The following is a 72,089-nucleotide window of genomic DNA, read 5'->3' as shown; positions in this document are numbered from 1 at the left end:
TTGTGATAGGCTAAGTTGGGACACCCCTGCAGGGTTTTGAACTTTCGAAAGCCGTGCCCGCGGTTATGGGCAGATGGGAATTTGTTAATATCCGGTTGTAGAGAACTTGACACCTAACTTAATTAATATGAATCAACCGCGCATGTTGCCGTGATGGTCTCTCTTCGGCAGAGTCCAGGAAGAGAACACGGTCTCGTGTTATGTTTGAACGTAAGTAGCTTCAGGATCACTTCTTGATCACTATTAGCTTCTCGACCGTGCTTTGCTTCTCTTCTCGCTCTCTTTTGCGTAAGTTAGCCACCATATATGCTAGTGCCTGCTACAGCTCCACATCACTACCTTTTCCTACCCTTAAGCTTAAATAGTCTTGATCGCGAGGGTGTGAGATTACTGAGTCCCTGTGACTCACAGTTACTTCCAAACAGATGCAGGTGCCGATGATGCCAGTGCTGAGGACGCTACCGAACTCAAGTGGGAGCTCGACAAGGATTCGGGCCGATACTATGTCTCTTTTCTGGATGATCAGTAGTGGAGCCCAGTTGGGACGATCAGGGATCGAGCATTTGGGGTTGTCTTCTTTTATTTTGGTTCCGTAGTCGGACCTTGATTGTATTCTGGTTGATGTATGGATTATTTATGTATTGTGTGAAGTGGCGAATGTAAGCCATCTCTTTATCCCTTTCTTATTCAGTACATGGGATGTGTAAAGATTACCCCTCTTGCGACATGCCTACCGTGCAGTTATGCCTCTAAGTCGTGCTCCGACACGTGGTAGATATAGCCGCATCGTGGGTGTTACAAGTTGGTAATTAGAGCCATCCCCAACTTAGGAGCCCCCTGCTTGATCGAATCGCTGACGTCGTTGAGTCTAGAACAAAATGTTTTGAGTATTAGGATTATATATATTGGAGAGTAGGATTCTTTTTACTCCTCAGTCCTTTCGTCGCTCTGGTGAGGCCTCCTGACGTAGAAGTTTTGACTTTTCTCTCCTCAAATTTCACGAATTTGTTTTAGGATCACGCAGGTATCTTGGAATCGTTACGATGGTTTTGGGCCGAGAACATTGTTCTTGGTGCCTCGTGACATTTAGGGGTTGTGGCAGTGTCCCGGGGAGTTGAGCTCCGAGGTGTTGTCGTCACAATTTTATCGTTGCAGTTCTGGAATACCTGAGTTCGCCGACATCGAAAATCTCTTTTATGCAGTTGTTGGTGAGATAACCTCGACACCACCTAGTACTGGGGCGGGAGTTCGGGAGTATTGCCATAACTCGTATAACGGATGCTTTTGGAAGGTTGAGGTAAATGATTTCCGAAGGTTTCTTGGTTATGTGTTGAAGGATGGATACAGCTGGATGTAGGATTTCTTAGTTTTGGGTGAGATATTATGCTTCCCCTGTATCCCCAACACCTGATTGCATAACCAGAAAGTTTCGGGAGTTTATAAGTGGGAATTCAAGTAGCACGTAGGATATCTTTCCAACAGACACATGATACGATATGGGATCTATCATATGTTTGTTTCCAGCTTATTTTGCAAGCCAATCCTTTATTTTGTTTTAGTTTGTGGTATTCGAGTTGCTTCAATGTCTAAGTGTTGATTCCATACCTTACCTTAGTGGTGTTCTCATATTTCTATGGGAATACTAATCCTTCATGATCATCGAGGTTGTCATGTCAATTCTTTCCAACCGGTGTGATTCTCTTCATGATGATCCTATCATTTTCCCATTCGCAAGATCAATTCTAAGTCTTCTCAACGGTGTTTGTTTCATTCGTGCCAAGTTGTCTTTGTTTTTCCCGCCCACCCACCCTTTTTCTTCAAGGATTCAGATTTCTTAATCAAGTATCCTTTTATTGATGGAAAGCCTCTCCATTCTTTTCCGTCAATGTTCTTATCCGGTGATTGTCAGGAAGATACTAACGGAGCTTCAAGTGTATTATTCTTCATTATTTTCTTCTCCAGTGGATTCAAGTCAAGCTTTGTTGATCATATCCTTTTTCCTCGTTTCAAATACTTTTCCATACCGGTGCACTTCATAATTTTTCACTTCTTGTTATTCATTTGTTCCGGAGTTCTTAAGATTATCTCAGAAGATTCAAGTTTCTATTATCAATCCTTTCTAGCTATTTCGAGGTGGTTATCTCTTTCAAGCCATTTAATTCAACCGGAGCAATCTCCTTTTCAAGTAATCGTTCAACGGTGTATCTTTTGAGTGGGCCCTAACCCACAGGTCTTTTCCCAGGATCTTACCTAACTCTTCTAATTCTTTCCAGAGTTATTCTCAAATTCATTGCAAAGTTGACGTAAGAATGAATTATCATCAGTCATATGTATTTCTTTCTCCAAGATCTTTCAAATTATTTTCATCGTTGGTTCAACCTTTATATTCTTCATTCCGGAGTGTCTCAACAATTCATGGTGGTGCTTCTCATCGTCATTCTCAATATTTGAAGACCGAAGAATAGTTCCTCTTAAATCCTTACCCGTTTTTCCAAAGATGTGTAGTTCAAGATTGATGCCATATTCTCTTAATAGTTTTCAATTGTGAGAATTCTTTTCACCCATCCGAAGAAATTCAAGAGTATTTTTCAGTTTGATTCTTCAGAGCCCGTCATCTCAGAATTATTTAATTCCAGCTTTTAGCTGTCGTTCATAAATCCTACCGGTGCATCATCAAAATATTCTCTAATCAAGCATCTTCGTTCATTTGCTAATTCTTCCTGGTGAATTGTGCCTCTGCTACTTTAATTTTCAATTCTTACGATGGTTCATTCAAAATTTCTCTTCCTTCATTATCGTATCAATTCATTCGTTGTTTCAATCCTACCGGTGGTTCGTTGAAGACCTTCTCAAGATTACGCTATATCTCTCCTTAATCCTTTCTACGAGAATAAGTAGTATGCCAAATCCGTTGCTGGTCATCAATTTAAATTGGTGAAGGATAAGCATAATGTAATTCTTATTCTAGTTTCATCCAAGTGATTAATTCCTTATTCTGGAGGTTTATCAAAATTCTTGATTTCAATTGTTCATCTTTCTTTCCCGGAGTTCCAAGATCTCTCAATTATATCATCGCCAAGCTCCATCTAATCATTGCAAGGCTTCAATCTTATTCTTTTCATCCTTCACTTCTTTTTGATCATTCTTTTATTACCGGAGTTTTTCACGGAGGCTCTACATGGTGGTTTGTCAAGGATTCTTTTCATTCTTCAATTGTTCTTCAAGATATCTCTCGAAGTTATGATCCTCCAAGTTATACTCAAAATTAAATAGGGTGCTCAACACATGTTTGGTTTTGAGGAGTTCAAGCATTCTTCTTCTTGCATTCCAAAGTGCAATTCTTTCATATCTCATCTTTTGAGGTGGTGTTATGTGATTCTTGAAAATTTCCTTTCGTGTTTCATGAGTTGCAAGTTGTCAAGAATGATATAGTTAAACCCATCAATTTCTTCGAGCATGAGCTCTTCTCAATCCATCAATCTCTTCATTGGAGTTATCTTGAGTTATATTTCACCTAAAGCCTATCTTAAGGATGGTTGTGATTGTGGTGCTTATCAATGATTCAATCTTCTCCTTCCTATCTCGGTGAAGAGATTTTCATCTCTTCGTTGCACTCAAGCAAGCAATTGATTCCGTTAGTGGCAGAATTTCACCTCAGTTTTGAGATGTTTTCCATAAGCCCACTACAAGCTTATTCGTTTTGTTGTTGATTTTTCCAACAACTCTGTTCAATCCTTCTTTGCAAGGATGCTTTCCAAACTCATTGGTGGTACAAGTTGGCATTTTCTTCTCCATTACGTTATTCCAATGATCTATCTTCTATTCTTTCTTCCGGAGGCTTTGTGATGTTGCTCTCTTCACTCATCATCTCGAATTGTAAGGAACGTGTTCTTTTCGTGCATATCCATTTAACCGGAGTGTTGTGCCCTCTTTTCAAGTTCTTTCCATCCTGTCAACTCGTTCCTCCCTTCTCAACCGGAGTGTTGTCTGAAATCTTTCTTACCCCTTGTGCCATTATTTTAATTGTTCCGGAGGCAGTGTGTTGTTGTTTTCATCAAGTATCCTCTCATCTTGTCAAATCCATGTTCAATTCCTTACATTAACAGTCGGAGTGCTGCCCAAATTATATAAATTGTATTCCTTCTGTATATTGTTTTAACCGGAGTGGTTTCCATATCTATCTGTCACTCAACTTCTTGGTTCTCGTCGTGTCCCATGTTTCTCTTTTCTAACGGAGTGTTTTCAACCTTGTTCATCTTTGTTGTATTCTTTTCTCGAAATTGTTTAACCTCTCAAGGTTCGTGGTGTCACTCGTTTGTCAAAAAAGCAACTTTGTTTTACCTCTTCCTCTTCCATTTTTCCTCCGGTGTCATTCTAGATCTCGGGACGAGATCCTCTTGTAGTGGTGGAGTGTTGTAACGCCCCGAGACCGACGCTTCCGGAAGACTTCCTTATTTTCATGACCTCGATGTGTTTCGTTTGTCCTTGCTCTTTTATTTTTTGCATTGCATCATGTCATCTTTTGCATTGCATCATTTCATCATGCCATCTTTTTCTCAAACTAACTAAAACTCACTTAAATAAAATGCATAGTTCTTTGATCTATTTAAATTGAGGGAACTCACATGGTGATTTCTCTATATAACATATCCTCTCAATATATTAGGGAGCTATAGTAAATATTCTAACACACTTGCAAAATGTCCCAAAGGCTTTGTTATCTTAATTCTAGGTCTCCAACCTTTGCCTTAAATTCTTTCTTCACTTTTCGGAGTTCCACCAAAAACCTCAACATTTTCGGACCCCCTATCACCTACTTCCTATGCAAAACCATTTGAATTAAATTTAAATGAGTTCGATTCAAACTTCACCCACGTGTTTGTTTCCATTTTTCTTGGATCGGGCTCATTTTTGCGAGTCTACGAAAATTTACTTCCTGCCCAAACTCCACTGCTATCCCTCTCGGCATTTCTTCCAAGTTTGGGTTTTCTTTGAAATAGTTAAAAGAAAGAGAGTTTGAGGCAGAGGAGAGTCAAGCCCAGCTGGGCCTCTCATCGGCCCAACCTCCCCTTAGCCCCGCTGGCCTCTTGAGCCTGACTCCCAGGCCGGCCCAACATCTCCTAGCCAGGCCTGCCCGTTTTCCCACCTAACCCTAGGTCCGACCACTCCCTCTCGATCTCTCCCTCTACCGCCGCCACCACGCTTGATCCCCTCGCGCTTCTCTCTTCCCCTCGCTCCCACACGCATCGCTAGGGAGAGGTGTTCCCCAACACGCGCGAGCCCCACGCCCCCGCCTCCTTCTCCCACCAGCGCAGCCGTCCTTCTCCTCCACCGCCAGCCATCCGCTCTATCCCGCCGTTCGCCGGAGCCCTTCCTCCGCCTCTGCTCTGGCCTCCTACGACAGTCGCGCCGGCGCCCCGAGCTCTCCTCTCCGCCAGCAGCCTCCTCCCCTCGTGTCCCCGCTGCTCCGCCGCCCCTCTACTCCTGCTTCCTCTTCAGGGATGCTTCATCAGCAAGCTCGCCAGGACCTCTCCGCCTGCGCGCCAGCAGGAGCCACCGCCTGACCTCCTCCAACGCCGCTGCCGGTGTGACCCTGCGCGCCCGTTCCCGCCGCCTCAAGCTCCGTGCTCCTTCCCCGTTGCTCCTCCTCATGCCTAGTTCTAGCGTCATCCGTGTTGTCCGACGACCACAGGCGCCAGCCTCCACCTTCTCCCTGGTCAACTTGATGCCAGGGCCGACCCCAAGGTCTCCTCTGCCATCGTCATCAGCCGCAGCTACAGGTCCGGCAGAACCGTGTCTGCCATGGCCCTCCTTGCGCCGCCTTGCTGCAGCACAGCAGCTCGGACCCCCACCTTCGAACCGAGGCCTTTGTGCCACTTCTTTTGAGTTCATGCCAAGTCTTGCGAGACCGGGGCCTCTTTGCGCATGACCGCCGTTGTGTTTCGTTTCATCTTTGTCAAGTACCCATGGACGCCAAGTACAACGATGTCGATGCCCCTCAAGTTCGGCTACATGGAAACGGCAAGTAACCCTACGCGCGAAGACGCCAAGACCGTTTCGGTATTCATCAAGTACCGCTACTGATGACTTGAACCCCTAAGAAAACGTGTTCCACTATCATCGCCAAGATTGCGAGAACCTGTACTGACGACCTTGGAGCGCGAACGATGTCCGTCGTCGAAGACCCATGTAACACATTTGTCAAGTACCTCTACAGAAGACCTGAACGCCTAGGGACGTGTACGACTACCGTTGCCCGAAGAACTGTGGTTCACAAGCGTCGTGAATGACTACCGTTGAACGTGGATTAGTCAAGTTCCTCGATGACCATGTACCACTACCGCTTCGCGAACGAAAACGACTACTTCCTCACTGAGATATGTACCACTACTTCCACTACTGTCGCGAGAATGTCTACTTCCACTACTTCCTCTACGCCGACTTGATACGTTCCGAAAATGCACGCTTCAAAGGTATAACCACCGAGACGACGCCCGTGAACGAATGTTGTGTCTTGTATGAAATGCCCGTGTTTGCACCGTGCCCGACGTGTTTCTTGCATGTTCCCCATTGCCTTACCATCGTCTCGTGGGAAACCCGGTTACCAGGATCACCCCACCATCTTTTGACACGCTTCCATCACTTTTCCTTTTGCACTGGTATCTCCATGAGCTACTAGAACCAATATGTTGCCGTGGCATCATTTTCGGATTCATCACCGTGGCTCCCTTTCTTTCCACCACGGTGACAAATGCTTCATAATGCTCTTATCAACATTTTCATTGAAATTGCATAAACTTGCATATGTCATCCGCATCATGATAAGAACTTCAAGAATGTTTAAATTGATGCTTGCTTCAATTGCTAAATGCATATGGTGATTTACCGGAATTGTTGTTTGATGTTTCCAGCCTCATCTAAAATGCCGAGCTGTGTGTTTTACTCATGTTTCACCTCTTGCCATGTTTACCAACATTTAATTTTGTTGACTACCTAATTAGGAGTGAAACTAAAAAATGGAATGTGTTGTTTTGTCAATATGCATCCCGATGCATATTGAGCTCCACTTAACTTGTAGTGTTGTTTGTGCACTTTGACATGCCATGCCTCATTAAACCGGACATGCATCATACTTGTTTGCGCATCGTGCCATGCTTATGTGATGATTGTTTACTATGTTGCTTGCTTCTTTCCGGGTCTCTTCTCGCGTTAGCTTCGGTTTTGTTCTGGAGTTGTGAGGATTCGTTCGACTACGTCCGTTTGTCTTCTTCATGGTCTCGTTCTTCTTCCTTGTGGGATCTCAGGCAAGATGACCATACCCTCGAAATCACTTCTACCTTTGCTTGATAGTTGTTCGCTCTATTGCTATGTCGTGATACCTACCACTTGCTATATCATGCCTGCCATATTGCCATGTCAAGCCTCTAACCCACCTTTCCTAGCAAACCATTGTTTGGCTATGTTACCGCTTTTGCTCAGCCCCTCTTATAGCGTTGCTAGTTGCAGGTGAAGCTGAAGATTGTTCCATGTTGGAACATGGATATGTTGGGATATCACAATATCACTTATTTTAATTAATGCATCTATATACTTGGTAAATGGTGGAAGGCTCGGCCTTATGCCTGGTGTTTTGTTCCACTCTTGCCGCCCTAGTTTCCGTCATACCGGTGTTATGTTCCTTAATTTTGCATTCCTTACGCGGTTGGGTGTTATGGGAACCCCTTGACAGTTCGCTTTGAATAAAACTCCTCTAGCAAGGCCCAACCTTGGTTTTACATTTGCCTCACCTAAGCCTTTTTCCCTTGGGTTTCCGAAGCCAGAGGGTCATCTTTATTTTAACCCCCCGGGCTAGTGCTCCTGTGAGTGTTGGTCCAAACAAGAGCCCCTTGGAGCGCCACCTCGGGGAAGCTTGAGGGTTGGTTTTAGTTGTATCGACTGCTCATCCGGTGTGCCCTGAGAACGGGATATGTGCAGCTCCTATCAGGATTTGTCGGCACATTCGGGCTGCTTTGCTGGCCTTGTTTTACCATTGTCGAAATGTCTTGTAACCGGGATTCCGAGGCTGATCGGGTCTTCCTGGGATATGGAATATCCTTCGTTGACCATGAGAGCTTGTGATGGGCTAAGTTGGGACATGCCTGCAGGTTTTTGAACTTTCGAAAGCCGTGCCCACGGTTATGGGCAGATGGGAATCTGTTAATAGCCGGTTGTAGAGAACTTGACACTTAACTTAATTAAAATGAATCAACCGCGTGTGTAGCCGTGATGGTCTCTTTTCGGCGGAGTCCAGGAAGAGAACACGGTCTCTTGTTATGTTTGAATGTAAGTTGCTTCAGGATCACTTCTTGATCACTATTAGCTTCTCGACCGTGCTTTGCTTCTCTTCTCGCTCTCTTTTGTGTAAGTTAGCTACCATATATGCTAGTGCCTGCTGCAGCTCCACCTCACTACCTTTTACTACCCTTAAGCTCAAATAGTCTTGATCGCGAGGGTGTGAGATTGCTGAGTCCCCGTGACTCACAGTTACTTCCAAACAGATCCAGGTGCCGATGATGCCAGTGCAGGGGACGCTACTGAACTCAAGTGGGAGTTCGACGAGGATTCGGGCCGTTACTATGTCTCTTTTCCGGATGATCAGTAGTGGAGCCCAGTTGGGATGATCGGGGATCTAGCATTTGGGGTTGTCTTCTTTTATTTTGGTTCCGTAGTCGGACCTTGATTATATTCTGGTTGATGTATGGATTATTTATGTATTGTGTGAAGTGGCGAATGTAAGCCGTCTCTTTATCCCTTTCTTATTCAGTACATGGGATGTGTAAATATTACCCCTCTTGCGACATGCCTACCATGAGGTTATGCCTCTAAATTGTGCTCTGACACGTGGGAGATATAGCCGCATCGTGGGTGTCACATATGATCCGCCAAGCTTTACTCTAAAATGAACGTGGTGCTCAACACACGTTTGTTTTGAGGAGATCAAGTATTCCTCTTCTTGCATTATGAAGTGCGATTTTTTCTACCTTATCTTTTGAGGTGGTGCTATATCTTTTCTTAACAATTTCTATTCTTGTTTCGCGATTCACGTGTTGTCAAGAATGAGGTATTTTAAATCCACCATTCTCTTCATTGGAGTTATCTTGGGCTATATGTCACCTAAAGCCTTCCCTAAGGAATGTTGCTATTGTGGTGCTTATCAATAATCCAAGTTCCTCCTATTCTCGCAATGAAAGAAGTTTTCATCTCTTCGTTGCTCTCAAGCAAGCAATTGATTCCGTTAGTGGCAGAATTTCACCTCAATTTTGAGATGTTTTCCATAAGCCCACTACAAGTTTATTCTTTTCATTGTTCATTTCCCAACAACTTCGTCCAATCCTCTATGGAAGGATGCTTTCAAATTCATTCGAGGTAGAAGATGTTGTTTTCTTCTTCGTTACGTTCACCGTTCTATCTTTTGTTCCGGAGGCATTGTGATGTTGCACGCTTTGACCCATCATCCCATTTTTTGTCAATGATCATGTTCTTTCTTTTGCTTATCCATTCAACCGGAGTGTCGTGTCCTCCATTCAAGTTCTTTCATCTTATCAAGTCTTGCATCTCTTTTCAACCGGAGTGCTGCCCAAATTCTTTTATTCTTGTTCCTTGTCCAACTAATTTTAATCGGAGTGGCTTCAAACTTTATCTTGTCTCCTAAGTTCTTCGTTCTCATCATGTTCCTTATTCCTCTTTTCTAACGGAGTTTTTGTAAGCTCGTTCATCCCCATTGTATTCTTTCTTTCAAGTTGTTCAACCCTTCAAGGTTTGTTGGTTTCACTCGTTTGTCAAAGAAGCAACTTAGTTTTACCACTTCCTCTTCCGTTTTCTCTACGGTGTCATCCTAAATCTCAGGACGTGATCCTCTTGTAGTGGTGGAGTGTTGTGAAGCCCCGAGACCGATGCGTCAGGTGTCTTCCAGTTATTCGCTGTTGTTGCCTTGTCATTCGCTTGTGTGTTGCATCTTGCCATGTCATCATGTGCATTGCATCTGCATGTTCTCAAAACTTGCATCCGTCCGCGTCTCCCAGTTCTCTCAGTTGTCCGTTCCGAGCCCCTTTCACACTCGCACGCGCCCGCGGCACCTCCGAATTATTTTATAAGTGGCTAGAAAATGTTCTCGGATTGGGATGAAAGTTGGCGTGCGGTGTTGTTATGTTGTAGGTAGGCCGCCTACCAAGTTTCAATGCATTCGGAGTCCGTTTGATGCCCCAACGGATAACTATAGCGGCAATATAGTCGATCAAATCGTCGGACATTTTCGGTCTCTGAAAATTGTTGCCGGGTTTTCCTTCTCTTTCCTCCCTAGACCATCTACACAATCCGCTTCCAACCGCCAGGCCTCGAAACCCCTCTTTGTGCAGTGCATAGACCCCTCTCGTGCGTCCGAAACTCCCCCGAATCCAACCCGGACATCCCCAAACATCTATAAAGTATCATCATTTTCTCGTTGGAGTCTCCTAACCTAATTATCTCGGATCGTCCGATTACGATCGGAGGGACCTAACCGCCCTAAAATGATCTGTTTTGCTATATATAGACCTCCTTGTCTATTTATAGACCAAACCCTAAATTCTAGGAAGTTTGTCCCTGCTAGCCGCCGCCACCTACAGCCTTCCCCTTGCTATCCGTTCCCAACCAACCACGCCACGCCCCCGATCCAAAATTCCTCTCAGCCTCCACCCCGTAGCTCCGACCACCTCCCGTGATTTGCACCGCCGCCCAACCACTCCCTCCAACCATGCGTCGTCCCCATGCCTGCTCTTGGTCGCCTCAACCCCGTCGTCCTTCGGCCCTGCAACCGCTAGCACCTAAGACCCTGTCCACCCGAGCACCGGCTCGATCCACCGCTACAGCACGCCCGTCGACCACCGCTATGACCAGGCCAGAGCTCCGTCTCCCTTCTCTTCCTCCTTCCCCGGGTTTTCCTCTCTCTCTCTCTCTCTCTCTCTCTCTCTCTCTCTCTCTCTCTCTCGCTCTCACATTGCTCCCTCTATCTTGGTTCATCAACAGGAGGAGCCCCGCTGCCTGCGACCTCCTCTGTGCCCCATCGACCACGCCAGCGCATGCCTCGTCACCGTTTTACCCAGCCGCCGTCAAGTTCGCGTCTGGCCCCGATCTCCTTTGCTTCGTCGTCTTGGCCTCGGATCCGGCCGGTTCCCGTGCGCCCTCGCCCTGCCTCCTCTGCTTCGAACGCCTCCTTGCGCCGTCTTTCGCATCGCTAGTGCCTACTGCTGTTCCTGTTCTTCAGAATCAAGCAGGAGAACGCTCGCCCATGCCCGTTGACTCCGTAGTCCCGCGCGTGGGCCATGATGGCACCGAGGCCCAGCAGCGCTTTTCCCTTTGTCAGCTCCTGCGGCCCAACTCCCGCGCCAAGCCTGCCAGCCTCCACGGGCCGAAGGCCTCAAGGGCCCGATGTGAGCAGCTCCCCCAGCCCTCCAGATTTGGCACATAGACGTTTCTTTTTTTCTGCGAATTTATCTATTTTCCTGTGCATGCATAATTACAGAAAATGCCCTTGTTCCAATTTGTTAATAACTAAAATAAGAATGCATTGGTTTAAAGTGATCTATATATTTAAAATGCTTAGAATTTCATCTAGTTTAATAATATCCAACTTTCAACCATGTTAAAAATGTTTAAAATGATGTTTGCATATAATTTTCCATATTGCCGTGTTAAAATGATTTAATTCATAACTAAATAACTCCATTTTTAATAAACTTCATAGGTAAATGGGTAGAAAAAATGCCTAGTTTAACATGGTGGCTTTACTTTGCATGTTTAACAACACTAAAATATGGTTTAGGGCAGAACAATAACAAATTCATAATATGCATATGAGGATTTTCCGGAATTGTTGTTTGTTATATCCGGCCTCATTTAAACTTGTCTAGATAGGTAGTTTTCTTATGCTTCATCTCTGGCCATGTTTAATAACATTTAATATTGTTGGGTACCTAAACGGGAGAGAACTAAATAATTGATGTGGTGTTTCATCAATACGCAACTCGTTGCATTTGGGACCCACTTAATTTGTAGTATTGTTTGTGCACTTTGCCATGCCATGCCTCATTAAACCGGACATGCATCATACTTGGTTGTGCATCATGCCATGATTATGTGATGGTTGATTACTATGTTGCTTGCTTCTTTCCGGGTTGCTTCTCTCGTTAGCTTCGGTTTCGTTCCACAGTTGTGTGGATCCGTTCGACTACTTTCGTTTGTCTTCTTCATGGACTCGTTCTTCTTCCTTGTGGGATCTCAGGCAAGATGACCATACCCTCGAAATCACTTCTATCTTTTCTTGCTAGTTGTTTGTTCTATCGCTATGTCACACTACCTACCACTTATTTTATCATGCCTCCCATATTGCCATTTCAAGCCTCTAACCCACCTTCCTAGCAAACCATTGTTTTGCTATGTAACCGCTTTTTCTCAGCCCCTCTTATAGCGTTGCTAGTTGCAGGTGAAGTTGATGTTTGTTCCATGTTGGAACATGGATATGTTGGGATATCACAATATCTCTTATTTAATTAATGCATCTATATACTTGGTAAAGGGTGGAAGGCTGGGCCTTATGCCTGGTGTTTTGTTCCACTCTTGCCGCCCTAGTTTCTGTCATACCGGTGTTATGTTCCTTGATTTTGTGTTCCTTACGCGGTTGGGTGTTATCGGAACCCATTGACAGTTTGCTTTGAATAAAACTCCTCCAGCAAGGCCCAACCTTGGTTTTACTTTTCCTAACAACCTATTACCTTTCCCTTGGGAGTAATTAACCCGAGGGTCATCTTTATTTTAACCCCCGTGGGCCAGTGCTTCTCTAAGTGTTGGTCCGAACCGAGCCGCCTGCGGGGCCGCCTCGGGGAAACTCAAGGGCTGGTTTTACTCGTAGCTTGTCTCATCCGGTGTTGCCCTGAGAACGAGATACGTGCGACTCCTATCGAGAATGTCAGCGCATCGGGTGGCTCTGCTGGTCTTGTTTTATCATTGTTGAAATGTCTTGTAACCAGGATTCCGAGCCTGATCGGGTCTTCCCGGGAGAAGGAATATCCTTCGTTGACCGTGAGAGCTTGTGATGGGCTAAGTTGGGACTTCCCTGCAGGGTATAAACTTTCAAAATCCGTGCCCCGGTTATGTGGAAGATGGGAATTTGTTAATATCCGGTTCTAGAGAACTTGACACTTGACTTAATTAAAATGCATCAACCGCTTGTGTAGCCGTGATGGTCTCTTTTCGGCGGAGTCCGGGAAGTGAACACGGTCTTGTGTTATGCTTGATCGTAAGTAGTTTCAGGATCACTTCTAGCTTCTGAACCGTTGCGATGTTTGTATTCTCGCTCTTATTTGCATATGTTAGCCACCATATATGCTTAGTGCTTGCTGCAGCTCCACCTCACTACCTTATCCTACCCATAAGCTTAAATAGTCTTGATCTCGTGGGTGTGAGATTGTTGAGTCCTCGTGGCTTACGAATACTTCCAAACAGTTGCAGGTGCCGACGATACAAGTGCAGGTGACGCAACCCAGCTCAAGTGGGAGCTCGATGAAGATCTTGTTCATTGTTTTGTGTCTTTCCGGTTGATCATTAGTGGAGCCCAGTTGGGACGATCGGGGATCTAGCATTTGGGTTGTCTTCTTTTATTTTGGTTCCGTAGCCGGACCTTGATTGTACTCTGGATGATGTATGTTTAACTTGTTATTTGTGTGAAGTGGTGATTGTAAGCCAACTCTTTATCCCTTTCTTATTCAGTACATGGGATTGTGTGAAGATTACCCCACTTGAGACTAAACCACCATGCGGTTATGACTCTAAGTCGTGCCTCGACACGTGGGAGATATAGCCGCATCGTGGGTGTTACAGCATATGTCACCAAGTCCATCTTCAACACTAAAGACGATGGCCTCGTCACCAATGCTGATGCTAATGAGGATGACTCTGCACCCACCTACTGCTTAATGGCACATGGTGCCAAGGTAAACTCACGTAATGCTCACTATCAAACATCAAGTGAAGAGGACTCTAAATGTGAATCTAAACCTAGCTATAAAACACTTGCTGAAATTGCAACACAACAACAGTCTGCTATGGAACATATTCAAAAACTGTTAGACAAAAGCGATGACTTGTTGGACGCGGAAATGACTCGAACTCTGTCCTTAATTGAAGATATTAAAAATCTCCTTGTTAAGTACGAAGAACTTGAAAGTCATCATGAAACGCTCTCAACTACTCATGAAAAGCTTTCCTACGATTATCTTCAAAGGAAGCAAGAACTTGAGAACTTGAGAGAGGCTCACGAAGATCTTCAAAAAGAGAATGAGTCACTCCGCACTCAACAGACCAGTTCAACTCAGGAAGGATTTGAACCACCATGTCTAAAATGCCTTGAGCGTGATAACGCTACTTCTGTTGCTAGATCTTCTACTGCTATTGTTGCTATATCTTCAACTGCTGATGTGGTAACTAACCCCTCTACTGAGGATCTCACTACTATTGCTGATGAGAATGCCAGTATGAAGACATTGCTTGAGATAGGAATGTACAAAAGTCTCAAAGGGCATCAGACACTATGTGATGTCCTCAAGAAACAGATTCTGAGAGGAAACCCTAGGAAAGAGGGTGTTGGGTTCGAAAGGAAAATGAATGTTGATGGTTCTTACTGGAAGCCTGAGCAGTACCCCAAAAACCACATGGGTTGCTGCAAAGGGACCTTCAGTGGATCCATCTACCTTATCTGGCTTCACTTGTGCTAACCCGATTATCATTGATGAATCCTTTGATGCAAACTATAAACTGCTTAAGAATCAGAATGGTGAAGTGTTTGCCAGGTATATTGGTACTAACTACAGGAATGGACCACCTTTGAAGAAGATCTAGGTGCCCAAGAGTTGTCTTGAAAATCTTCAGGTGAATTTCATCATGACACCACCTGGGAAGAAGACAACCCCAGACCAAAGGCTTCACATGGTCCAAAGGCTTCATACAGACAGAGGACTCACCAGAGTCACCCAAACACTAATGTTTTGTAGGGAAAACATACTTAGGCCTATGAATATGAGCGTGTTTCATCAAACCGCCATGTTCATAGGACCAAGAACTATTCTGCCTACTCTTATGAGTATTATTCACCTCCTGCAACACTATTTGCTAGGGCTCCAAAGCCAAAGTTCTCAGATGTTGCACTTAGACTTATTGCTTCGAAGCCACCCCTCCAGATGTGGGTGGTTAAGAAAACCTAACTTTCTTTCGCAGGGAAGGGTCTCTAGCCGGAAATCAAAGGCGTCAGATGCTATCGCTGGGGGCCTAAAACATCTTGTGGGGTGCAAGATAAAATGCCCAAATGGTATTACTATGTATTTTGTGAAGGAAATATGCCCTAGAGGCAATAATAAAGTTATTATTTATTTCCTTATTTCATGATAAATGTTTATTATTCATGATAGAATTGTATTAACCGGAAACATAATACATGTGTGAATACATAGACAAACATAGTGTCACTAGTATACCTCTACTTGACTAGCTCATTGATCAAAGATGGTTAAGTTTCCTAGCCATGGACATGAGTTGTTATTTGATCAACAGGATCACATCATTAGGAGAATGATGTGATTGACTTGACCCATTTCGTTAGCTTAGCTCTTGATCGCTTAAGTTTAGTGCTATTTCTTTCTTCAAGACTTATATATGTTCCTATGACTATGAGATTATGCAACTCCCGAATATCGGAGGAACACTTTATGTGCTACCAAACGTCACAACATAATAGTGTGATTATAAAGGTTCTCTACAGGTGTCTCCGATGGTGTTCACGGAGTTGGCATAGATCAAGAATAGTATTTGTCACTCTGATTGTCGGAGAGGTATCTCTAGGCCCTCTCAGTAATGCACATCACTATAACCCTTTCAAGTAATGTGACTAATGAGTTAGTTGTGGGATGTTGTATTACGGAACGAGTAAAGAGACTTGCCGGTAACAAGATTGAGCTAGGTATTGGGATACCGACGATCGAATCTCGGGAAAGTAACATACCGATGACAAAGGGAACAACTTATATTGTTATGCGGTTTGACCGATAAAGATCTTCGTAGAATATGTAGGAACCAATATGAGCATCCAGGTTACGCTATTGGTTATTGACTAGAGACATGTCTCGGTCATGTCTACATAGTTCTCGAACCCGTAGGGTCCGCACGCTTAAAGTTCTGTGACGATCGTTATTATGAGTTTACATGTTTTCATGTACCGAAGGTAGTTTGGAGTCCCGGATATGATCACGGGCATGACGAGGAGTCTCGAAATGGCCGAGACATAAAGATCGATATATTTGAAGCCTACATTTGGACATCGGAAGAGTTCCGGGTGAAATCGGGATTTTACCGGAGTGCCGGAGGGCTTATCGGAACCCCCCAGGGGTTAATTGTAACGCCCTCGATGCGGCTATATCTCCCACGTGTTGAAACACGACTTAGAGGCATAACCGCATTGAAAGCAATGTCGCAAGTGAGGTAATCTTCACACAACCCATGTAATACATAAGGGAAAAGATACATAGTTGGCTTACAATCGCCACTTCACACAATTACATGAATAAAGCATTACATCATCCAGGTACACACAAGGTCCGCCTACGGAACCAAAATAAAAGAAGACTACCCCAAAATCTACACAGATCCTAGATCGACCCGACTGGGCTCCACTACTGATCAACTGGAAATGGAACAACATAACGAACATGATCTTCAACTAGCTCCTCCTTGAGCTCGGTTGCGTCACCTGCATGGTATCATCGACACCTGCAACTGGTGTTGGAAGTAATCTATGAGTCACGGGGACTCGACAATCTCACACCCTCGCGATCAAGACTATTTAAGCTTATAGGTAGGGTAAAAGGTATGAGGTGGAGCTGCAGCAAGCGACTAGCATATATGGTGGCTAACATACGCAAATGAGAGCGAGAAGAGAAGGCAAAGCACAGTCGAGAAACTATGATCAAGAAGTGATCCTAGAACAACCTACATCAAGCATTACTCCAACACCGTGTTCGCTTCCCGGACTCCGCCAGAAAGAGACCATCATGGTTACACACGCGGTTGATGTATTTTAATTAAGATGAACTTCAGGTTTTCTACAACCGGACATTAACAAATTCCCATCTGCCCATAACCGTGGGCACAGCTTTCAGAAGTTCAAATCCCTGCAGGGGTGTCCCAACTTAGCCCATCACAAGCTCTCACGGTCAACGAAGGAGATTCCTTCTCCCAAGACAATCCGATCAGAGTCAGAATCCCAGTTATAAGACATTTTGACAATGGTAAAACAAGACCAGCAAGACCACCCGATGCGCCGACATCCCGATAGGAGCTGCACATATCTCGTTCTCAGGGCAACACCGGATGAACACTACGTACAGCTAAAACCAGCCCTCAAGTTTCCCCGAGGTGGTGCCACAAGTGGCTCTGTTTCGGACCAACACTTAGACAAGCACTGGCCCGGGGGGGTTAAAATAAAGATGACCCTCGGGATGCGCGACTCCCAAGGGAAAAAGGCTAGGTGGCGAATGGTAAAACCAAGGTTGGGCCTTGCTGGAGGAGTTTTATTCAAAGCGAACTGTCAAGGGGTTCCCATTATAAACCAATCGTGTAAGGAACGCAAAATCCGGGAACATAACACTGATATGACAGAAACTAGGGCGGCAAGAGTGGAACAAAACACCAGGCATAAGGCCGAGCCTTCCACCCTTTACCAAGTATATAGGTGCATTAATTAAATAAGAGATATTGTGATATCCCAACAAAATATCCATATTCCAACAAGGAACAAACTCCAATCTTCACCTGCAACTAACAATGCTATAAGAGGGGCTGAGCAAAGCGGTAACATAGCCAAACAACGGTTTGCTCGGAGAAGGTGGGTTAGAGGCTTGGCTTAACAATATGGGAGGCATGATAAGAAAGTGGTAGGTATCGCAGCATAGGCATAGCAAAAGAGCGAGCAACTAGCAAGCAAAGATAGAAGTGATTTCGAGGGTATGGTCATCTTGCCTGAAATCCCACAAGGAAGAAGAACGAGTCCATGAAGAAGACAAATGGACGAAGTCGAATGGATCCTCACAAACGCAACGTTACCGGATTACCGAGAAGAAGTACACCGGAAAGGAAGCAAACAACATAGTAAACAACCAACACATGAACATGGCATGATGCACAACCAAGTATGATGCATGTCCGGTTTAAGGAAGCATGGCATGGCAAAGTGCACAAACAACCCTACAAATTAAGTGCAGCTCAATATGCAACTCCGTTGCATATTGACGAAACACCACGTGACTCATTTAGTTCGATCTTGTTATGAACCCAACAATATTAAATGTTCTTAACATGGAAAGAGGTGAAGCATAACAAAACTATACCAATTAAACAATTTAAATGGGGCCGGATATAACAAACTACAAATCCAGTAAATCCCCATATGTCTTAGTAATTTAAAGCAAACAACAATTTTAACCATTTAAATGTTATTATCCTGATGAGAATGACATGTGCTAGTTTATGCAAGTTTTATGAAAATGTTGACAAGAGCATTATATGAAGCATTTGTCATCGTGGCGGAAACGAAAGGGGTGCCACGGCAACGATAACGAAAACGGTGCCACGGCAGCGTTTCGGTTCCGGTAACTCGATTGAGATACCGAAGCAAAGGAGAAGTGTGCGGATGCGTGCAAAAGATGGTGGGGCGCTCTCGGATTCCGGGTGTCCCATGAGTTAGTGGCATGGAAACGAGTGACAATACGGACACGGTGCAGACAAAGGGTGCATCTCTTCGGACATGCATTCATTCGTTCACGGGCGTCGTCTCGGGGTTATACCTTCGAGGTGAGACTTTTCGGAATGGATCAAGTTCGTAGCAGAAGTAGACGGCCTCGCCATGTTCGTAGAGGTAGTAGAGGTACATGACGACGGTTGAGGTACTCGTGATCTTAGGGTTACGACGAGAAACTTGACATCCACGGTGTCTCCGAGGGTCGACGGTAGTGGTACTTGGCAAAATGCATGTCGAGGGTAGTTGTTCTCATATCGACGTGGTACTTGGCGATTTCGGAGACGACGGAAGACGAACTTGGCGGTCCTCGTAGAACTAGTACTTGGCGTTAGTGATACATGTTTCAAAAGCAGTTCACGACGATGGTAGCCGAAACTTGGTGATCCGAAGGGGTACTTCATGAATAACGGCCGTCGTGGTACTTGGTGAAATCCTCGGAGATGGACTTGACGCATGAAAGGTCTTCGGTGCCACGGTACTTGTCAGATCATCATGTAGACGTTCTTTCGAAGAGGAACTTGTCGCGTCCCAAAATGAGCAAGGCAAAAGCCCTCGTTCAACGAAGCTCGAACTTGACGAAATCCACAAACAGGTCTTGTTGTATCCTGGTCTTGAAAAGGTCTCCGGAAAAAGAACTTGGCGAAAACCCCCAAAGGCATTGCTCGTTCATTTGAAAGGGGAAAAACAGTGGCATCAGCGAGCATGGCAAGGATCGAGAGCCAATGACGCCATGGGCGTGTAGCAAAGCAAAGGAGCTTCGGGGCTCCTATCATAGCAGAGGCAAGAGAGGGGCACGAGGAGCAAGGCGAGCAGCATCACAATCCGCAGACAGAGGAGGTGCTGCCTGGCACTTATGGTGGTGGAGCAGGGGCTCCACGCGAACAGGGCCGCGGTGGAGGTCGCCGTCAAGGATGTCCGGGAGCAGGGGCACGAGGCGCGAGGGCCCTGCTCCTCTGCGTATGACGGCGCAGGAGAATGAAGGGGAGAGGGACGAGGCTGGCGGTGCTCCGGTGGCTTTGTCGCCGGCGGGGTAGGCAGCATCGGTGCTGGGGAAGGCGACGAGAAGAGGAGGCGCGCGGAGATGGCAAGAAGGCGACGGCGATAGCCTACTCGCCGGCCACGGCTGGGGGCGGAGGTCGCTGGAGCAGGCGCATGGAGGCGTGATGGGTTGGTGGCTCGGGCAGAAGGCCATGGAGGGGCACTGCTAGCCAGGAGGGTGCGAGCACAAGGAAAGCTAGGCGGGGAAACGGGGGAGAACGTGCGCTACTTGAGGGAGAGAGCGAAAGGAGGGAGTAGGGATCGAGCAAGAGATGGCGCTGAGGGGGAGCGAGACGAAGGGGAAAGATGGGGATGAGGAGGTGGTGCTCTGGCGGCGCGAGGAGGAAACGTAGGAGAGGAGGGGATCGACCGGGATGGGGGTTCGCTCGGGCCTAGGGTTAGGAGGGTAGGTGGGCCAAAAGGCCGGCCCAGTGGGGAGGGCGCCGGCTGGGCATGAGGAGAGCAAGGCTGCAAGGCTGGGTTGGGCTCTCTTTCCCTCTCACTCTAAAGAAAAGAAAAAAAGAAAACAAAGAAAAGAAAGAAAAGAAAAAAGGAGGTTAGGAAAAGAAGTGGGACACGCGGATAATTTCCCAGACTCCCAAAAATGAGCTTGATCCAAGAAAATAGAAGTGAGTGTGTGCGTGAAGATTTGATTCAAACTCATTTGAATTTAAATCCAAATGAGTTTGAATAAGAAGTGGGTATTCGGTAGGTCCAAAAATATTGAGAATTTAGGAGGAGCCTTGATAAATGGGAAAAGAATTGTTGACAAAGTTTGGAGGTGCAACTTGAAGCATAAGAGGCATGGAATTAAATTGCAAGTGTGTTAAAAGTAATTCCAAAAAATGGAATAATTTTATTGTAGCTCCCTAATAGTATTGAGAGGCTTTAATATGTTATAAAGAGAAAACACAAGTGAATTCCCTCGATTTAAATGGATCGAAGACCCATATGGTTTATTTAGTTGAGTTAAGAAAAAGAAATGACATGATGGCATGACGACATGATGCAATGCACACGATCCAAAGATGAATGCAATGAACCAAACAAATCACACGACGAAACCCGGAAACCCTGGAAGGCATCTGAAGCTCCGGTCTTGGGGCGTCACAACACTCCACCACTACGAGAGGATCTCGTCCCGAGATCTAGGATGGCACCGGAGGGAAAAGGAAGAGGAAGATAAGAGGTAAAACTAAGTTGCTTCTTGGACAAACGAGTGAAACCACGAACCTTGAGAGGTTGAACAAATTGAAAGAAAGAATACAACAAAAATGAACAAAGTTGAAAAACCTCCATTAGAAAAGAGGAACAAGGAAGAACCAATTCGAGCAGCACTCCGGTTGAAAAGTGATATGAAACTTGATAACATGACAAGAACTTGAGCAGAGGGCACAACACTCCGGATAAACAAGATAGAGAAGGAATAAGACTGATATAATTTGGACAGCACTTCGACTGTAAATGGAAGAAATTGAACATGATCTTGACAAACAAAATGATGGATTGAAGAGAGCAACATCACCATGTTTCTAGAACAAAAGTAAGAATGGAAGATAGATCATTGGAATGAAAGAATGGAGAAGAAAATGCCCACTTCCGCCACAAAAGAGCTTGACAAAGGCATCTTTAGGAGAAGGGTCGAGCGGAGTAGTTGGAAAACCAACAACGAAAAGAATAAGCTTGATATGGTCATATAGAAGGCATCCCAACATTATGAGGTGACAACTTGCCACTCACGGAAAAGATTGGATTGATATCAACGAGGAGACGAGAAACTTATTTCACCGGGAGGATAAATGAAGAACTTGGGTCATTTATAAGCACCATAAATAGCAACAATCCTTACGGAAGGCTTTAGGTGAAATATAACCCAAGATAATTCCAACGAAGAGGTTGATGGATTTAAAATATCTCATTCTTGATAACTTGTGAATCACGAAGCACAAAGGGAAATTATCAAGAATGACATAACACCACCTCAAAAGATATGCGTGAGATTGTACACCAACTTCTGCAAGTTAGCCATCCCACAAGTGCATGCTGGCAACACGGTGGTATTCTGGCTTGATCGATGGCAGCTGGGAAATAATGTGGTCCTTTTGTGCGAGCAATTCCCTAGGCTCCATTCTTTTGTCATTAATGACACAATCACTGTCAGAGAGTTTTTGGAGCTTCCAGAGATCATGGAGCACTTACATCTGCCTCTATCGCAAGAGGCATATACTGAACTAACTCAGCTCCAAGACTTGCTCACTTTAGTCAACTTGAATGAGGAGGGTAAGGACATATGGAAGTGGCCTTCCAAATCTGGGGAGTTCAAATCAAAGATATATTATGAGTCTTGCTTCTCACATTTGGTGGTCGATCCCATCTTCAAATGGATTTGGAAGTGTGCCTGCACGCTAAATTTTAAAGTGTTTGGATGGCTTCTTTTAATGGACCGTTTAAACACTAGGGATATGATGCAACACAGGAACTGGATCATCCAGGATGATACATGTGTTCTTTGCCTCTCTGCTACACATGAGGATCGTGCACACCTTTTCTTTGCCTGCAACTTCAGCCAGAGGGTTTGGAATTACCTTGGGATTTCTTGGAATGCTCAACGCAACCAGAATACATATGACATGGCTCTTGCTGCTAGGAGGGACTTTGGTTATCCTTTCTTCACTGAGGTGGTTTTTACTGCTACTTGGAACATCTGGATTCAAAGGAATGGGAAAATCTTTAGAAATGAGAGACCTACCTTCATTTCTTGGAGGAGGAACTTCATACATGATATTTCCTTATTAGCTCATAGAATCAAATGTAAATATAGGGATAGTCTAGTTTCTTGGATAGCCTCTCTCTCATAGATCTCTTGTAAGTATTACTCTCATTGTGTCACACCCTGATTTTCATGCCACAACACTTAAGCTAATAAATCATGATAAAATGTGGTTTGACAAAAACTTTTGAGTGTTTTGGACCTTGCCTTGTTTGGATTTTGTCTGTTGTTTGCAAGTGCTCTAAAAATCAAATAAATCCTCCAACTCATATACTTCATCTCCTTGCTCCAAACTCTTGAACCAATGATCATGCCATGTGTATAGAGCAATATAGTATTTTCTTACAAAAATAATTTGGCCAAAAAGTATTTTCAAAAATTAGTTTTCCAAAAACCCCTGAATTAAGATTTGTACTGCAAGTACTTAATTCAGGGCAGTAAAAATCTTTCCAAAAATATGTTTGACTCCTATTAGATATAGGATACCCAGAAACCACAAAAATATTATTTTAAAAGTTATTTTACTATTTTATTTAAAAGCTTTTTCTTAAGGCCAGAAATGGTCTTTAATAGGGAAAAATTATTTTATTGTTTCACAAATATTTGACAAAAATCAGGGAAACTCAATGGACATATATTGTCCATATATAAGAGCTTCAACACATGGTCATGTTCAAAATATTGGTCAAATCCCTCAAAAACCATTTCTGCCCATTACAAGGATTTGAAATATTTCTACAGGAAATATTCCCCAGCAACTCCAAGAAAATTCTAGCATGTCACATATGACATGTTTGATGATCTTGCCAAGTATCATGTCATGGAGAATAGTATAACCCCATGAAATCTCCCCAAAACCATTTCTGTCCATTTTGAAGTTTGAGCAACTTTACATTGCCAAACATGTCCAAATGTTCTCAAACCTTGTGAACATGCTCAAATGGTCTAATTATTCATCTAGACCAAATGGCACAAGTTGGAGAGAATGTTATCTTGCTCAAAGTGCCCCAAAACCCTTCCTGTTCAGAACCAAATTTGAACAACTCTACATTGGCAACTTTCTCCTTTTGATCTCAACTTTTGTGGACATGTTCATATGACCAAATGAGGCCACTACACCAAGTAGTGCATCAAGGAGAAGTGTTGTGCTCAACTGGATCTACACAAGTCCATTTCTGCTCATTTCTAGGGTTTACAAAAGTTGCATTGGCAACTTTGCCCAAATAAGCTCCAAATTGGTGGAAGGCCCTAATTATATGTGTCATTTCACCCTCTTGAGTATCATGGCAATTGGAAATCATTTGCTTGCCAAAAACCTTATCAAACACCTTCTGCCACTTTTCAAAAATCCCCATTTTGACCACTAAAACTATTCTCCTTAAGCTCAACTTTTTACCACAGCCCCTCCTAGTCCCCTTTCACCTCCAGTAACAATGGCAAGTCCACAGCTCCATTATTGGATGGGTAAAACCCCACTTTCTCTCTCTGGACAGCCCATTTGCACACTTCTTCTTCCTCCCTCCTCACTCCAGTGGCCATCCATGGCATCCAATGCACCACTCCATTTCTTTACTCACTCCTAGACCTGCTAGACACCAAAAGACACGCTCACCATGCATAAAGAATGGCCATGCCGGCCATTTGGGCGCTCTGGAGCGCGCTACAGTGCGCTCCCGCACTGTAGCCGCCCCCGTCCAACCACCTCGGGCCTCCCCCGCGCGCCTGCCGATGCGCCTCGGCGTCCGCAGCACGCTACACGGTCGGCCCCCTCCTCTCTCCTCCTCCCTGCGCCTCCGCGCTAGCGAACAGAGGCCGCCCGAGCGCGCCAATGGAGCGGCTCACACGCGCGCGTCTCTGACCTCTCCCCGCTCTCTCCCTTAGCTCCCCTCGGCGTAGTCCACGCCCAGGAACACCCCAGACACGGCACCAGCTCCTCCCGAGCCCTGCAGCGACGAGCGTGAGCTCGCCGGCGCACGGGTCTACGGGACCTCGCCGCTCGCCTATTTAAAGGCCTCCCCGAGCCCTTCTCTCCTCACCACTCGCTCTCTACACCACCAAACCCTCCCCCTGCACCCCCAGTTCCTCTCCAGAGCCGCCCGAGCTCGAGATCGAGCTCGAGCTCCGCCGCTTCGGCTCGTCGGAGTCTGCGAGGTATAGGCCTCCCCGCTCCTCCTCTGCCCCGATCTGAAACCGCCTCCTCCCACTGATCATTTCCCCTCTCTCCCCCGCCTCGTTTGCAGCCGGAGTCGACCGGAACGACCACCACCCGAAGCCTCTCCGCCGCGAGACCTCGTCGCCGGCAAGCCAGGCAACTCCGGTGACGTCCACCACCTCCACCCAAACGGCGACACGACGCTGAGCCCAGCCGTGCCCTCGCCCGACCTCGCCGTGCCCTGGATCATCGCCGGTGAGCTCGCCAGCCGCCTGGACTCGGGGTTAGGGATGACAGGCGGGCCCCGCCTGTCAGCCTCTCCCCTCCATCGCCCCCCTCTCTCTCGCTGACGCCTGGGCCCCGCCCGTCAAGTTTAAACCTGGCGCGCGCGCGTGCACCAGTGCGCTGGGCCGCGTCGCTGGCTGGGCCGCTGCCCTGCGGCTGTTCTGGCCCAGCAGGCACAGAGCCCTTTTCCCTTTTCTTTTCTGAACAATTTGTAAAATCCATACATAGTTCAAATTAACTCCAAATTGGATGATTCAAATTTCTAGTAGTTCCTAAAATCATGCCCTATCACATGGTGCTTTTTGCACATTTTTCTAGCACATTTCCCTTCACACATATTAAATAAATCCTATTTTCTTATTTCTGTGTTGAACTTTAGAAAATCACAAAGAGCCCATTTTTGATCCAAATTCCATGATTCAAAATCCTAGATGTCTATAAGTTCAAAACTTAGTTTTTGAACATTTTTACTAATACTTTCTATATCACCTCAAATAATGGTCTATTTCTTCATATATAGCCAACTTTGTAAATTCATAGGAAAATCATTTGAACTCCAAATCCAGTGAAACCAACTCCTAGATGCTTCTAAAATCATGGTTTGTTAAATGGGTGCCTTTGCTCATTTTTCAAAAATATGTTTCTCTACACTTCTTGCAAATCCATAAACCCCTTGATTCCATCATATCAAAATATTTAGAAATATCCGTTGATCCAATTCCAATGAAATCACTTTGGTCATTCCTCACATGGCCAGAGGTATCCTAGAAAAGTCAAATCAATATTTTTGGAGCACTTTTATTTCTGCCTTGTTGTGTTGCTTATTATGGTTGCTTTCAACGATAGTTGACGAAGTAGACGAAATGCTTGGAGTTGGACCAGAGCTATTTGAAGACCTCGAAGACTTTGTTAAAACAGGCAAGCAGCCCTTTGACCATATTTATGAAACCCTTTTTATGCATTTCATATAGCACTTTATTATTGTTGCATCGGAATCATGATGAGATGGTAACCACTTTGATGGGTTGCCTCTGTTACCTCCTCGTTGATACTTGCATTGTGCATGACCGTACCTCCTTATGAGGGTTATGCCGGTGGGAGTAGATAGGATGCTAAGTAGTTCTACGCAAAAGGGATGGGAATATGCATGGTGAAGGAGACAAAGTATTTTCAAAAGACTTTTCAAAAACCCCCACTGGGTGCCACTTATGCCCGGGGGAGATGATGAGTTGGGTAACCACTTGATGACGAAGTGGTGTACCGAGGCAAGTGTGTGTGTTGTTTTTCAAAACGGATTGGTTTAAGTTGTGATCGTTATTCCAACCTTACATGCGCAACCACTCTACCCTTGTATGGGAAAGGGCATTATTGATTACCTAGGTCGATACTAGCTTGGAGCCCGCATTACTAGTGACGGGAGAGTTATTGGTGCTCTCTCTCGGGACGGGGTCGTGCCAGGTAGGGCGGCCAAGAACATTTTTATGGGGCACCGGACACAACGTTGGTACCCCGTGCCAGTGGTATGTGATGAATATGGGAGCGAGGCTCCACAATTTTAAGTTGTGAAATGTTGGGCACGGGGGTTACTACCAATCGAGTGGACTCCATGTTAGTGTCGTCTAGGGAAAGATAGTGATCGGGTGCTTACCCCGGGTACTTGGGGTACCGCGGGTCATGGATGACACGGAAGTTCCCCGGATCTTGTGGGTAAAGTGTGCAACCTCTGCAGAGTGTAAAACTATTCGAATAGCCGTGTCCACGGTCAAGGACAATTGGGTAACCGCTCTTGGGCTACGTCCACTTGTTTACAAACCAGTGTGTGTGTTGGATAAGTGGGAAGAACTACTTGGGTCAAGTCAAGGACTTGACATGATTGAGTTGGGCTGGTGCCCACTCTATTTATGTTGATATATGTAACCTGTCCTCATGGTTACTTGAATTCTCCTGATGCATGTCTTACACGTTGTTGAACATGTAATTGCACTCAAAACTAGCTTTCCGCAAAAATTTACCTATATCATGCATTATTGTATCTTGAACCAAAACATGGGTTGCTTGCGAGTACATTCAAAGTACTCATTGGCTTGCCACTGGTTATTTTATTGGCCAGGCATGAAAGAACAGGATATGATGAAGAATACTTCGCTGACGAACATGCGAGCTAGGATGCGTCCCAGTCAGAATGCCTGTAGGGTTAAGGCAGATGGCATGGGTCCAAGTTATCGACGAAGATTTCCGCTGCGATGTTATACTCAAGACTTGACCATAATGGTCCTACTTGTGTAATACGGTATGTATGGATGTAAGACTCTTGTTATTCACCTTATGTGTGTTCAGTGAGCATTGATCTCTGGGATCACTGTACACGTGCATTCGGTGATCACGACTTATGAGTCGGGGTCCCCACACATTGCTTCTAGTTTCTCTGTAATTATGTAGATGTAATTATGTAGACCTTTTTTATCTAATAAAACAATGTGAGGTTGTTGCCTTGCAGTACATAGTCAAAAAAAAGATATGCGTGAAAGAATTGCACTCCGGATTGCAAGATGAAGCAAACTTGAGCTCCTTCGAAAAGAATATCGATGAACACTCCGAGAACGAATTAAATTCTTGATGAACCAACATGTAGAGTCTGCATGAAGAACTCCGATAACAAAAGAATGATCAAACGAAAGGAAAGTTGAAAAGGACTCCGGGAGAAGCCTACCAATGATTAAATGGAGCTTTGCGATGAGATATGGAGACTTGGAACTCCGGAAAAGAAAAGATAAAGCATTTCGAACCGAGAATGTGATATGATGAACCTTCGGAATAAGGAATTGAATTTACTTGATGAAGCAAGAATAAGAACTACATTATGCGTATCCTTCACCAATTTAAATTGATGACAAGCAACGGATTTGGCACACTACTTATTCTCGTAGCGCAAACTTGAGAAGGTCTTCAATGAACCACCGGTAGGATTGGAAAGAACGAATGAATTGATATGATAATGAATGACGAGAACTCTTGCACGAACCACCGTAAGAATTAAAATGACCGAAGGAAATATAAAGGAACACCGGGAAGAATTATGAAATGAACGAGGATACTTGAGAGAATTTAGATACAAGTGAACGAAGAGATCCCGAGGTGATTAGAGAAATTTGAATGATGCACCGGTAAGATTTAGATAACGAGAGCTGAAAGCTGAGAATGAATAATTCTAAGATGATGGGCTCCAGAGAATCAAACTGAAAAAGACTCCTGAATTACTCCGGATGGGCGAAAAGAATTCTCACAATCGAATACAATTATGAGAGGATGGCAACAAGCTGGTGTTGGAAATATGCCCTAGAGGCAATAATAAAAGCATTATTATTATATTTCCTTGTTCATGATAATTGTCTTTATTCATGCTATAATTGTGTTATCCAGAAATCGTAATACATGTGTGAATAACAGACACCAACATGTCCCTAGTAAGCCTCTAGTTGACTAGCTTGTTGATCAACAGATAGTCATGGTTTCCTGACTATGGACATTGGATGTCATTGATAACGAGATCACATCATTAGGAGAATGATGTGATGGACAAGGCCCAATCCTAAACATAGCATAAAGATCGTATAGTTCGTTTGCTAGAGTTTTTCCAATGTCAAGTATCTTTTCCTTAGACCATGAGATCGTGTAACTCCCGGATACCGTAGGAGTGCTTTGGGTATACCAAACGTCACAACGTAACTGGGTGACTATAAAGGTAGACTACGGGTATCTCCGAAAGTATCTGTTGGGTTGACACGGATCAAGACTGGGATTTGTCACTCCGTATGACGGAGAGGTATCACTGGGCCCACTCAGTAATGCATCATCATAATGAGCTCAAAGTAACCAAGTGTCTGGTCACGGGATCATGCATTACGGTACGAGTAAAGTGACTTGCCGGTAACGAGATTGAACGAGGTATTGGGATACCGATGATCGAATCTCGGGCAAGTAACATATCGATTGACAAAGGGAATTGCATACGGGGTTGCTTGAATCCTCGACATCGTGGTTCATCCGATGAGATCATCATGGAGCATGTGGGAGCCAACATGGGTATCCAGATCCCGCTGTTGGTTATTGACCAGAGAGTCGTCTCGGTCATGTCTGCCTGTCTCCCGAACCCGTAGGGTCTACACACTTAAGGTTCGGTGACGCTAGGGTTATGAAGATATGTATATGCAGTAACCCGAATGTTGTTCGGAGTCCCGGATGAGATCCCGGACGTCACGAGGAGTTCCGGAATGGTCCGGAGGTAAAGAATTATATATAGGAAGTGCTATTTCGGCCATCGAGACAAGTTTCGGGGTCACCGGTATTGTACCGGGACCACCGGAAGGGTCCCGGGGGTCCACCGGGTGGGGCCACCTGCCCCGGGGCAACATGGGCTATAGGGGGTGCGCCTTGGCCTATATGGGCCAAGGGCACCAGCCCCAAAAGGGCCCATGCGCCTAGGGTTTGGGGAAACCCTAAAGGGGGGCGCCCCCTTGCTTGGGGGGCAAGCCCCCACCCCTTGGCCGCTGCCTCCCTAGGAGATTGGATCTCCTAGGGCCGGCTCCCCCCCTTAGACACCCCTATATATAGTGGGGGAGATGGAGGACATCACACCTCAGCCTTTGGCGCCTCCCTCTCCCCTGTTACATCTCTCTCTCGTAGTATAGGTGAAGCCCTGCTACTGTGATGCCCTGCATCCACCACCACACCGTCGTGCTGCTGGGTCTTCATCAACTTCTCCTCTCCCCTTGCTGGATCAAGTAGGAGGAGACGTCACGCTGACCGTACGTGTGTTGAACGCGGAGGTGTCGTCCGTTCGGTGCTAGGATCTCCGGTGATTTGGATCACGTCGTGTACGACTACTTCGTCCCCATTCTTTGAACGCTTCCGCTCGCGATCTACAAAGGTATGTAGATGCATCCGATTACTCGTTGCTAGATGAACTCTTAGATGGATCTTGGTGAAGCCGTAGGAAAATTTTTGTTTTCTGCAACGTTCCCCAACAGTGGTATCAGAGCCAGGTTTATGCGTAGTTCTTCTTGCGCGAGTAGAACATAATTTGTTGTGGGCGTAGATGTTGTCAACTTTCTTGCCGCTACTAGTCTTATCTTGCTTCAACGGTATTGTGGGATGAAGCGGCGCGGACCAACCTTACACGTATGCTTACATGAGACCGGTTCCACCGACTAACATGCACAAGTTGCATAAGGTGGCTGGCGGGTGTCTGTCTCTCCTACTTTAGTTGGAGCGGATTCGATGAAAAGGGTCCTTATGAAGGGTAAATAGAAGTTGACAAATCACGTTGTGGCTTTCACGTAGGTAAGAAAACGTTCTTGCTAGAACCTTGTTTCAGCCACGTAAAACTTGCAACAACAATTAGAGGACGTCTAACTTGTTTTTGCAGCAAGTGCTTTGTGATATGATATGGCCAAAGTTGTGATGAATGATGAATGATCTATATGTGATGTATGAGATGTTCATGCTATTGTAATAGGAATCACGACTTGCATGTCGATGAGTATGACAACCGGCAGGAGCCATAGGAGTTGTCTTTATTTTATATGACCTGCGTGTCATTGAGAAACGCCATGTAAATTACTTTACTTTATTGCTAAACGTGTTAACCATAGTAGTAGAAGTAATAATTGGCGAGCAACTTCATGGAGACACGATGATGGAGATCATGATGATGGAGATCATGGTGTCATGCCGGTGACAAGATGATCATGGAGCCCCAAGATGGAGATCAAAGGAGCTATGTGATATTGGCCGTATCATGTCACTATTATTATTTGATTGCATGTGATGTTTATCATGTTTTGCATCTTGTTTACTTAGAACGACGGTAGTAAATAAGATGATCCCTCATAATAATTTCAAGAAGTGTTCCCCCTAACTGTGCACCGTTGCGACAGTTCGTTGTTTCAATGCACCACGTGATGATCGGGTGTTTGATCCAAACGTTCACATACAACGGGTGTAAGACAGATTTACACATGCAAACACTTAGGTTGACTTGACGAGCCTAGCATGTACAGACATGGTCTCGGAACACAGAAGACCGAAAGGTCGAGCATGAATCGTATAGAAGATACGATCAACATGAAGATGTTCACCGACGTTGACTAGTCCGTCTCACGTGATGATCGGACACGGCCTAGTTGACTCGGATCATGTTATACTTAGATGACTAAAAGAGGGATGTCTATCTAAGTGGGAGTTCATTGAATAATTTGATTAGATGAACTTATTTATCATGACTTTAGTCTAAAATCTTTACAATATGTCTTGTAGATCAAATGGCCAACGTAGTCCTCAACTTCAACGCGTTCCTAGAGAAAACCAAGCTGAAAGACGATGGCAGCAACTATACGGACTGGGTCCGGAACCTGAGGATCATCCTCATAGCTGCCAAGAAAGATTATGTCCTACAAGCACCGCTAGGTGATCCACCCGTCCCACAGAACCAAGACGTTATGAACGCTTGGCAGACACGTGCCGATGACTACTCCCTCGTTCAGTGCGGCATGCTTTACAGCCTAGAGCCGGGGCTCCAAAAGCGTTTTGAGAGACATGGAGCATATGAGATGTTCGAAGAGCTGAAAATGGTTTTCCAAGCTCATGCCCGGGTCGAGAGATATGAAGTCTCCGACAAATTCTTTAGCTGTAAGATGGAGGAAAATAGTTCTGTCAGTGAGAACATACTCACTATGTCTGGGTTACATAACCGCTTGACTCAGCTGGGAGTTAATCTCCCGGATGATGCGGTCATTGACAGAATCCTCCAGTCGCTCGCACCAAGCTACAAGAGCTTTGTGATGAACTTCAATATGCAGGAGATGGAAAAGACCATTCCTGAAGTATTTGCTATGCTGAAATCAGCAGAGGTAGAAGTCAAGAAGGAACATCAAGTGTTGATGGTCAATAAAACCACTAAGTTCAAGAAGGGCAAAGGTAAAAAGAACTTCAAGAAAGACGGCAAGGGAGTTGTCGCGCCCGGCAAGCAAGCTGCTGGGAAGAAGCCAAAGAATGGACCCAAGCCCGAGACTGAGTGCTTTTATTGCAAGGGAAGTGGTCACTGGAAGCGGAACTGCCCCAAATACTTAGCAGACAAGAAGGCCGGCAAAACAAAAGGTATATATGATATACATGTAATTGATGTGTACCTTACTAGTACCCGTAGTAGCTCCTGGGTATTTGATACCGGTGCAGTTGCTCACATTTGTAACTCAAAGCATGGGTTGCGGAATAAGCGGAGACTGGCAAAGGACGAGGTGACGATGCGCGTCGGGAATGGTTCCAAGGTCAATGTGATCGTCGTCGGCACGCTACCTCTATATTTGCCTTCGGGATTAGTTTTAAACCTTAATAATTGTTATTTAGTGCCAGCTTTGAGCATGAACATTGTATCGGGATCTCGTTTAATTCGAGATGGCTACTCATTTAAATCCGAGAATAATGGTTGTTCCATTTATATGAGAGATATGTTTTATGGTCATGCTCCTATGGTGAATGGTTTATTCTTAATGAATCTGGAGCGTAATGCTACACATATTCATAGTGTGAGTACCAAAAGATGTAAAGTTGATAATGATAGTCCCACATACTTGTGGCACTGCCGCCTTGGTCACATAGGTGTCAAACGCATGAAGAAGCTCCATGCAGATGGACTTTTGGAGTCTCTTGATTACGAATCATTTGACACGTGCGAACCATGCCTCACGGGTAAGATGACCAAGACCCCGTCCTCAGGAACAATGGAGCGAGCAACCAACTTATTGGAAATCATACATACTGATGTGTGCGGTCCAATGAGTGTTGAGGCTCGTGGTGGCTATCGTTATGTTCTCACCCTCACTGATGATTTGAGTAGATATGGGTATATCTACTTGATGAAACACAAGTCTGAAACCTTTGAAAAGTTCAAGGAATTTCAGAGTGAGGTTGAGAATCAACGTGACAGGAAAATAAAGTTTCTACGATCAGATCGTGGAGGAGAATACTTGAGTCACGAATTTGGCACACACTTAAGAAAATGTGGAATAGTTTCACAACTCACGCCGCCTGGAACACCTCAGCGTAATGGTGTGTCCGAACGTCGTAATCGTACTCTATTAGATATGGTACGATCTATGATGTCTCTTACCAATTTACCGCTATCTTTTTGGGGCTATGCTTTAGAGACTGCCGCATTCACTTTAAATAGGGCTCCGTCGAAATCCGTTGAGACGACACCATATGAATTATGGTTTGGGAAGAAACCTAAGCTGTCGTTTCTAAAAGTTTGGGGATGCGATGCTTATGTCAAGAAACTTCAACCTGAAAAGCTCGAACCCAAGTCGGAAAAATGCGTCTTCATAGGATACCCTAAAGAAACTGTTGGGTATACCTTCTACCTCAGATCCGAAGGCAAGATCTTTGTTGCCAAGAATGGATTCTTTCTAGAGAAAGAGTTTCTCTCGAAAGAAGTAAGTGGGAGGAAAGTAGAACTTGATGAAGTATTACCTCTTGAACCGGAAAATGGCGCAACTCAAGAAAATGTTCCTGAGGTGCCTGCACCGACTAGAGAGGAAGTTAATGATAATGATCAAGATAGTTCTGATCAAGCTCCTACTGAAATTTGAAGGTCCACAAGGACACGTTCAGCACCAGAATGGTACGGCAACCCTGTCTTGGAAATCATGTTGTTAGACAACGGTGAACCTTCGAACTATAAAGAAGCGATGGCGGGCCCGGATTCCGACAAATGGCTAGAAGCCATGAAATCCGAGATAGGATCCATGTATGAAAACGAAGTATGGACTTTGACTGACTTGCCGTTGAACGGCGAGCCATAGAAAATAAATGGATCTTTAAGAAGAAGACAGACGCGGATGGTAATGTGACCATCTATAAAGCTCGGCTTGTCGCTAAAGGTTATCGACAAGTTCAAGGGGTTGACTACGATGAGACTTTCTCACCGGTAGCGAAGCTAAAGTCCGTCCGAATCATGTTAGCAATTGCCGCATTTTACGATTATGAGATATGGCAAATGGACGTCAAAACGGCATTCCTTAATGGTTTCCTTAAGGAAGAATTGTATATGATGCAGTCAGAAGGTTTTGTCGATCCTAAGAATGCTGACAGAGTGTGCAAGCTCCAACGCTCGATTTATGGGTTGGTGCAAGCATCTCGGAGTTGGAACATTCGCTTTGATGAGATGATCAAAGCGTTTGGGTTTACGCAGACTTATGGAGAAGCCTGCGTTTACAAGAAAGTGAGTGGGAGCTCTATAGCATTTCTCATATTATATGTAGATGACATACTTTTGATGGGAAATGATATAGAACTCTTGGACAGCATCAAGGCCTACTTGAATAAGAGTTTTTCAATGAAGGACCTTGGAGAAGCTTCTTATGTATTAGGCATCAAGATCTATAGAGATAGACCAAGACACCTCATAGGTCTTTCACAAAGCACATACCTTGATAAGATATTGAAGAAGTTCAATATGGATCAGTCTAAGAAGGGGTTCTTGCCTGTGTTACAAGGTATGAAATTGAGCTCAGCTCAATGTCCGACCACGGCAGAAGATATAGAAGAGATGAGTGTCATCCCCTATGCCTCAGCCATAGGTTCTATTATGTATGCCATGCTGTGTACCAGACCTGATGTAAACCTTGCCGTAAGTTTGGTAGGAAGGTACCAAAGTAATCCCGACAAGGAACACTGGACAGCGGTCAAGAATATCCTGAAGTACCTGAAAAGGACTAAGGAAATGTTTCTCGTCTATGGAGGTGACGAAGAGCTCGTCGTAAAGGGTTACGTCGACGCTAGCTTCGACACAGATCTGGATGACTCTAAGTCACAAACCGGATACGTGTATATTTTGAATGGTGGGGCAGTAAGTTGGTGCAGTTGCAAGCAGAGCGTCGTGGCGGGATCTACATGTGAAGCGGAGTACATGGCAGCCTCGGAGGCAGCACATGAAGCAATATGGGTGAAGGAGTTCATCACCGACCTAGGAGTCATACCCAATGCGTCGGGACCGATCAAACTCTTTTTGTGACAACACTGGAGCTATTGCACTTGCCAAGGAGCCCAGGTTTCACAAGAAGACAAGGCACATCAAGCGTCGCTTCAACTCCATTCGTGAAAATGTTCAAGATGGAGACATAGAGATTTGTAAAGTACATACGGACCTGAATGTAGCAGATCCGTTGACTAAACCTCTCCCTAGGGCAAAACATGATCAACACCAGAATTCCATGGGTGTTCGATTCATCACAATGTAACTAGATTATTGACTCTAGTGCAAGTGGGAGACTGTTGGAAATATGCCCTAGAGGCAATAATAAAAGCATTATTATTATATTTCCTTGTTCATGATAATTGTCTTTATTCATGCTATAATTGTGTTATCCGGAAATCGTAATACATGTGTGAATAACAGACACCAACATGTCCCTAGTAAGCCTCTAGTTGACTAGCTCGTTGATCAACAGATAGTCATGGTTTCCTGACTATGGACATTGGATGTCATTGATAACGAGATCACATCATTAGGAGAATGATGTGATGGACAAGGCCCAATCCTAAACATAGCATAAAGATCGTATAGTTCGTTTGCTAGAGTTTTTCCAATGTCAAGTATCTTTTCCTTAGACCATGAGATCATGTAACTCCCGGATACCGTAGGAGTGCTTTGGGTATACCAAACGTCACAACGTAACTGGGTGACTATAAAGGTAGACTACGGGTATCTCCGAAAGTATCTGTTGGGTTGACACGGATCAAGACTGGGATTTGTCACTCCGTATGATGGAGAGGTATCACTGGGCCCACTCAGTAATGCATCATCATAATGAGCTCAAAGTAACCAAGTGTCTGGTCACGGGATCATGCATTACGGTACAAGTAAAGTGACTTGCCGGTAACGAGATTGAACGAGGTATTGGGATACCGACGATCGAATCTCGGGCAAGTAACATATCGATTGACAAAGGGAATTGCATACGGGGTTGCTTGAATCCTCGACATCGTGGTTCATCCGATGAGATCATCGTGGAGCATGTGGGAGCCAACATGGGTATCCAGATCCCGCTGTTGGTTATTGATCGGAGAGTCGTCTCGGTCATGTCTGCCTGTCTCCCGAACTCGTAGGGTCTACACACTTAAGGTTCGGTGACGCTAGGGTTGTGAAGATATGTATATGCAGTAACCCGAATGTTGTTCGGAGTCCCGGATGAGATCCCGGACGTCACGAGGAGTTCCGGAATGGTTCGGAGGTAAAGAATTATATATAGGAAGTGCTATTTCGGCCATCGGGACAAGTTTCGGGGTCACCGATATTGTACCGGGACCACCGGAAGGGTCCCGGGGGTCCACCGGGTGGGGCCACCTGCCCCGGGGCAACATGGGCTGTAGGGGGTGCGCCTTGGCCTATATGGGCCAAGGGCACCAGCCCCAAAAGGGCCCATGCACCTAGGGTTTGGGGAAACCCTAAAGGGGGGCGCCCCCTTGCTTGGGGGGCAAGCCCCCCACCCCTTGGCCGCCGCCCCCCTAGGAGATTGGATCTCCTAGGGCTGGCTCCCCCCCTTAGACACCCCTATATATAGTGGGGGAGATGAAGGATATCACACCTCAGCCTTTGGCGCCTCCCTCTCCCCTGTTACATCTCTCTCTCGTAGTATAGGCGAAGCCCTGCTACTGTGACGCCCTGCATCCACCACCACACCATCGTGCTGCTGGGTCTTCATCAACTTCTCCTCTCCCCTTGCTGGATCAAGTAGGAGGAGACGTCACGCTGACCGTACGTGTGTTGAACGCGGAGGTGCCGTCCGTTCGGTGCTAGGATCTCCGGTGATTTGGATCACGTCCTGTACGACTACTTCGTCCCCGTTCTTTGAACGCTTCCGCTCGCGATCTACAAAGGTATGTAGATGCATCCGATTACTCGTTGCTAGATGAACTCATAGATGGATCTTGGTGAAGCCGTAGGAAAATTTTTGTTTTCTGCAACGTTCCCCAACAGCTGGAATCACGAATCTTGAAGAGAATGGAGCAAAATCGAGAGAAAAATGTTCTTCGGTCTTCAAATGCAGAGAATGACGATGAGAAACACCACCATGAATCGTTTAGGCACTCCAGAAGAATCAAAACCGAAGAGGTTGAGCCAACGATGAAAAGAATTGTGAAAGATCTAGGAGAAGGCATTTGACTGATGATGAATCATTCTTACGGCAAACTTTGAAAAGAATTTAGGATAGCTTCGGGAAAATTAGAAGAGTCAGGTAAGATTCTGGAAAAAGACTTGTGGGTTAGGGCCCACTGAAAAGATACACCGTTGAACGATTTAAAAGAGAGAATGCATCGGTTGAATTAAAAGGCTTGAATGGGATAACAACCTCGAGATATCTTAAGCACTCCGGAACAATTGAATAGCGAGAAGTGGAATGATAATAAGGTGCACCGACATGGAAAACATTTGAAACGAGTTAAAGGATATGATCAACACCAAAAGCTTGAATTGAATCCACCGGAGAAGAAAAGGAATGAGGAATGACGAACTACAAGCTCTGTTAGAATCTTCATGAGAATCATCGGGTAAGAACATTGACGGAAAAGAATGGAGAGACTTCATAATCATAAGATAGATACTTGATAAAGAAATCTTAGTCCTTGAAGAAAAAGGGTGGGTGGGCGGGAAAACAAAGTCAACTTGATGACGGATGAAATGAACAACGTTGATGAAAAACTGAGATTGGATCTTGTGAATGTTGAAATGATCGGATCCACTTGAAGAGAAACATGCCGGTTGAAATGATTGACATGACAATCTCGGTGAACAAGAAGGATTAGTATCCACATAGAAATATGAGAACACCGTTTGGGGAAGGTATGGAATCAACACTTGACTTCGAAGCAACTTGAATACTACAACTCAAAACAAAACAAAGGATTGGCTTGCGGAATAAGCCGGAACAAACATATGAAGCGTCCCCGAGTCGGCATAGCCAAGGACTCTTTAAGACACAACGAGACCACTCTAAAACCAACCGTGAATAGGCGGACCACTAGACGTCAAACCCCAATTTCATATCATACATCTGTCGGAAAGATATCCTAAGAGCTACTTGAATTCCCACTTATAAACTCTCGAAACTTTCCGGTTATGCAATCAGGTGTTGGGGATACAGGGGAAGCATAATATCTCACCCAAAACTAGCAAATCCTACATCCAGCTGTATCCATCCTTCAACACATAACCAAGAAACCTTCGGAAATCATTTACCTCAACCTTCGAAAAGCATCCGTTATACGAGTTATGGCAATACTCCCGAACTCCCGCCCCAGTACTGGGTGGCGTCGAGGTTATCTCACCAACAACTGCATAAAAGAGATTTTCGATGTCGGCGAAAACTCAAGTATTCCAGATCTGCAACGATAAAATTGTGACGACAACACCTCAGAGCTCAACTCCCTGGGACACTGCCACAACCCCTAAATGTCAGGAGGCACCAAGAACAATGTTCTCATCACAAAATCATCGGAACAATTCCAAGATACCTGCTTGATCCTAAAAAAAATTTTAGTGAAATTTGAGAAGAGAAGAGTCAAAACTCTACGTCAGGATACCTCACTAGAGCGACGAAGGGACTGAGGAGTAAAAAGAAGTCCTACTCTCCGATATATATAATCCTAAATGACTCAAAACATTTTTATAGACTCAACAACGCCAACGATTCGATCAAGCAGGGGGCTCCTAAGTCGGGGAAGGCTCTGATTACCAACATGTAACGCCCTCGATGCGGCTATATCTCTCACGTGTCGAAGCACGACTTAGAGGCATAACCGCATTGAAAGCAATGTCGCAAGTGAGGTAATCTTCACACAACCCATGTAATACATAAGGGAAAAAGATGGATAGTTGGCTTACAATCGCCACTTCACACAATTACATGAATAAAGCATTACATCATCCAGGTACACACAAGGTCCGCCTACAGAACCAAAATAAAAGAAGACTACCCCAAATGCTACACAGATCCCAGATCGACCCGACTGGGCTCCACTACTGATCAACTGGAAACGGAACAACATAACAAACACGATCTTCAACTAGCTCCTCCTTGAGCTCGGTTGCGTCACCTGCACGGTATCATCGGCACCTGCAACTGGTGTTGGAAGTAATCTGTGAGTCACGGGGACTCAGCAATCTCACACCCTCGTGATTAAGACTATTTAAGCTTATAGGTAGGGTAAAAGGTATGAGGTGGAGCTGCAGCAAGCGACTAGCATATATGGTGGCTAACATACGCAAATGAGAGCGAGAAGAGAAGGCAAAGCATGGTCGAGAAACTATGATCAAGAAGTGATCCTAGAACAACCTACGTCAAGCATTACTCTAACACCGTGTTCGCTTCCCGGACTCCGCCGGAAAGAGACCATCACGGTTACACACGCGGTTGATGTATTTTAATTAAGATCAACTTCAGGTTTTCTACAATCGGACATTAACAAATTCCCATCTGCCCATAACCGCGGGCACGACTTTCAAAAGTTCAAATCCCTGCAGGGGTGTCCCAACTTAGCCCATCACAAGCTCTCACGGTCAACGAAGGATATTCCTTCTCCCAAGACAATCCGATCAGACTCAGAATCCCGGTTACAAGACATTTCGACAATGGTAAAACGAGATCAGCAAGACCGCCCGATGCGCCGACATCCCGATAGGAGCTGCACATATCTCGTTCTCAGGGCAACACCGGATGAACACTACGTATGGCTAAAACCAGCCCTCAAGTTTCCCTGAGGTGGCGCCGCAAGTGGCTCTGTTTCGGACCAACACTTAGACAAGCACTGGCCCGGGGGGGTTAAAATAAAGATGACCCTCGGGATGCGCAACTCCCAAGGGAAAAAGGCTAGGTGGCGAATGGTAAAACCAAGGTTGGGCCTTAGTGGAGGAGTTTTATTCAAAGCAAACTGTCAAGGGGTTCCCATTATAACCCAACCGTGTAAGGAACGCAAAATCCGGAAACATAACACCGATATGACAGAAACTAGGGCGGCAAGAGTGGAACAAAACACCAGGCATAAGGCCGAGCCTTCCACCCTTTACCAAGTACTAGTGCAAATGCCCGTGCGTTACACCGGGTGAAAAAAATTCAAAATACCAGCTCCGCGTGCCACTACCGGACACTTCTTATAACCAACTCGGACAAACATTAAGGTTAACCTCATTCTCTATAAGATGAATATGCCTTTGTGTTACCGCATGTTGAATTATCGCTTAAGCTATGCTTTATGTTGAGGTACAAGTCTACTTTTCAACCGCCTCCACATGAAAACTTGGATAACCTCTTCTCCTCTTGCCACCGCCATGGTGCACCGCTGGGCAAAGCTCACGCAACTCCGATGGTGGCAGGGAGGTCCTTTAGAGGTGTGGTGCCCTGGTGGGGGTGCACAATATGCCTGGGAGGGCTAGTTGTTGCGTGTACATTGATGGTTGGTCTGGCTTGGCAGCTCAGCGACGGTGCATTAGCAATCTTTGGTGTTGGACCTTTGGCCTGGTCATTGGAGAAGGGGGTTGCACGACGGGATCCTCGGAGGCGACATGTTTTCGGTTGTCTTAGTGTTTTCAATAGGGAAGCGAGACAATGGTGCTTCCCAGAGACGGCATTGAGCTATGCTTACGACGCGCCGTCGATAGATGTAGGAGGAAGAAAAGTTCGGCTCCGCCAAGAATTTGATTGTAATTTTCCTTTTTTATGGGTGAGTTTGTAAGGACATGTGTTGCTTAATATTTGGCCTTATGCCTTTCCGCAAAACAAAGACAGAAAGAATTATCATTTTTCGTACCACGTAGCGTGGATATGAAGACACCCTAACGTCCTTCGGTAGTGCCTACTTCAGCTCGGCATTGCTATCGAAAGGAATAGTGTTGCATGGAATAGTCTTTGAGTGGGGGAAACATACCAGTGATAGTTACATACTCTTCGAGAGTTTAATAACTAATGTAGAGTAACTAAATTACAGTTAATTCAAATTTCATAAGATCTATGTGTTTCATACAAAATTTAGAAATGTAACTAAATTTTAATGGTAACAAAAATAGGTCAAAAAATAGAGGCATATACTAACAGAACTTTAAGGAGAAGAAACTTGAGGCAGCAGTATATAAGCACATTTGGGGACGCGGAGTTTCTGCTACCAGGCTCAGTTGCACCCGCGCTGACGAAATAAATCAAAACAAATACTAAAAGAATTCAAAAAAAATTAATTTTTTGTGTAGTAGATAATTTGATGTGTTGGATCCGCTCCAAATTTGAATTCATTTGGACATTTGAGCAGCTCTCAGCAAAAAAAAATCAGGGTTTATAAAAAAGTTACTGTTCACGCACTGACCCAATTTTTCTTTTTTGCCGAGAGCTTCTCAGATGTCCAACTGAGTTGAAATTTGAAGCAGACCTCACACATCAAATTATCTATCACACGGATTTATTTTGATTTTTTTTTAATTTTTCTAGTATTTGTTTTGATTTTTTCCTGACCAGGAGCAGATGGGCTTGGGCACCGAGTTGGATTTCCGCACATTTGGTCACTACTTTATTTTTTTTCTTGGCAGACTACAAATAAACATATAACAATTTTACAAATATGAATGGAATGTTTACAAAGTTTGGATATATATGAGAAGTCGGCAAGGTTTGTGGTTGCAAGGCTGCTTATGTGATATAGCTGACAATATATAGTCCGTGAGTTTCAGCTAGTTAAGTAAAGAAGGTTCTAAACCCTCAAAAAAAAGTAAAGAAGATTCTATATACAATGTTGACTTAAGATGACTTTTAGTTGGAGAACTGCAAATAGAAAGCATGTCCTGCCACCATAGGTGTTGTAATTGGTAAAGAAAGTTATGTAATCCTTAGTATCTCATCATAAGACACCTGCGCGGCAAATTAAATGCATGAAAAAGATGATATTTAAATCAAATAAAAAAGAGATACTAACATAAGTTAATGGATTCCTGATCCCAGTATATATGCACTTTTTCCATAGTCTGTATGCACCATTTGCACATACACCAAATTAAAGCCTCCACCTGCCAAAATCACATGCCTAGTACTGATAACTTCCTAACAGCAGAATGTAAGGCAGCGGATAAATAGAATCGAAACAAGTACAAGAGCGGAGGCGTCTGAGACCTTGCATTACCGGCGCTCGTAGCCCTCGAACACCTCGCTCATGACTGCTTCCCTTGATTGCCTCCGTCCACGTGCACAAATCCCTCCACCGAGAAAATACAGTCCAAAATATATGCTGTTAGTTTAATTACATGTAGTTTGTCCTAGTTACATTGCGCACAAAGAAACACGTTCCTAATCCATCTAATCATACTTACAAAGCATGACAACCCATCTCCCAGCTTACATGTCCTCTGAATCTCGAAAACATGCACCTGCTCTGAACTTTTGCACATTTACTCTGCTGCTCTCAATTTGCAGCTGCTTTTCACATTCAGATTTCAAGCAATTGGAAATGGAGTGGATGGGTGCAGATTTTTAACAGGAATACAACAGCTAGAATAGAATAATCTCTCCATCTCTCTCAGTATGCACGCACATATACACAATCAAGCAAATTGAACTGCAAAACTGAAACAAAATCTGCAAAGTTTGTGAGGGAAATTTTGCTATGTTGCAATTCAGTGTTCACTCTGAAATTTCTGAAGTAAATAAAAATTCAGATTTTACAAATATTGAGCAGGTGTACTGGATGCAGAGCAGCTACACTGTTTAGTCTCAGAAGGCAAACATATTGAACATACTAACAGAAGTGTAGCATCTATGAATCTAGTGGAAGCACTACAGACTTGAATCAACTCTCAGAACTTGGATCAAACTTTATGAACTCTGAAGAAAGTAGATAGAACATAACTGAAACTTTGCTAAAAACATTGTCGATGCTTATGTACTGAATAAAAGAACAGCTTCGCACTTGGGTGGCAGACAGAGAAACAGGGATAGAAACAGGGGCTACCCATGATTTCATCGGTCTTGGTATTGATTTGGCTTTCAAGGGGCTACATGCCTCTGTTGTAGCCATCGTTGGCAATATTGGACGGCTCGATGGATGTCCTTCGACCTCCGGCGAACTTGAAGGCGACATGATGCTTTTCTGGTCCAAGTACTCCGGGATTTGATGGATTTACTTCCAAGCACACAATCTGATGGAGATTCCGGCCGAGGATCCTTTCTTCTTATAGGAGCCAAGTCCAATCCGGGTGGGACACTCCCTTGATTTGTGTTGGAGAAGGATGCAGACACGAAATTAATCCAAATCAGACACAGGAGCAGGATGTCGGAGATTGAGAAGCTTGCGTCGGTTGAGGCGGGGCACCACGAAACAAACAAACCGCTGAGTATATCAATAAAAACTTCAAAAATACAAAGAAATTGTCAACTGTCGTCGTCCGCGGGGACCGTACTTGGGCGAGGTCACCTTGGTGCTCCCTCTGTTTTGCACTTAACTTTTGCACCCCCAAAAGTGATCTGCATCCCTATACTTACGGTCATACAATCATCAACATACATAAAAAATTGAATGCCAAAAATAAATTAACCACTACATTCCCTGAGCTGAACTGCACCAGGGAAACGCCCTATTTCATCAGTAGTCGGATTTGCTTTCCGTGTGAGAATGTCTATATGCTGCTAGGAGGGGGTGGTGGTAGTACCATGATGTGCTGAATGAACAGGATTCAGCCTTAAAGTCCATGGACAAACAGCCATTAGGAAAAGTTATTTGCCTGTGCTATATGTCTATTTGTCCTAGGATTCAGAAATGCCTACAATGGTGTCTGGAACTACAAATGAAAATGCCGCCATATTATCCCACAAAAATGTCTGAACCTACAATTGAATATGACCTGCATTTTCTCCCAAAATGCCTACAATCGTGTCTGAAACTACAATTACGATGCCTGCATTTTATCACAAAAAAATTTATGCCATCCTATCTGATTTCCTATCTGATTGCCTGAAACAACCTACACATAAATGAAACAAGCTGTTTTCTCCTTTCAAAACAGTATGCAATCTACTGTATTGCCTGAAAAAACATCCATCCTACTATATTGTTGCCTTTTATTTCCTCTCCTATTGCCTACATCCTGCCTATTCTGTGATTCTGGATTTACTTAAAAAAAATAGAATAGTTGCGTCACGGTTCGTTCAGTGCTATTGCCCAGTTCATTTCAGTATACTATTACCTGAAAAAGTTCAGCACTATTGCCCGTATTCATCAGTGCTTTTGCCCAAGTTCAGCAGTACTATTGCCTACAAACATGTAGAACGCATGTTGCTCACGGGATTGGGTGCGAGAAATTATTTGCTTATCCTGTGATTCTGGATTCCCAACCTCTCCAAAACCATCTGCGGCAGCGTGGGCAGGTTCATCCCCCACCCCCTTGGCTGGCGCGGAAAAACAACACACTCGGGAGATGGATTTGTGCGCGTGGAAGACGTACCTAAGCCTTCAGGTGTCGATTGGCTGCCGAGATTTGAAGTTCAGCTCGGGATTTCTCTCAAATTTACAGCAACCCCACCCCCTTCCTCCCTCCTCCTATCCCTCCCCGGCCATGGATTTCCACGACGCAACGCAGTGGGAGACAAAAAACAAAGGAAGGGGCTGGACTGCACTCGGGAACTTACCTTGTGCTGGAGACGTAGCAGTCCGCGTCACAAAGGAAGGGGCTGGACTGCAATCGAGTGCTAGAAAATTGAATGTTAATTAATTGCATGGTATTGAGTGCTACAAACCATGATGGAGAAGGAGCCGCTCCATTGTGACCTCCTTCACTGCCAGATTCACAGCCGCCATCACATCATACCAAATCTAGCATCGCATAGTGTCTCTAAGTATACGGCAGTGCTGTACCAAGACCAAGTAAGTCAACAACTCATGCTATCACTACTGCTTTCCTCTAATCATTGTCTGCATGATGAATGTAAACAAAAAAGAGTCACATACATCTATTTTCTTTGGAACTGAAGGTGCCATATAAGTGGATGATTACAAATATCATACCATAATGTCACATTGCTGTTATAACAGATGTGCAAATAAGGAAAAAAAAATTGGGTGGGGAGTGCTCAAATAAGAGATACGGGGAGTACATAAAGGATGAGGGAGAGGGCAAGGTACCTGCCGGTCACAGCCACGCAAGAATCCGTCAAAGTAGCCAGTTGATCTAACAAAACCTAGAGAGTTCAGCTATTGTTTTCACAACGGAACTAAGTATCCTCTCCACATGTTTTCTGGTACCTTATAACACTAATGCTGCATAAACATTTAGAACCAATTTAAAGGGATCATTAGGATTGTTTGATAGGTCAATGGAATATGTATTTAGTGAAAGAGGATAAGCCTCTAAAGAGTGAATTGATATTGCATTTAAATTTAATGAGCGGACTAATTTTAGTAGGAATAAAAGAGCTACATACGCACTTATGTTTACAGTGGAATTGCTTCACCGTTCAGCCACATCAAGATGCAAATTTGTTAAAGACTAACAGTCCTAGAAAATAAGTTGTTAGGCAAGAGCTTCTACAAAAAGAGAGAATGAAGTTTGGACATATTAACCTTTAACTGAAGAACATCACGATGAACAAACAGTAGTGCAATTTCACTGTTATACTTGATATGCTTCTATCATTAACCATCAATATTAAGCATATTTTTTTTTAGAATTTAGATGCATTTACCAATCTATGGTTTCTATATCTGGACCTGAACAAATAATATATCAGATTGAGTTCCCTTTCTATTGTTTATCTGTCCAATGTATAGATGATCAGATTGTATAAATCTTCTTTGGCAACTGGCGTTTTGAGTGTACCGAAGCAATCTCGTTGGGGCAAAGAGAAAATCGGTATTTCACAAATTCTAACACTCCTCAAGCAGCAACTTGCATCCTGATGAAACATAAATACGCTAAGCAAATAAGACAAGAGATGCCATCAACCACATGGGCTAGAGCTTCTTCCTTTTTCGCTGGTGGATACCTGAGGATATTGAAGCCCTTGCCGGGATGGTGATGGCGAGATCGAGGTAGCGATTGGGGATCTGGCAGCAACGAAAACCAAGGAGCGATTCTCCATCACCAACGTTTGGGGCAGCAGCGGCGACCGCGGGGATGGCAAGGGACGTAGCCGGTGCTCCTCCCGGCGAAGCAGCGGCGCGAGCGACGGACTACGGAGCTGCGCTCCCCCAGTGAAGCCGCGGCCTGCGACACGCGCACCTCCCAGGGATGGCAATCCACAGCTCCAGCCGCCGCCGTCGTTCGCAAGCTCCAGCCGCCGCCGCCGCCGATCCAGCCACCCCCGCCGTTCTGCATCGAGCACCTGTGCCGCCTGGGCCTCCGCCTCCAAGTCGTCGACGCCCCATTCCAGATCAGATCCGGAGCGCCGTTGCCAGATCCCGTCCCCTCCGTCACGCCCTCGTCTACGGCCGCCGCCGAAACCCTCCTCCTCCTCCTCGACGGTTCTATACGGGCAGAAACTCTGTTATTTTTTACATAGGACGTGGCTGCGGGTTGAACACTAAACATTTTTTTTCCAGATAAAACAGGGATGGCGGGTTTAATTCATAAAAACCACATGGACCTTTATGTAAAAATGCCACGACGGTGAATCCGGAGACTCAATCCGTGCTTTATTATTAGGGAGAGATATAGGTGCATTAATTAAATAAGAAATATTGTGATATCCCAACAAAATATCCATATTCCAACAAGGAACAAACTCCAATCTTCACCTGCAACTAACAACGCTATAAGAGGGGTTGAGCAAAGCGGTAATATAGCCAAACAACGATTTGCTCGGACAAGGTGGGTTAGAGGCTTGGCTTAACAATATGGGAGGCATGATAAGCAAGTGGTAGGTATCGCAGCATAGGCATAGCAAAAGAGCGAGCAACTAGCAAGCAAAGATAGAAGTGATTTCGAGGGTATGATCATCTTGCCTGAAATCCCGCAAGGAAGAAAAATGAGTCCATAAAGAAGACAAACAGACGAAGTCGAACGGATCCTCACAAACGCAACGTTACCGGATTACCGAGAAGAAGTACACCCGAAAAGAAGCAAACAACATAGTAAACAATCAACACATGAACATGACATGATGCACAAACAAGTATGATGCATGTCCGATTTAAGGAAGCATGGCATGGCAAAGTGCACAAACAACCCTACAAATTAAGTGGAGCTCGTTGCATATTGACGAAACACCACGTGACTTATTTAGTTTGATCTTGTTATGAACCCAACAATATTAAATGTTCTTAACATGGCAAGAGGTGAAGCATAACAAAACTATACCAATTAAACAATTTAAATGGGGCCGGATATAACAAACAACAAATCCGGTAAATCCCCATATGTCTTAGTAATTTAAAGCAAACAACAATTTTAACCATTTAAATGTTATTATCATGATGAAAATGACATGTGCAAGTTTATGCAAGTTTTATGAAAATGTTGACAAGAGCATTATATGAAGCATTTGTCATCGTGGCGGAAGCGAAAGGGGTGCCCCGGCGATAACGAAAACGGTGCCACGGTAGCGTTCCGGTTCCGATAACTCGATTGAGATACCGAAGCAAAGGAGAAGTGTGCGGATGCGTGCAAAAGATGGTGGGGCGCTCCCGTATTCCGGGTGTCCCACGAGTTAGTGGCATGGAAATGAGTGACAATACAGACACGGTGCAGACAAAGGGTGCATCTCATCCGACATGCATTCATTCGTTCACGGGCGTCGTCTCGGGGTTATACCTTCGAGGTGAGACTTTTCGAAACGGATCAAGTTCGTAGCAGAAGTAGACGGCCTCGCCACGTTCGAGAGGTAGTAGAGGTACATGACAACGGTAGAGGTACTCGTGATCTTAGGGTCACGGCGAGAAACTTGACGTCCACGGTGTCTTCGAGGGTCGACGGTAGTGGTACTTGGCAAAATGCATGTCGAGGGTAGTTGTTCTCGTATCGACGTGGTACTTGGCGATTTCGGAGACGACGGAAGACGAACTTGGCGGTCCTCGTAGAACTAGTACTTGGCATTAGTGATACATGTTTCAAAAGCAATTCACGATGATGGTAGCCGAAACTTGGTGATCCGAAGGGGTACTTGACGAATAACGGCCGTCGTGGTACTTGATGAAATCCTCGGAGATGGACTTGACGCATGAAAGGTCTTCGGTGCCACGGTACTTGTCAGATCATCATGCAGACGTTCTTTCAAAGAGGAACTTGTCGCGTCCCAAAATGAGCAAGGCAAAAGCCCTCGTCCAACGAAGCTCGAACTTGACGAAATCCACAAACAGGTCTTGGCGTATCCTGGTCTTGAAGAGGTCTCCGGAAAAAGAACTTGGCGAAACCCCCCAAAGGCATTGCTCGTTCATTTGAAAGGGGAAAAACAGCGGCATCAGCGAGCATGGCAAGGATCGAGCGCCAATGACGCCATGGGCGTGTAGCAAAGCAAAGGAGCTTCGGGGCTCCTGTCATAGCAGAGGCAAGAGCGGGGCACGAGGAGCAAGGCGAGTAGCATCACAATCCGTAGACAGAGGAGGTGCTGCCTGGCACTTATGGTGGTGGAGCAGGGGCTCCACGCGAACAGGGCCGTGGCGGAGGTCGCCATCGAGGATGTCCGGGAGCAGGGGCACGAGGCGCGCGGCGCAAGGGCCCTGCTCCTCTGCTTATGACGGCGCAGGAGAATGAAGGGGAGAGGGACGAGGCTGGCGGCACTCCGGTGGTTTGGTCGTCGGCGGGGTAGGCAGCAACGGCGCTGGAGAAGGCGACGAGAAGAGGAGGCGCGCGGAGATGGCAAGAAGGCGACGGCGAGAGCCTACTCGCCGGCCACGGCTGGAGGCGGAGGTCGCCGGAGCAGGCACATGGAGGCGCGATGGGTTGGTGGCTCGGGCAGAAGGCCATGGAGGGCCACTGCTAGCCAGGAGGGTGCGAGCACAAGGAAAGCTAGGCGGGGAAATGGCGGTGAACGTGCGTTGCTTGAGGGAGAGAGCGAAAGGAGGGAGTAGGGATCGAGCGAGAGATGGCGCTGAGGGGGAGCGAGACGAAGGGGAAAGATGGGGATCAAGGAGGTGGCGCTCTGGCGGCACGAGGAGGAAACGCAGGAGAGGAGGGGATTTATCGGGATGGGGGTTCGCTCGGGCCTAGGGTTAGGAGGGTAGATGGGCCAAAAGGTCGGCCCAGTGGGGAGGGCGCTGGCTGGGCATGAGGAGAGCAAGGCTGCAAGGCTGGGTTGGGCTCTCTTTCCCTCTCACTCTAAAGAAAAGAAAAGAAACAAAACAAAGAAAAGAAAGAAAAGAAAAAAGGAGGTTAGGAAAAGAAGTGGGACACGCGGATAATTTCCCGGACTTCCAAAAATGAGCTTGATCCAAGAAAATAGAAGTGAGTGTGTGCATGAAGATTTGATTTGAACTCATTTGAATTTAAATCCAAATGAGTTTGAATAAGAAGTGGGTATTCGGTAGGTCCAAAAATATTGAGAATTTAGGAGGAGCCTCGATAAATGGGAAAAGAATTGTTGACAAAGTTTGGAGGTGCAACTTGAAGCATAAGAGGCATGGAATTAAATTGCAAGTGTGTTAAAAGTAATTCCAAAAAATGGAATAATTTTATTATAGGTCCCTAATAGTATTGAGAGGCTTTAATATGTTATAAAGAGAAAACACAAGTGAGTTCTCTCGATTTAAATGGATCGAAGACCCATACGGTTTATTTAGTTGAGTTAAGAAAAAGAAATGACATGATGGCATGATGACATGATGCAATGCACACGATGCAAAGATGAATGCAATGAACCAAACAAATCACACGACGGAACCCGGAAACCCTGGAAGGCATCTGAAGCTCTGGTCTTGGGGCGTCACAATAATGGGCCTTATTGGGCCCTAGTGGAGAGAGAGAGGGGCCGGCCAGGGTAGGCCGCACGCCCCCTCCCACTCTAGTCCTAATTGGACTAGGAGAGGGGGGGGGGGCGCCCCCTTTCCTTCTCCTTCCCCCCTTCCTTTCCCCCTCCTACTAGGAGTAGGAAAGAGCGCCTCCTGGCGTGCCCTCTAGGGCCGGCTGGCCTCCCCCTTGCTCCTTTATATACGGGGGCAGGGGAGCACCTCTATACACACAAGTTGATCATTGATCTCTTCCAGGCGTGTGCGGTGCCCCCTCCACCATAATCCACCTCGGTCATACTATAGCGGTGCTTAGGCGAAGCCCTGCAACGGTAGCTTCATCAACATCATCAGCACGCCATCATGCAGACGAAAATCTTCCCCGAGCTCTACTGGATCGTGAGTTCGTCGGACGTCACCATGCTGAACGTGTGCTGAACGCGGAGGTGCCTAGGGCTGGAAAAAAGCTCGAAGCTCGTGAGCTAAACGAGTAGCTCGTGAGTCGGCTCGAATCGACTCAAACTCGAAGAATAACGAGTCGAGCCAAGCTTTAGTTTAAGATCGTTTATAGACCAAGTTAAACGAGCCAATCTCATGAGTACTCGTGTAACTCGTTAGGCTCGGTACAAAAGATCAGCCACTCCCAATACAAAAAAAGATCAGCCACTCAGCACCCTATGTCCTAGGCGCACAACACAAGGCCTAGCCATTGAAGGCCCAACCTCCTAGAAGACTCATGCATTACAAGGAAATTACTATTGTTAGTGATATATATGTTCAATATATACATAATCATTTTTATAATATTTAGGGGTTTTATGTTCATATCTTTAATGAGCTTAAAAAGCTAAACGATCCAGCTCGCGAGTTATATGAGTCGAGCCAATCTTGAATTTGATCTCGTTATAATAACGAGTCGAGTCAAGCTAGCTCGTTAATGAAACGAGCTCTAGCGAGTCGAGCCGAGCTGGCTCAACTCGGCTCGAATTCCAGCCCTAGAGGTGCCGTACATTCGGTACCGAGGATCGGTCGATCATGAAGACGTACGACTACATCAACCGCATTGTCATAACGCTCCCTCTTAACGGTCTATGATGGTATGTGGACGACACTCTCCCCTCTCGTTGCTATGCATCACCATGATCTTGCGTGTGCGTAGGATTTTTTTTTAAATTACTACGTTCCCCAACAGTGGCATCCAAGGCAGGTTATTGCGTAGATGTTATATGCACGAGTAGAACACAAGTGAGTTGTGGGAGATACAAGTCATACTTCTTACCAGCATGTCATACTTTGTTTTGGCGGTATTGTTGGATGAAGCGGCCCGGACCGACACTACGCGTACGCTTACGCGAGTCTGGTTCTACCGACGTGCTTTGCACACACGTGGCTGGCGGGTGTCAGTTTCTCCAACTTTTGTTGAACCGAGTGTGGCTACGCCCGGTCCTTGAGAAGGTTAAAACAACACTAACTTGACGAACTATCGTTGTGGTTTTGATGCGTAGGTAAGAATGGTTCTTGCTCAGCCCGTAGCAGCCACGTAAAACTTGCAACAACAAAAGTAGAGGACCTCTAACTTGTTTTTGCAGGGCATGTTATGATGTGATATGGTCAAGACATGATGCTATATTTATTGTATGAGATGATCATGTTTTGTAACAGAGTTATCAACAACTGGCAAGAGCCATATGGTTGTCGCTTTATTGTATGCAATGCAATCGCCCTGTAATTGCTTTACTTTATCACTAAGCAGTAGTGATAGTCATAGAAGCAATAGTTGGGGAGACGACAATGATGCTATGATGGAGATCAAGGTTTCGCGCTAGTGACGATGGTGATCATGACGGTGCTTTGGAGATGGAGATCAAAGGCACAAGATGATGATGGCCATATCATATCACTTATATTGATTGCACGTGATGTTTATCCTTTATGCATCTTATTCTGCTTTCTTTGATGGTAGCATTATAAGATGACCTCTCACTAAATTTCAAGGTAAAGGTGTTTTCCCTGAGTATGCATCGTTGCCAAAGTTCGTCCTGCCGAGACACCACGTGATGATCGGGTGTGATAAGCTCAACGTTCATCTACAACGGGTGTAAGACAGTTTTACACACGCAGAATACTCAGGTTAAACTTGACGAGCCTAGCATATGCAGATATGGCCTCGGAACACTAAGACCGAAAGGTCAAGCGTGAATCATATAGAAGATATGATCAACATAGTGATGTTCACCGTTGAAAACTACTCCATTTCACGGGATGATCGGTTATGGTTTAGTTGATATGGACCACGTGATCACTTAGATGATTAGAGGGATGTCTATCTAAGTGGGAGTTCTTAAGTAATATGATTAATTGAACTTAAATTTATCATGAACTTAGTACCCGATAGTATTTTGCTTATCTATGTTATTGTAGATAGATGGCCCATGCCGTTGTTCCGTTGAATTTTAATGCATTCCTTGAGAAAGCAAAGTTGAAAGATGATGGTAGCAATTACACGGACTGGGTCCGTAACTTGAGGATTATCCTCATTGCTGCACAGAAGAATTACATCCTGGAAGCATCGCTGGGTGCCAAACCCGCTGCAGGAGCAACGCTAGATGTTATGAACGTCTGGCAGAGCAAAGCTGATGACTACTCAATAGTTTAGTGTGCCATGCTTTACGGCTTAGAACCGGGACTTCAATGTCGTTTTGAACGTCATGGAGCATATGAGATGTTCCAGGAGTTGAAGTTAATATTTCAAGCAAATGCCCGGATTGAGAGATATGAAGTCTCCAATAAGTTCTACAGCTGCAAGATGGAGGAGAATAGTTTTGTCAGTGAACATATACTCAGAATGTCTGGGTACCGTAACCACTTGACTCAGCTGGGAGTTAATCTTCCGGTTGATAGTGTCATTGACAGAGTTCTTCAACCACTGCCACCAAGCTACAAGAGCTTCGTGATGAACTATAATATGCAAGGGATGGATAAAACAATTCCCGAGCTCTTTGCAATGCTAAAGGCTGCAGAGGTAGAAATCAAGAAGGAGCATCAAGTGTTGATGGTCAACAAGACCACCCATTTCAAGAAAAAGGGTTAAGGGGAGAAGAAAGGGAACTTCAAGAAGAACGGCAAACAAGTTGCTGCTCAAGAGAAGAAACCCAAGTCTGGACCTAAGCCTGAGACTGAGTGCTTCTACTGCAAAGGGACTGGTCACTGGAAGCGGAACTGCCCCAAGTATTTGGCGGATAAGAAGGATGGCAAGGTGAACAAAGGTATTTGTGATATACATGTTATTGATGTGTACCTTACTAGAGCTCGCAGTAGCACCTGGGTATTTGATACTGGTTATGTTGCTAATATTTGCATCTTGAAGCAGGGACTACGGATTAAGTGAAGACTATCTAAGGACGAGGTGACGATGCGCGTGGGAAATGGTTCCAAAGGCAATGTGATCGTCGTCGGCATGCTACCTCTACATCTACCTTCGGGATTAGTTTTAGATCTGAATAATTGTTATTTGGTGCCAGCGTTAAGCTTGAACATTATATCTGGATCTTGTTTGATGCGAGACAGTTATTCATTTAAACCTAAGAATAATGGTTGTTCTCTTTATATGAGTAATATCTTTTATGGTCATGCACCCTTGAAGAGTGGTCTATTTGTGTTGAATCTCGATAGTAGTGATACACATATTCATAATGTTGAAGCCAACAGATGCAGAGTTGATAATGATAGTGCAACTTATTTGTGGCACTGCCGTTTGGGTCATATTGGTGTAAAGCGCATGAAGAAACTCCATACTGATGTACTTCTGGAATCACTTGATTATGAATCACTTGGTAATTGCGAACCCTGCCTCATGGGCAAGATGACTAAAACGCCATTCTCTGGAACAATGGAGCGAGCAACAAATTTGTTGGAAATCATACATACTGATGTATGTGGTCCGATGAATGTTGAGGCTCATGGCGGGTATCGTTATTTTCTCACCTTCGCAGATGATTTGAGCAGATATGGGTATATCTACTTAATGAAACATAAGTCTGAAACATTTGAAAACTTCGAAGAATTTCAGAGTGAAGTGGAAAATCATCGTGATAAGAAAATAAAGTTTCTACGATCTGACCGTGGAGGAGAATATTTGAGTTACGATTTTGGTTTACATTTGAAACAATGTGGAATAGTTTCCCAACTCATGCCACCCGGAACACCACAACGTAATGGTGTGTCCGAACGTCATAATCGTACTTCACTAGATATGGTGCGATCTATGATGTCTCTTATTGATTTACCGCTATCGTTTTGGGGTTATGCTTTAGAGACAGCTACATTCACGTTAAATAGGGCACCATCGAAATCTTTTGAGACGGCGCCTTATGAACTGTGGTTTGGCAAGAAACCAAAGTTGCCGTTTCTTAAAGTTTGGGGCTGCGATGCTTATGTGAAAAACTTCAACCTGATAAGCTCGAACCAAAATCGGAGAAATATGTCTTCATAGGATACCCAAAAGAAACTATTGGGTACACCTTCTATCACAGATCCGAAGGAAAGGCATTCGTTGCCAAGAATGGATCCTTTCTAGAGAAGGATTTTCTCTCGAAAGAAGTGAGTGCGAAGAAAGTAGAACTTGATGAGGTAACTGTACCTGCTCCCTTATTGGAAAGTAGTTCATCACAGAAACCGGTTCCTATGACACCTAAACCAATTAGCGAGGAAGCTAATGGTGATGATCATGAAACTTCAGATCAAGTTACTACCTGTAACACCCTCGATGCGGCTATATATCCCATGTGTCGAAGGACGACTTAGAGGCATAACCGCATTGAAAGCATTGTCGCAAGTGAGGTAATCTTCACACAACCCATGTAATACATAAGGGAAAAAGATACATAGTTGGCTTACAATCGCCACTTCACACAATTACATGAATAAAGTATTACATCAATCCAGATACACACAAGGTCTGACTACGGAACCAAAATAAAAGAAGACTACCCACAAATGCTACACAGATCCCCGATCGTCCCGACTGGGCTCCACTACTGATCATCTGGAAATGGAACAACATAACGAACACGATCTTTAACGAGCTCCTCCTTGAGCTCGGTTGCGTCACCTGCACGTTCTCATCGGCACCTGCAAGCTGGTTTTGGAAGTATCTGTGAGTCACGGTGACTCAGCAATCTCACACCCTCGCGATCAAGACTATTTAAGCTTATAGGAAGGGTAAAAGGTATGATGTGGAGCTGCAGCAAGCGACTAGCATATATGGTGGCTAACATATTCGCAAAAGAGAGCGAGAAGAGAAGGCAAAGGCACGAGCGACAAACTATGATCAAGAAGTGATCCTAGAACAACCTACGTCAAGCATTACTCCAAAACCGTGTTCACTTCCCGGACTCCGTCGAGCAGAGACCATCACGGTTACACACGCGGTTGGTGCATTTTAATTAAGATAAGTTTCAGGTTTTCTACAACCGAACATTAAGAAATTCCCATCTGCCCATAACCACGGGCACGGCTTTCGGAAGTTCAAATCCATGCAGGGGTGTCCCAACTTAGCCCATCACAAGCTCTCACGGTCAACGAAGGATATTCCTTCTCCCAGGAAGACCCGATCAGGCTCGGAATCCCGGTTACAAGACATTTCGACAATGGTAAAACAAGACCAGTGAAGCCACCCGAATGTGCCGACAAATCCCGATAGGAGCTGCACATATCTCGTTCTCAGTGCACACCGGATTGTCCAAGGTTCCGGTAGGCCAGCCCAGAGTTGCCCCTGGAGGCCACCGGCAGCTGACAGGTTGGACCAACACTCAAAGGAGCATTGGCCTGGGGGTTTAAATAAAGATGACCCTTCAGTCTGCAGAACCCAGGGGAAAGAAAAGACTAGGTGGCAAAAGGTAAAACCAATGTTGGGCCTTGCTGGAGGAGTTTTATTCAAGGCGAACTATCAAGGGGTTCCCATTATAACCCAACCGTGTAAGGAACGCAAAATCAAGGAACATAACACCGGTATGACGGAAACTAGGCCAGCGAGAGTGGAACAAAACACCAGGCATAAGGCCGAGCCTTCCACCCTTTACCAAGTATATACATGCATTAAGTAAATAAGATATATTGTGATATCCCAACAAATCTCCATGTTCCAACAAGGAACAAACTCCAATCTTCACCTACAACTAGCAACGCTATCAGAGGGGCTGAGCAAAGCGGTAACATAGCCAAACAACGGTTTGCTAGGACAAGGTGGGTTAGAGGCTTGGCTCAACAATATGGGAGGCATGATAAGCAAGTGGTAGGTATCGCGGCATAGGCATAGCAAAAGAGCGAGCAACTAGCAAGCAAAGATAGAAGTGATTTCGAGGGTATGGTCATCTTGCCTGAAATCCCACAAGGAAGAAGAACGACTCCATGAAGAAGACAAACGGACGTAGATGAACGGGTCCTCACAAACGCAACGTTATTGGAACCAAGCCGAAGAAGCAACACCGGAAAGAAGCACACAACATAGTAAACAACCACCACATAAGCATGGCATGATGCACAACCAAGTATGATGCATGTCCGGTTTAAAGAAGCATGGCATGGCAAAGTGCACAAACAATCCTACAAATTAAGTGGAGCTCAATATGCAACTCCGTTGCATATTGACGAAACACCACGTGACTTATTTAGTTCTCTCTCGTTTATGTAACCAACAATATTAAATGTTGATTAACCTGCCAAGAGGTGAAGCATATGAAAAACTACCTATCTAGGCAGGTTTAAATGAGGCCGGAACAACAAACAACAAGTCCGGAAACTCCTCATGTCCATGTTTTAAGGTTTAGTACTGTTCTTCCCTAAACACAATCTTAGAGTTGTTAAACATGCAAAGTAAGTACACCATGTTAAACTAGGAAAATTTCTACCCCATTTACATATAAAGTTTGTTAGGTTTGGAGCTACGGTTATTTAGTTATGAATTAAATCATTTTAGCATGCTATATGAGCAAATTTAATCAAACATAATTTTAAGCATTTCAAACATGGATGAAAGTGGCATATTATGAAACTAGACAGAAATCTAAGCATATTTCATAAATAACTTATTTTAATCGATGCACGGTTGGTGAGTTATGAAATGCATGAACTAGAGGGACTATTCTGTAAACTTGCCAGACTCCTAAAAAAACAAAATCACAGAGTCTAAAAAATATAGACTCTGGGCCGAATCTGAGTAGGAAACCCAACAAATGGAAAAAAGGCCGAGGGCTGCTCACCCTGGGCCTTGGGCCCGTTGGCAAAGTAGGCCGGCCGGAGCAATCCGCGGATCCTGGGCCGCAGAGGCCCACGTGGAGGATGTTGTCGGTGTCAAAACCGGCGGATCTCGGGTAGGGGGTCCCGAACTGTGCGTCTAGGCCGGATGGTAACAGGAGGCAAGGGACACGAAGTTTTACCCAGGTTCGGGCCCTCTTGATGGAGGTAAAACCCTACGTCATGCTTGATTGATATTGATGATATGGGTGTTACTGAGTAGATCTACCACGAGATCAGAGAGGCTAAACCCTAGAAGCTAGCCTACGGTATGATTGTATGTTGTGATTGTTGTCCTACGGACTAAAACCCTTCGGTTTATATAGACACCGGAGAGGGTTAGGGTTACACAAGGTCGGTTACAAAGGAGAAGATATCCATATACGTATTGCCTAGCTTGCCTTCCACGCCAAGTAGAGTCCCATCCGGACACGAGACGGAGTCTTCAATCTTGTATCTTCATAGTCTAACAGTCCGGCCAATGCAGATAGTCCGGCTGTCCGGAGACCCCTTAATCCAGGACTCCCATAGATGTCCTCCTCCCGATCCCGCCTGGATGGGGAGGCAGGCGTTGACAAACGACGGCAGTCGGCGCCGGAGAGCTGACCGGCGTGCGACGCCGCGGCGGGGTCCCGGCGAGAGGAAGACGCGGGGAGGGCAGCAGACGGCGAGGAACGAGTCGGGCATGGTGGATCCGATCTCCAAAGAGGGAGGCCGACACGATGGGCGGGGAGGCGCCGGATCCAGAGCATCCCGGCGAGATCCGAGGCAGCGGCGAGGGGATCTCCGTCGGGGCGCCCTACAGAGAGATAGATGGGTGAGATGGGAGAGATCCAGTCAGGAAGGAGAAGGAGGCGGGCGGCGTGACCTGGGTTGGTGCTCGCCGGCGGCGGGGTGACGAGGAACGTCCGGGACGGCGCCGACGGAGTCCAGCGGTGGGGATCGGGGTCGCCGGCGGGAGGTTTGAGGGGTGCTGCGTGGATCGTGCGCGTGGGCTCGCGGCGGGTGGCCTCGGGCCCAGATCGGCCCGTGGCGGGTCTGCCATGGGCTTCGCCGGGCTCTGCGGGAGGTGGAGGGAGGCAAATGCTGAGGTGGCGTGCGGCGGTTGGTTGCATCCAGGGTAGATGGCGGCGGGGGCTAATGGCGGTGCGCCAAGTGGCGGTGGCAGGTTAGACCGGCGCTGAGATTGAGGAGGGGGGTAGGTGGTTGCCGACTGAGAGGTGGGAGGAGGGTTAGGGTAGGTTTAGGGGCTAGGGACGCCCAAAATGGCAAGGGGGGTTGTTTAAATAGGAAGGGGCTAGGGTTTTGGTGGGTTTGGGGGGCTTTTGGAGCGTTTCGGAGCCTCCGATCACGATCTGACGGTCCGAAACGGAGGGGGTTTTAGGTGGGCTGTAGGTGGGTTGTGAAAAGAGGTTGGGCTGAGATGAGAGGAGAGGAGTGCAGCCCGGCAACTGTTTCTGGAGACCGAAAACATCCGACGTTTTGACCGACTATAATGTCGCTATAGTTATCCGTTGGGGCACCAAACGAACTCCAAATGCGATGAAACTTGGCAGGCGGCCTACCTACAACATAACAACACTGCATGCCAACTTTCAACCCATTCCGAGAACATTTTCCGGCCACTTATAAAATAATATTTCGGACGTGCCGTGGGTGCGTGCAAGTGTGTCTGGGCTCAGAACGGACAACGGACGGAAGTGGGGGAACCCGGGCGGATGCAAGTTTTGAAAACATGATGATGCAATGCATATGATGACATGATAAAATGCAACACACAAGCAAATGACATGGCAACAATAGCGAATAACTGGAAGACACCTGTGTTGGAAATATGCCCTAGAGGCAATAATAAAAGTATTATTATATTTCAATGTTCATGATAAATGTCTTTTATTCATGCTATAACTGTATTATCCGGAAATCGTAATACACGTGTGAATACATAGACCACAATATGTCCCTGGTGAGCCTCTAGTTGACTAGCTCGTTGTGATCAACAGATAGTCATGGTTTCCTGACTATGGACATTGGATGTCGTTGATAACGGGATCACATCATTAGGAGAATGATGTGATGGACAAGACCCAATCCTAAGCATAGCATAAAAGATCGTGTAGTTCGTTTTGCTAGAGCTTTGCCAATGTCAAGTATCTCTTCCTTCGACCATGAGATCGTGTAACTCCCGGATATCGTAAGAGTGCCTTGGGTGTATCAAACGTCACAACGTAACTGGGTGACTATAAAGGTGCATTACAGGTATCTCCGAAAGTATCTGTTGGGTTGACACGGATCGAGATTGGGATTTGTCACTCCGTATGACGGAGAGGTATCTCTGGGCCCACTCGGTAATGCATCATCATAATGAGCTCAATGTGACCAAGGTGTTGGACACGGGATCATGCATTACTGTAACGCCCTCGATGCGGCTATAGCTCCCACGTGTCGAGGCACGACTTAGAGGCATAACCGCATTGAAAGCAATGTCGCAAGTCAGGCAATCATTACAACATCCCATGTAATATATAATAAAAGGGGGAGATAACATAGTTGGCTTACACTCGCCACGTCACATCAGAGTACACAAATAACATCCATCGAACAAATCACTCATGGCCCGACTACGGTGCCAAAATAGAAAAGACCCCCAACATGCGACAAGGTCCTAAATCGATAACCCCAACTAGGCACCACTACTGATCATCCGGAAAAGACACGTAGTATCGCTGAGAGTCCTCGTCAAACTCCCACTTGAGCTCGTAATCGTCAACTGGAGCAGAAACACCTGGACCTGCATCTGGAGTTGTAGTATCTGTGAGCCACAGGGACTCAGCAATCTCACACCCACGCGATCAAGACTATTTAAGCTCATAGGAATGGATAAGGCAAAAATATGTGGAGCTGCAGCAAGCGACTAGCATATGTGGTGGCTAACTTATACGCAAAAGAGAGCGAGAAGAGAAGGCGAAGCACGAGCGAGAAGCTAAAGGAACATCCTGCGCAAACATAACTCCAACACCGTGTCCACTTCCCGGACTCCGCCGAGAAGGGGCCATCACGGTAACACACACGGTTGATTCATTTTAATTAAGTTTAGTTCAAGTAATCTACAACCGGACATTAACAAATTCCCATCTGCCCATAACCGCGGGCACGGCTTTCGAAAGTTCAATCCCTGCAGGGGGGTCCCAACTTAGCCCATGACAAGCTCTCACGGTCAACGAAGGAATAGACCTCCACCCGAGACACACCGATCAGACTCGGCAACCCGGTACAACAAGACAATTTGACAGGTTAAAACAAGACCAGCAACACCGCCCGAATGTGCCGACAAATCCCGATAGGAGCTGCACATATCTCTTTCTCAGGGCACACTCAGATGAGCGCTCCATACAACTAAAACCAAACCTCGAGTTTCCCCGAGGGGGCGCTGCACAGGACTCTAGTTTGGACCAACGCTCAGAGGAGCACTGGCCCGGGGGGGGGGGTTAAAATAAGATGACCTTCGGGCTCCGGAAACCCAAGGGAAAAAGAGGCTAGGTGGCAAATGGTAAAACCAATGTTGGGCATTGCTGGAAAAGCTTTAATCAAGGCGAACTATCAAGGGGTTCCCATTATAACCCAACCGCGTAAGGGACGCAACAATCCGGGAACATAACACCGATATGACGGAAACTAGGGCGGCAAGAGTGGAACAAAACACTAGGCGAGAGGCCGAGCCTTCCACCCTTTACCAAGTATATAGATGCATTAAGACAACATAGCAATATAATGATATCCCAACAAGAAAATAAATGTTCCAACAAGGAACGGCTCCAATCTTCACCTGCAACTAACAACGCTATAAGAAGGGCTGAGCAAAGCGGTAACATAGCCAATCAACGGTTTGCTAGGACAATGGTGGGTTAGAGGTTCAACATGGCAATTGGGAGGCTGACAAGCAAATGGTAGGCATCGTAGAAGTGGCAAGCAAAAGAGCGAGCAAACTAGCATAGCAAAGATAGTAGTGATTTCGAGGGTATGATCATCTTGCCTGCACAGTTGTCAGAGTTGACTGGATCCTCACAAGCAAACTCAACGGGCTCCTCGGTAGCGAACTCGTCTCTCGGCTCTACCCACAAGACAAACAAGCAACAAGGATACCATCAACCACGGGCAAGACCAAGCAATATGATGAAATGACGATATGCTATGCGGGATGCGATGCGGGATGCAAAATGCAAGATATGCCAGGAAATGCATGAACCTGGTATCAACTTGGAAAACCAAGTGTGCCACTGGATAGAGGGGATGAAATCGCTTGAAAACGATATAAAGATCATTGGAATCGGAGCTACGGTTTGGGAATGGCAAGCGTTTTAAGATATGACACCGGTCTGTGATTTACAGCAAGTAGGCATCTAAATGCAACGAAATGAACATGCTACAGCCACCAAACATGAAAACAAAATACATGGCAGTGAATTACACAAGATGGTTGACAAAACACTAGCACTGAGCCACGGCCAATTCATCCATTAAGAGGTTCAAACAAGCATGGCTAAAACGCAAATGCAAAACAGATTCCAGACTTAGTGAAATTAACACTAGTCTGAAATTTCAGATCACAATGCTCTCTTCGGAGCAGCAAAACAACATGATAGAAAACCTGAACATGACAAGTAAGAACATGGCATGAAGCTACTCAACAAGCTTAACAAAACACCCAAAGTGACCTGGGGCCAAAAGGGTTCACAAAATACTCTACCGAGCTCACGAACATAGCTCGAACACAATCAGTTTTCAGACTTAGTGAAAACTGAGACACGCTGAAATATAACTCACGAAGGCATGTAAACGAGCTCGATGCACTCACTACGGTGCAAGTCATGACAAGGAAAGCCTATAACCAGCAAGAAGGCATAATGTGCTAGCTACACATGGCAAGAACGAAGGCATAGCATGCATGGAACTCTAACGGTAGCATCGGCAAAATCGCAAACAAGTTGACGATCTGCCCAGATTAACAACGAAGCAAAAGTTGAGCTCGATTGAGTCAACCTAGAGCATTCCATATATGCCAACAAAGACATGGATGGATAGAGAATAACATAAATATCAAAACTCCCTTACTGCTCATCCTCAAAAGAGGCACGGATCACTAGGAAACAAGCTGGACATATAGCATCATGAACTAAAATATCCCAGACAGTGAAAATCACTAAGTCCCTGAAATCTGCAATCTCAGGTACCTCTCTTCGCAAGCTTGCACAAGACAACACACACATCCTAAAAATACATGGGTGGCACCTCTGGAAAGAAGACAAAATGCTTAACAATTCATCCCAAAGGGGCACAGGCATATCATGCACGAATTAAACATGGCAAAAATGACAAAAGTGCATGATGAACTAACGGATCTGCAATTTAACTCACGAAGCCTCCTTCTAACAGCATTTTGGGCATCAAGATGACCTCAAATGCAAATGATGCAATGGAATGAAATGATGTACATGTCGAGTCGAAGATTTTGATATATCATACGCCCAAAACGGAGCTACGGTTGCGGAGATACAAGCAGTCAAAGTTAGCAAAAAAAATAAGGGGGAAGAGGGAAAGTCAACCTAGATCTAGGGTTTACTGTAGCCGGATCGGGCACTGTAGCTGGGCACGCGCGACGAGGTTCGTCGGCGCCGGATCCGAGGCCGCGGGCGTAGGGGGAGGCGGTGGCCGGCGTCGAGGGGCGGCGAGGTGGCCGGCGAGGCCGACCGCGGGCGAGGGCGCGACCACGGAGGCGCGGGCGCGCGGCGTGGAGCGGACGGGCGGCGGGGCCCGGCGCGGCGGCGGCCGGTGCGGTGGCGGCGACGGCGCCGGTCGCGGGAGGTCGGGGAGGCGGCGGCGCCCGAGAGGAGGAAGAGGCGCGGGGGCGCGGGCTCGCGGGGGCCCCTCCTGGGCCTCCCAGGCCGGGACGGCGGCGGCAATGTGGTCCTGCCACGTGGCGGCACCGGAGTGGTCGGGGGCGCCGGCGGACGTGTCCGGTCAGGCGGCGAACATGTCCGTCGGTGGCTGGGAGCTGTTTTTTTTAAACTAGGGTTTGAGACGAGGGGATCCGGGATTTGGAGGAGGGGGTCTATATATAGGCATAGAGGGAGCTAGGAGAGTCCAAATGAGGTGCGGTTTTCGCCCACACGATCGTGATCGAACGCTCTAGGACATGGAGCAGAGTTTGGTGGGTTTTGGGCCAAATTTGGAGGGTGTTGGGCTGCAACACACACGAGGCCTTTTCGGTCCCTCGGTTAACCGTTGGAGTATCAAACGAAGTCCAAATGACCCGAAACTTGACAGGCGGTCTACCGGTAGTAAACCAAGGCCGCTTGGCAAGTCTCGGTCCAATCCGGAAATGTTTAAACCCCACACACGAAAGAAGACTAGAAATGACCACCGGAGGAGAACGAAGCGCCGGAATGCAAAACGGACAACGGGGAAAATGCTCGAATGCATGAGATGAACATATATGCAAATGCAATGCATGAGATGACATGGTATGAGATGCATGAAAACGAAAACAACACACGGAGACAAGGACCCGAACCCGAGAAATAAATATAACTTGACACCGGAAACGGCAAGAGTTGGAGTACAAATGGGGAAAGTTACATCTGGGGCGTTACAACACTCCACCACTACGAAAAGATCTCGTCCCGAGATCTAGGACTGAAAGAACTCCGGGTACTCAGAACGGAGGTGATCCTCGCGTTCCCAGGTAGCTTCACGGTCGGAATGGTGAGACCACTTAACTTTGAGGAATTTGATTGACTTGTTGCGAGTCTTGCATTCAGTCTCTTGAAGAATAGCAACTGGGTGCTCACGATAGGAGAGATCTTCTTGGAGCTCAATGTCCTCGAAGTTGACGGTGCGGTCAGGAGTCTTGAAGCACTTTCGAAGCTGAGAGACATGGAACACATCATGAACATTTGCAAAGTTTGAAGGAAGCTCGAGTTGATAGGCGAGGTCGCCTCTCTTGCTGACAATCTTGAAAGGTCCCACGTATCTAGGGGCAAGCTTCCCTTTGATACCGAAGCGACGAGTACCTTTCATGGGAGAGACGCGGAGGTAAACATGATCTCCGATCTCGAAAACCAGATCACGGTGCTTACTATCATAGTAGCACTTCTGGCGGAATTGAGCTGCTTTGAGGTTATCACGAATGACTTTGCACATTTCTTCTGCTTCTGTGATTAAGTCATTACCCAGCAGCTGACGTTCACCGGTTTCAGACCAGTTGAGAGGGGTACGACACTTCCTGCCATATAGAATTTCAAAGGGGGCCTTGCCCGAACTTGCTTGAAAGCTGTTGTTGTATGAGAATTCAGCATAAGGAAGACAATCCTCCCACTTCATGCCGAAGGAGATCACACAAGCCCTGAGCATATCTTCGAGAATCTGGTTGACACGCTCGACTTGACCGCTCGTTTGAGGATGGAAAGCTGTGCTGAAGCGGATGTTGGTGCCCATGGCCTTCTGAAAAGAATCCCAAAACTTGGAGGTAAAGATGCTACCACGGTCTGAAGATATCACTTGAGGAATACCGTGCAGAGAGACAATGCGAGAGGTATAGAGTTCCGCCAATTGAGCTGCAGTGATCGACTCTTTGATAGGCAGAAAGTGAGCCACTTTGGTGAGCTTGTCGATGACAACAAATATAGCATCATTGCCACGCTTGGACTTTGGAAACCCAGTCACGAAGTCCATTTCAATGTGGTCAAACTTCCATTCTGGAATGGCAAGAGGTTGGAGGAGACCAGCTGGCCTTTGGCGTTCCGCCTTCACTCTTCTGCAGACATCACATTCATTCACGAATTGAGCGATCTCGCGCTTCATTCGAGTCCACCAATAAGCTTGCTTGAGGTCCTGATACATCTTCGTACTCCCAGGGTGGATGGAGAGGAGAGAGTTGTGAGCCTCGTTCATGATCACCTTACGAAGTTCACCTTTGGGCACAACAATTCGATCCTCGAAGAAGAGAGTGTCCTTGTCATCAAGTCGGTAGCACTTGTACTTGGACTGACTCTTTGCAATACCAATCTTCACCTTTTTCACCATAGCATCAAGAAGTTGGGCTTGGCGAATCTGGTCTTCTAAGGTAGGAGAGACTTGAAGGTTGGCGAGGAAACCTTGAGGAACAACTTGCAGATTAAGTTTGCGGAAAGCTTCACAAAGCTCGGGTTGATAAGGCTTGAGAATCAGACTGTTGCAATATGCTTTCCTGCTCAAAGCGTCAGCAATCACATTAGCCTTGCCTGGAGTATACTCGATACTCGGATTGTACTCTTGAATCATTTCGACCCATCGAGTCTGCCTGAGGTTGAGATTAGGCTGAGTGAAGATGTACTTGAGACTCTTGTGATCAGTGAAAATATCCACTTTCCTTCCCAATAGAAGATGTCTCCAAGTCAACAAAGCGTGCACAACTGCCGCCAACTCGAGATCATGAGTGGGGTAGTTCTTCTCATTAGGCTTCAACTAGCGAGAGGTATAAGCAACAACTTTCTTCTCTTGCATCAGTACAGCACCGAGACCTTGGAGAGAGGCATCACAAAAGACCTCGTACGGCTTGGTTTCATCAGGCGGAGTCAGAACTGGAGCAGTGATCAATTTCTCTTTCAAAGTGTTGAAAGCAATATCACACTCCGGAGACCAAACGTATTTGACGTGCTTCTGAAGAAGATTTGAGAGAGGCTTGGCGATCTTAGAAAAGTTTTCAACGAATCTTCTGCAATAGCTTGCGAGACCGAGAAAACTGCGGAGTTGCTTTATGTTCTGAGGAGGTTCCCAATTCACAATTGCAGACACCTTCTCAGGATTCACGGAAATGCCCTTGGCAGAGATGATATGACCAAGATAAAGAACCTCATCGAGCCAAAATTCACACTTGGAGAACTTGGCGTAGAACTGATGTTCTCTGAGCTTGTCAAGTACCAAACGCAAGTGCTTGGCATGGTCTTTCTTGTTCTTCGAGAAAACCAGAATGTCGTCGAGATAGACCAAAACGAATTCATTGGTGTAGGGGCTGAAGATGAAGTTCATCATGCGAGAGAACGTCGGAGGAGCGTTGGCGAGGCCAAAAGACATGACAGTGTATTCATATGAACCAAAGCTTGTTCTGAACGCCGTCTTGGGAATATCTTGCTCACGAATACGAATCTGATGATAACCCATACGGAGATCAAGCTTGGAGAATACTTGAGCACCCTTGAGTTGTTCGAACAGCTCATTGATGTTGGGAAGTGGGTATTTGTTCTTGAGTGTCTTCTTGTTTACTGGACGGTAATCAACACAAAGTCGACTCGATCCATCCTTCTTCTTCACAAAAAGAACACCACAACCCCACGGAGAAGTACTAGGCCGAATGAGACCCAATCTTTCTTGCTCATCGAGTTGTTTCTTCAGCTCCTTCAACTCTTCGGGGCCGAGCTTGTAAGGACGTTTGCACATAGGTTCCGTGCCAGGCTCAAGTTCAATAACAAATTCAACCGGCCGGTTTGGAGGCATCCCTGGAAGTTCTTCTGGAAAGACGTCTTGATATTCGCAAACGACAGGAATTTGAGAGATGGCATCCAATTCACCCTTCTCATTGAGAGAAAACAACCGGATGGTATTATCCCGAGCGGCAAAGACAATGACATCCTCAGACGAATGAGTCAATTGAATCTGCCTGGCAGCACAGTCAAGATGTGCCTTGTGCTTAGAAAGCCAATCCATTCCGAGAATAAGATCAATAGCCGAGTTACCGAGAACAATTGGGGAAGAAAGGAACTTGTAGTCACCCAATGTGATAGTAACCTCAGGGACGCAGGTGTTAGCTGTCATCTGCTTGCCCGGTGACACAATTTGCAAGGAACTTTGCAGATACTGATAATCACACTCATACTTTGATGCAAAAGGTTTGGAAATGAAGCAATGCGATGCACCTGTGTCAAAAAGAACTTTTGCAGGAACATCGTTAACAGGAAGGTTACCCATGATCACATCTGACGAGTCCTCTGCCTGAGCTGCATTCACCATATTGACCTTGGCGTGCTTGGGATTGTGCTTGACCACAGCTGTACTTGCCGATCTGACAGGAGGAGGAGGAGGAAGACGCCTCTGGTTGGTACACTTGTTGGCATAGTGACCCTTCTGTTGGCACTTGTTGCACGTGACCTCTGAAAGCGGACGGTGATACGGAGCACTCGATCTTGGCGCTTGAGACGAAGACTTGTTCTAAAAGCCTGGGTTGGGTGGGTGGGAGAAACCACTGCCACCTTTGCTCTTCTGCTGATACGGCTGACGGAACGGGGGAGGAGGAAGCCAATACTTCTGCTGCTTGACCACTTGAGTAGAGGAAGAAGGAGTAACATCTCTGGCACGCTTCCTGGAAGCATCACACCTCATCTGAGCAGCCTCTTGCTTCAGTGCCATGTTGTAGAACTCATCGTATCTCAACGGCTCAAAGAGGACAAGAGCGAGCTGAATTTCCTCACGAAGACCACCCCTGAACTGATAGATCATGCTCTTCTCATCAGGAACATCCTGCTTGGCAAAACGGGCGAGCTTCTGGAACAACTTGTTGTAGTCATAGACAGACAAAGAGCCTTGCTTCAGATTGCGGAATTCCTGACGCTTACTCTCAACCACACTTTGAGGAATGTGTTGAGCGCGGAAATCTTGACGAAAATCATTCCAAGTGATCAAACGTCCACCTCTGGAATCCTTGTACTGCTGGAACCACTCTGCAGCCTGATCTTTGAGCTGGAAAGAAGCGAACTTGACGAAATCTTCAGGCCTGACGTTGCTGCATTCAAAATGCTTGCCCAGATCCACTAGCCAATCGTCAGCATCGGTAGCCTCAACACAACCGCTGAACGTCTTTGGGCCATTAGCAAGGAACTGGTTCAGTGTAGCAAAGTGGTGCTGATTATGGCCTTGATTCCCTTGACTGCCTTGATTGCGCTCTTGGAGGATTTGCATGATCAACTGTGTGTTTGCATTAGTAGCGGCCATCACAGCTTGCCATGCTTCCGGAGGAGGCGGAGGTGGAGGCGGATCAGGATTCAGAGTCGTGCGCGTTGGAGGAGCCATCCTGAAGAGGTTGACCACCATTAGCACATAGATAGACAACAATATAGAAGCTGAATCCAACGGAATGAAAAATGCAACATATAGTCTTCACATCCGAACAAAATGAACGAATGCATTCCTCTTCAAATGGTCACATATCCATAAATTGAGAAGCCACGTAGAATTAAGGTAGAGAAATAATTCAACAAGGTACGGATCAAGAACGAATAATCGGTAAGAAATCCCAATCTCAAACCAATATCCGTGGAAGAAGAACTAGAGCTACTAGAATTCCCACCTATGAAATTCCCGAACCTTTCCGGTTATGCAATCAGGTGTTGGGGATACAGGGGAAGCATAATATCTCACCCAAGCTAGCAAATCCTACATCCAGCTGTATCCATCCTTCAACACATAACCAAGAAACCTTCGGAAACCATCTATCTCAACCTTCGAAAAGCATCCGTTATACAAGTTATGGCGATACTCCCGAACTCCCGCCCCAGTACTGGGTGGCGTCGAGGTTATCTCACCAACGAACTGCATAAAAGAGATTTCCGATGGCGCGCACATATCTCAAGTATACCAGAATTGCAACGATAAAATTGTGACGACAACACCTCGGAGCTCAACTCCCCGGGACACTGCCACAACCCCTAAAGACAGGAGGCACCAAGAACAATGTTCTCGTCACAAAACCATCGGAACAAAACCAAGATACTCGCGTGATCCTAAAAAAAATTTAGTGAAATTTGAGAAGAGAAGAGTCAAAACTCTACGCCAGGATGCCTTACCAGAGCGATGAACAAGGTATTGGGATACCGACGATCGAGTCTCGGGCAAGTAACGTACCGATTGACAAAGGGAATTGCGTACAGGGTTTGATCGAATCCTCGACATCGTGGTTCATCCGATGACAACATCGAGGAGCATGTGGGAGCCATCATGGGTATCCAGATCCCGCTGTTGGTTATTGACCTAAGAGCGTCTCGGTCATGTCTGCATGTCTCCCGAACCTGTAGGGTCTACACACTTAAGGTTCGGTGACGCTAGGGTTATTAGGAAGACTAGTATGTGACTACCGAATGTTGTTCGGAGTCCCGGATGGGATCCTGGACGTCACGAGGAGCTCCGGAAGGGTCCGGAGGTAAAGATTTATATATGGGAAGTTGTCAAACGGACACCGGGAAGTTTCGGGGTCATACCGGTATTGTACCGGGGCCACCGGAAGGGTTCCGGGGGTCCACCGGGAGGGGCCACCCCTCCCGGGGGGGCACATGGGCTGCGTGGGGCAGGGAGCCAGCCCCTGGTGGGCTGGGCGCACCCCCTCCCTTGGGCCCTTGCGCCTAGGGTTGAGGGGGGAACCCTAGAGGGGGCGCCCCCCTTGGCTTGGGGGGCAAGCCACCCTCTCCCCCTCTCCCCTTGGCCGCCGCACCCCCCCTAGATGGGTTCTAGGGGGCCGGCCCCCTTCTCCCTTCCCCCTATAAATAGAGGGGTGAGGGGACGGCAGCCAGACCACCCTCCAAGGCGCAGCCCTCCCCTCCCCAACACCTCTCCTCCTCTGTTGTGTGCTTGGCGAAGCCCTGTCGGAGTACTGCCTCTCCACCATCACCACGCTGTCGTGCTGCCGGTGGAGCTGTCTTCCTCAACCTCTCCTTTCCCCTTGCTGGATCAAGAAGGAGGAGACGTCTCCCGTTCCGTACGTGTGTTGAACGCGGAGGTGCTGTCCGTTCAGCACTTGGTCATCGGTGATTCGAATCACGTCGAGTACGACTCCATCATCACCTTGCAAGCTTCCGCACGCGATCTACAAGTGGTATGTAGATGCAAACTCTCTCCCTTGAATCGTTGCTTAGATGAACTCATAGATGGATCTTGGTGAAACCGTAGGAAAATTTTTAATTTTCTGCAACGTTCCCCAACAGTGGCATCATGAGCTAGGTCTATGCGTAGTTCTCTTTGCACGAGTAGAACACAATTTTGTTGTGGGCGTGGATTTTGTCATCTTACTTGCCTCTACTAGTCTTTTCTTGCTCAACGGTATTGTGGGATGAAGCGGCCCGGACCAACCTTACACGTACGCTTACGTGAGACCGGTTCCATCGACTGACATGCACTAGTTGCATAAGGTGGCTGGCGGGTGTCTGTCTCTCCCACTTTAGTTGGAGCGGAATCGATGAATAGGGCCCTTATGAAGGGTAAATAGAAGTTGACAAAATCACGTTGTGGTGATTCGTAGGTAAGAAAACGTTCTTGCTAGAACCCAATTGCAGCCACGTAAAAGATGCAACAACAATTAGAGGACGTCTAACTTGTTTTTGCAGCGATTGATCATGTGATGTGATATGGCCAGAAGTTGTGATGAATAATGAATTGTGATGTATGAGATCATGTTCTTTGTAATAGGATTCACGACTTGCATGTCAATGAGTATGACAACCGGCAGGAGCCATAGGAGTTGTCTTTATTTTTTGTATGACCTGCGTGTCATTGAATAACGCCATGTAAACTACTTTACTTTATTGCTAAACGTTAGTCATAGAAGTAGAAGTAGTCGTTGGCGTGACAACTTCATGATGACACGATGATGGAGATCATGATGATGGAGATCATGGTGTCAAGCCGGTGACAAGATGATCATGGAGCCCCGAAGATGAAGATCAATGGAGCTATATGATATTGGCCATATCATGTCACAACTATATAATTGCATGTGATGTTTATTATGTTTATGCATCTTGTTTACTTAGGATGACGGTAGTAAATAAGATGATCCCTTACAAAAATTTCAAGAAGTGTTCTCCCCTAACTGTGCACCGTTGCTACAGTTCATCGCTTCTAAGCACCACGTGATGATCGGGTGTGATGGATTCTTACGTTCACATACAACGGGTGTAAGACAGTTTTACACAGCGAAAACACTTAGGGTTAACTTGACGAGCCTAGCATGTGCAGACATGGCCTCGGATCACGGAGACCGAAAGGTCGAACACGAGTCATATGGAAGATACGATCAACATGAGAATGTTCACCGACGATGACTAGTCCGTCTCACGTGATGATCGGACACGGGCTAGTCGACTCGGATCGTGTAACACTTAGATGACTAGAGGGATGTCTAATCTAAGTGGGAGTTCATAATTTGATTAGAACTTTATTATCATGAACTTAGTCTAAAACCTTTGCAAATATGTCTTGTAGATCAATGGCCAACGCTAATGTCAACATGAACTTCAACGCGTTCCTAGAGAAAACCAAGCTGAAAGATGATGGCAGCAACTATACGGACTGGGTCCGGAACCTGAGGATCATCCTCATAGCTGCCAGGAAACAATACGTCCTAGAAGGACCGCTAGGTGACGCTCCCGTCCCAGAGAACCAAGACATTATGAATGCTTGGCAGTCTCGTGCTGATGATTACTCCCTCGTTCAGTGCGGCATGCTTTATAGCTTAGAACCGGGGCTCCAAAAGCGTTTTGAGCACCACGGAGCATATGAGATGTTCGAAGAGCTGAAACTAGTTTTTCAAGCTCATGCCCGGGTCGAGAGATATGATGTCTCCGACAAGTTCTACAGTTGTAAGATGGAGGAAAACAGTTCTGTCAGTGAGCACATCCTGAAGATGTCTGGGTTGCACAACCGTATGACCCAGCTGA

General features: G+C 45.8%; 1 long non-coding RNA gene across 1 annotated transcript; it reads right to left on the bottom strand.

Moving 5' to 3' along the window:
- Positions 1–42,082: 42,082 nt before the first annotated feature.
- Positions 42,083–46,892, bottom strand: LOC119316933. Its single transcript, XR_005153415.1, has 2 exons — positions 42,503–46,892; positions 42,083–42,388 (listed from the first exon to the last, which is right to left on the bottom strand). It is a non-coding gene; the product is annotated as an uncharacterized LOC119316933 (long non-coding RNA).
- Between the last annotated feature and the right edge of the window lie 25,197 nt (positions 46,893–72,089).

This window comes from Triticum dicoccoides, chromosome 6A (assembly GCF_002162155.2).
Source record: "Triticum dicoccoides isolate Atlit2015 ecotype Zavitan chromosome 6A, WEW_v2.0, whole genome shotgun sequence".
Taxonomy (NCBI): Eukaryota; Viridiplantae; Streptophyta; class Magnoliopsida; order Poales; family Poaceae; genus Triticum; species Triticum dicoccoides.
This window is presented reverse-complemented; position numbering and strand designations above follow the sequence as displayed.